This window comes from Sus scrofa, chromosome 1, assembly GCF_000003025.6.
Source record: "Sus scrofa isolate TJ Tabasco breed Duroc chromosome 1, Sscrofa11.1, whole genome shotgun sequence".
NCBI lineage: Eukaryota > Metazoa > Chordata > Mammalia > Artiodactyla > Suidae > Sus > Sus scrofa.
In genome coordinates, this window is record NC_010443.5 from 67,899,592 (window position 1) to 67,971,680 (window position 72,089).

Genomic DNA, 72,089 nt, shown 5'->3' on the forward strand with positions numbered 1-72,089 from the left:
AGCAGCCATCCAGTCAGGAATTGGCTGTTAATTAGCTCTTCTTGGAGCTTGCCTAAAGTTTAATGGAATAAAATAGTAACTGATTTAAAAAAAAAAAGAAATGCAAAGAAATGTCCATTTCATCTTACAGAGGTAGAGAATATCTTAACTATACTGAAATTCAAGACGCCACAAAACTTAGTATGAAAAAAATCTGTAATATGTAGAACGTAACGTATGGTAAAGAGTTAAAATCTTTAGCAGTTAAAATTGTACTCTCACATAAGTAAAGGTAAATAACAAGAAAATAAACGAGTTCAAGAAAATCAGATTGGAAGATACAGAATAGAAGAAATGCAATAGTCCTAAAAATCTAAAATTCAGGTATTTGTAGATACATGAAAAAAATGATGTCTTTAAACACCACAAAATCAAATTAGAGGAGAGATTAAAATCTGCATAGAAATATGAGAACAATAAATGTTCATTTATAATGCTAATTCGATCAGCAAATAATCATCATAAGAAAAATGCACATGTATGACTGGGTCACTTTGCTGTATGGTAGAAACTGACACAACACTGTAAATCAACTAAACGGAAAAAATTAAAAATCATAAAAATAAATAAATAAAATAAAAACGCACCTAGACATGACCCAGCAACCTTACTTCGAGCAAGCTGGCAAGTAATTTAGTGGTATACTTGTATTTTCGTGTAAGGATATATTTTGCTTTCCTATGTGTTATTTTTAAAAAAAACCCAAATAATAACAATATTAACAAGAAGAATGTCTGTTAAAAAGGAAAAGGCAATCAAGAAGAGAGTAGAAACTATGATTGCTGTTGTTCCACCCAGAATGTCTTCATTCAGAGCTTCTCAGTGAATTATCACACATTTCCTGAATTACATCTGTTTTTTTTATCTATGAATATATAACACTTTGCATATAAGGGTGTTTCATAATTATTGACTATGAATGAATAAATGAATGAGAGGAAATACTACTAGTAATTTTCTGTGACGATTAGTCTGTCACCAGCTACTGAACTTGATTTTTCAACTTATCCTTCCCATTTTGATTACAGAGAAATAGACTGGGAAATATCAGAGATCAAGGCCCTGCTAAACTTTCTGTCACTTCATTCTGATAGCTTACCAGTGGGAGGAAAGTGGGTTAAAGGGAAGTAGAGGGAGGGGAAAAAAAAAAAAAGCAAATTTGGGGCAGATGATTGGAATTGCTATAAAAAACAACAAAAAAACTATTATATACAAAGGATTATGTTAAAAATAGGAAAAGATTTTTCTCCAAGTCCATGATTTTCTTTTCATTTGTGCCATATATTAGATTTCAGATATAAGTGCTATCATTAGAGAATAGACTTGTGGTTGCCAAAGGGGAGGAGGAAGGAGTGGGATGGATTGGGAGCCTGGGGTTAATAGATGCAGACTATTGCCTTTGGAATAGATTAGCAATGAGATTCTGCTGTGTAGCACTGGGAACTATGTCGAGTCACTTATGATGGAGTCTGATAATGTGAGAAAAAAGATTATATACATGTATGTATAACTGGGTCAACATGCTGTACAGTAGAAAAAATATAACGTATTGGGGAAATAAAAATAAACAAACAAACAAAAACCCCTTAGGCAAGGGGATACTGCTCCAGGAAAAAAAAAAAGTTTTATATATTTCTTTGCCTAAGAAGACTATAGTAAAGGAAATAATAAAGCAACTATATGATTTGAGAAAAATATATAAAAATATGGTGTTGATTATATTGAAGACATGAAGTACAATAGTAGTAATTATATTAATGTTTCCCAAGATGTGATTGTAAGATTGAAGATAGGATAAAACCTTAATTCAGATTCTATTTAATTTGGAATTTTTGATAATTTGCCGGGGTTGACATTTCCCTTTGTATTATCTTCATGAAAGTTTTAACTGAATAGCTGAATAGCTTAAAGGAGATAGTGGAGGGGGTTTTAACCTTTATGAAAGAGACAACATAATTTTTAGAAGACTTTAGAACATTGTTTGTATGCAAATGTATGCTATTATTTATGAATTGATTTTTGTCTATTTATTAAAGCAAGCCTAGAATAATTCATTTTTATAAATACAGTTTTAGTTACTCTAGCATACATATAATAATTCCAACTAATTATGAAGGACAATAAATTGTAGATGCTTATTATTTATTTACCTATTCAACAAGTATTTATTGAGGATAGTCACATGCAAGGGCATTTGAGGGGTGGAGAGACAGATATAATCCTTCTTCTTACGGAGTTTATGGTCTAGTGCAATATTTTTAAAACTTGTTTGATTGAATAGCTCTATTGGAAAAATTTTTGAGAATGAACAATTAACATATTTATAAACGTCATTCATGTACCATTTTACTAATAAACCAAGTGCATAAAGTAAACTAATTCAACAGTAAATATTGGTGAGTTGAGATAAAAAGGAAACGCAAATGAAAGTTTGAATAATGTATCTTCAGGTGCATCCCCGTGTCACTGATACCCATATGGGAAATTCTGCCTAGTAGGTGAGTTAGACATTGAATCACTGGAAAGAAGAATATGTATCTACTTATAAAAACTTCTGTGAAGAAAATTACAATGTCCCAGGAATTAAAAAGGGAGAGGAAAGTTATACAGCAAGATTGGAAAGACCATTCTGAGAAGGTGGCATTTGAGCTAAGATCTGAATTAAGCAGATCAAGTAAGGTGGGAAAAACCTTCCAGGATGAGAGTAACACAATGCCCAGATTTCTCATGATAGGAAAGAGATTAGTACATTCGAGGAGCTGAAAGAAGCCAGTACACTGGAGTGCCAGGACCGAGAGGGTCTGTGGAAAATAAATGAGGTTAAAGATATCGAAGGGCCTGTAATAAAAATTTTGGATTTTTGTCTCAGTTCATTGACAAAAATGTGAAGGATTTTAGGCCCAGGATTATCATAATCTGATTTACATTTCAGAAAAAGATGTTGGGGTGATGATGCCAGGTTTGGGCCTTGAGAACCTGAATGGTTGGTGCCACACTTAACTGAGATGGCAAAAAGTGGGGGGGGAATGTCCCGGGTGAAAAAAGTTCTATTTTGGATATGTTACACTTGAGATGTTATATTTGTTAGACTGATGCTAGCTGTCATTACAACTAAACCCTAAATTTTACTGGCTTAGTAACATAGAAGGTTGGTTTCCTGGTGGGTTTTGTTTGTCTACTGATTTAAGGATTTAAGGCTGCTTCCACCTTGAATCCTCCCAAAATAGAAGGCCTCAAATTCCTGTGGATCCAGCTGGTGGAAAAGGAGAGAGAGTAGGGAGAATGAACACTTGCATTCCTTTCAGCACATTACTTGTATCATGCCATTCCCTTCTGGCCTGGAAAATTTCTGAAGAAAAATCAGCTGATAGCCTTATGGAGGGTTCCCTTGTATGTGACTCTTAGTTTTTCTTTTGCTGCCTTTAGAATTGTCTATAGACAATTGTTTAGAATTGTCTATATAATTATCTATCTTTAACTTCTTTTTTGTTTGTTTTGTTTTGTTTTGTTTTGTTTGTTGTTGTTGTTGTTGTTGTTGTTGCTATTTCTTGGGCCGCTCCCGCGGCATATGGAGATTCCCAGGCTAGGGGTTGAATCGGAGCTGTAGCCACCGGCCTACACCAGAGCCACAGCAATGCGGGATACGAGCCGCGTCTGCAACCTACACCACAGCTCATGGCAACGCCGGATCGTTAACCCACTGAGCAAGGGCAGGGACCGAACCCGCAACCTCATGGTTCCTAGTCAGATTCATTAACCACTGCGCCACGACGGGAACTCCTAACTTCTAATTATTACATATATTGGTATGGATCTGTTTGGCTTCTTGTTTGGGACCTTCTGTGTTTCTCGTACGTAGATGTCTGCTTCATATTCAGAAAGATTTCAGACATACTTTCATCAAATACATTTTTTACCCCTTTCTCTCTGCCTTCTTCTTCTGGGACCTCTATAATGCAATTATTGGTATGCTTGATGTTTCCCAGAGGTTCTTTAAATTGTTACTGTTTTTAAAATTTGTTTTTCTATTTGTTGTTCTGGTTGGGTGATTTCTAAATTCTATCTTCTAGATCACTTACACAGTCTCTGTATCACCTACTGCTGTTAATTCCTTCTAGTGTGTTTTTCATTTTAGTCATTTTATTCTTCAGCTCAGTTCTTTTGTACATTTTAGTTCCTTGTTATAATTCTCCCTGTGTTCATTTCTTCTTTTCTATAATTCAGTTAGCATTCTTATTACTAATGCTTTGAACTCTATCTGGTAAATAATTTTTTTCTGTTTCATTAGTTTTTTCAGGAGTTTTCTCTTGTTTTTTGAATTGAAACAAATCCCTCTGTCTTCACTTCACTTTTTCTGTCTTTATGAAATCAGTTACCTATTTCAGTCCTGAAGGGGTGCCCTTATGTAGGAGTGTCCCTATTGTCTGTATGTGTCCAGTGACTTTGGTGGGAAAGTTGGATCTGATCTGAACATGAGTCACATCTTTCCTCAGGGTTTACTGGCAGTTCTCACCTTGGTAGGAGGTGGGGCTGGAGATGGAGAGGCTTTAACCAGAACCAGGAGTGAGCTAGGGCTTATCACTTGCTCAGGGACCAACAGTACCCTATTGGGGGTGGAGTAGGGTACCCAGTAGCTGGAATGGAATTCTTGAAGTTCAGATGCAACCTGTCTCTATTCCCTCTAAGTGTGTGTTCTTTCCCTTCCCAGCTCCAGAACCCTCACCCCAGAAGCGAGCAGTAATGGAGCAGGAAGGCCTGGAGTGGGGCTCAGCATGAATCTAGGAATGAACTATGGTGGTCCTGGCTACAGTCAGAGTCCAGGTATGATTCTGATGCACTGCCTCTATCATTGCCAGTAATGAATATCACACCCCAACCCCATTCAGATACTATTCCTGGTCCAGGTTGGCTCCTGTCCCTTCAGCTGAACATTCCCCTCACACCTGGCATCTGTACTATGGAGCTGTATTGCAAAGTGAATGGGGCCAAAGTAAGTGCTTTACTCAGGCTGGGGTGTGCTCCAGAGTAGTCATGGAAAACTGGCCAAAGTACCATGCAGTTTCAATTTGCTCTCTAAATCTTGTTTCAGGAGTAGGTAAATGTCTGCATGCTCTTCAGGAGTGGAGCCTAGGCTTATTACAGCCCTTCTGCTGGTTTCACTTATTTTCTAACCAGCTAAGTGGGGGGATTTGCCTTCCCTGTGTCAGTCCCCAGGGTTGGGGTGCCCAATATGTGGCTTGAACCACTTATTCCCCAGGGGCACAGGTCCTGACCTGATTATCCCTCGTCCTGATCATACTTTGGACATTAAAATTATGTGAAACTCCAATTTCAGACTTAAAAATAAAGTTTTATTGGAACACAGGTACTTCATTCACTTATGTAAGTACATGGCTGCTTTTATGCTATGTTGACAGTTAATAGTTGTGACAGAGACAGGCAAAGCCTAAAATGTTTACTAGCTCTTTATAGAAAAAATTTGCTAACCCTTGATTCAGAGTACAGAAGGGAAGACAACTGCTATTTAAGGTGATATATATAATACACCGAAAACAGAGGAAAACAAAGAGAAAAGCATTCAATAAATATTAGAGCCTTTCCCATCCTTTTCTTTATTCTTTTTCATGTTTTTTATATGATCATTGGAGAAGAATTCAGAGTATTCAGAGCACATTCATACTGTTGAACTCAAATACGTTTACTTATTAGGTTTACTTATTAGGATAGCTTTATATATTTCAATTTGGATTAGAATCACATTTTTTGTTAAATATCTGAAGTATATATTAATTGAAATGTTCTAAGACAGATTGTTATAAATTTATAAAATGATTGTAGTAGGCGTTTAATAGCAGTATTACATAAAGATGGCACCTTTAGTTCACAGAATTTCCTTAGCATTAAAATTTGCTGTCTTTGAAAGTCCAAGTGTTTGAAGCAAATAGAGAAAATGAATTTTGTCTTCATCTATTTATATTTAATATTTAGAATTTGTGGTATGGTGATCATATTAGTTGAATATCTTGTCAGTAATGTAAATTAAGTGAAATTGTTAAGTAAGAAAGAATAGAATAAATACATAAAATAATAGCTCCCCAAATATCATAAATGCAGAAACTCTGCCATTAATCCTTTTATGTTCTCCTGTGGATAGAACAGAAGTGTTTCACTTTAAAATTTCAATTGAGGAGTTCCCATCATGGCACAGCAGAGGCGAATCTGACTGGGAACCATGGAGTTGCGGGTTCGATTCTTGGCCTCACTCAGTGGGTTAGGGATCCGGCGTTGCCGTGAGCTGTGGTGTAGGTCGTAGACGCAGCTCAGGTCTGGCATTGCTGTGGCTCTGGTATAGGCCAGCAGCTACAGCTCCAGTTTGACCCCTAGCCTGGGAACCTCCATATGCCGCAGTTAAGGCCCTAAAAAGAGATAAGACAAAAAAAAAATTCAGTTTAAAAATTTCAAATTAAATTGAACATCCATTTTTGACATTTTTTTTTTTTTCTTTTTAGGGCCGCACCTATGGCATACGGAAGTTCCCAGGCTAGGGGTTGAGTCAGAGCTCCAATTGCCAGCCACAGCAGTGCCAGATTCAAGCCATGTCTGTGACCTATACTGCACCTCACAGCAAAGCCAGATCCTTAAACCCACTGAGCAAGACCAGGGATTAAACCAGCTTCTTCGTGGATACTGGTTGGGTTCATTACCACTGAGCCACAATGGGAACTCCCACTTTGACAAAATAATTTTTTATTACAGTATAGTTGATTTACAGTATTGTGCCAATTTCTGCTGTTCAGCAAAGTGACCCAATCTCACACACACACACACACACACACACACACACACACACACATACACGCTTTCCCTTTCTTACATTATCTTCTTTTATGGTCTATCCCAAGAGACTGGATGTTATACCCTGTGCTATACATTAGGACTTAATTGCTTATCCATTCTAAATGTGATAGTTTGCATCTACTAACTCCATTCCCTCCCCATTTTTAACAAAATATTTGACTTAGTTTTCCATTTTCGTAGAATTTAATCCAATTTCTATGTATTTAAATTTCCCAGAAAATTATGTTACTATAAACTAGAAGACCAGACAGGGGCTTAGAATTCTGATTCTAATCATTACTTTGTAATTAAAAATAATTCTTGGAGTTCCCGTCATGGTGCAGTGGAAATGAATCCGACTAGGAACCGTGAGGTTGCAGGTTTGATCCCTGTCCTCACTCAGTGGGTTAAGGATCCAGTGTTTCCATGAGCTGTGGTGTAGGTCGCAGATGCGGCTCAGATCTGGCATTGCTGTGGCTGTGGCATATACCAGTGGCTAAAGCTCTGATTAGACTCCTAGCCTGGGAACCTCCATATGCTGCAGGTGCTGCCCTAAAAAGACAAAAAGACAAAAAAAAAAAAAATTAAAAATAAAAATAATTCTCGTCCTGGCAATCAAGTAACTTTTTTCTCTTCTTAAACAGTTCATTTTTTTCCTTTTTGCATATATCCTTGTTGGGAGGGGGATTGCACTCATCATTAAATACTTTGAGATGCATATTTCTTTTAAGGTAGTATGAAAAATAATATCTCAACTATCGTCCAGGTGTAAAGGTGTAAAGAAAACAAACTTTTCTGCATTTGTGCATTATAGTGGAAAAAAATACTCTCCCCAGTATTGCCAAAAAATTATTTCCTCTAGAACACCAATTTTAAATACTTTATGGAAATATTTCTGTGCTGGTAGAAGAAAATAAAGCATAACTCATCAAGAAGTTAAGAATAAAACTTAATGCATATATAAACTGTATATGTTATAATTATATACGTGTATGAATATATATACATATATATTTTTAAACTGGCTTTTATGTTACAGGTGGTAAAATTCATAAAGTCAATCTGCTTTACAGTATTGCATAAATTTTTCCTGAGTGTGGGGATGGATGAGGTTATGGGATATTTATCTACCAAGTTGATGGGAAGGAAAGCCCTTTGTTTGTAGACAGAGTACAAGAGGAGATGTGGTCAAGAGACAGAACTTTAATCATGCCCCAGGTTCTCCATGTGAACAAAGGAGAACATTAATCTTGAATGTTGGTATAGATATAAGACCTGGTTTGTCCAGGCAGAAGCTTTGAGACAGGCATTTGTTTTCTTGAATGAATTTTTTCTTTTCATGTTTGACCTTTGTGAGAGGATGTGAGGGATCTCACCACATCTTTTTCACCAAGTATGACTTGGCCCATTATTTTTCTTACTACTTTGAGGTTTGAGACAGATCTTACTAGATATCTCAGATGCAGCTAAGGTGTTGTGCTTTCTCATATGTTACTGGCCCTAGGTGAGAAGAGATACCAGATATTCCTTAATTATGAGTGAATAACTAAATAGCATCAGGAATGTGCAAACAGGTTTTACAGTGGTCTCATAAAAGTTATTGTTTATTTATTTATAACTATATATCTATTTTTAGTTAAAGCAATTACAATTAACCATAACAAATGAAAAAGGAAAGTCGGAGAAAATTTCTGCAAGTGGAAATGGTCTCTCTTTGAAAATAACAGTATTTTCAAAGATTTAATTGATTACTAGATCTGACAGTTGATACTGTCATTCTTCTGAGAGAAATCTTTCTGTCTCCCCAAGATTATCTCACTCATGAACATTACTGTTTGGACCAACTAGGTCAGATCTGTTCCTTTCTCTTATAAAAATAACTTCTTGGTACAAAAATGCTCTCTCTGTGCCATTAAACTTCCTTACTTTATAGTCTCAGCCTAGTGCCTTTTCTTTCCTACTAAACCTTTTCTTTCTACTAGACTGGTTCTTGCATTTCACAATGTGGCCTCAGATTCCTAAGGCTATGCCGTCCCTATAAAGTCCACAAAAATTAATCCACCTTAACAGAAACAAGATTTTCACAAAAGTGAGTATGTACTTACTATGTATAAAATAGTTTTAGTTGATCCTCATAGAAAGAAACTAGCAAGATATTTAAAGCAATTCAAAAAGTTTTGAAATAATATTTTAAATATACTTCAGTTTACTTTTATTAATTTTTGAAATTAAGTGTCTCATTCAGTGATTATATTTCCTAAGATAAATGAATTCTTTGATTTAATATATTAGATTAAAATGTCAATCAGCAATGAGATCCTGCTGTGTAGCACTGGGAATTATGTCTTGTCACTTATGATTGAGCATGATAATGTGAGAAAAAAGAACGTATACATGTATGTGTAACTGGGCCACCATGTTGTACAGTAGAAAATTGACAGAACACTGTAAACCAGCTATTATGAAAAAAATCATTATATATATAATGATATATATATATATAAATGTCAATCAGGAGTTCCCATCATAGCTCAGTGGAAACAAATCTGACTGGGATCCTAGAGGATGCATGTTTGATCCCTGGCCTCGCTCAGTGGGTTAAGAATCAGGCGTTGCTGTGAGCTGTGGTGTAGGTCGCAGATGCAGCTAGGCTCTGGCGTTGCTGAGGCTGTGGTGTAGGCTGGCTGCTACAGCTCCAATTCAAACCCTAGGCTGGGAACCTCTGTATGCTGCAGATGTGGCCCTAAAAACAAAAACAAAAAAGACCCCCCTCCAAAAAAGTGTCAATCAAATGCAAACAAATAAGTGACCGTCTCCTCCATCAACTGTCCAAATATTTATTTACAGCTTTTATGTAAAAATTAATTATTCTCAGTTTCTTTTGTATATGTTGCTAATAGCAACAATCCTTTTGGAAATGGAAATTTTTTTTCTGTTTCTCATTTATAATGTATGTTTTATTTTCAGTTGCCTAATTTTTATCTCTTAGATTTAAAGTCACATATTAACCACAGGTCGCTAAATATGGAATATAATGTAAAAGAAAACTCAAGATAGGTTCTCATTTTATGGAGGTTGGAGTGATGATATTTATTTCTTTTGTAGCTTCTATCAAAAAACTGAATATTTATAGCTTATATTTCTATAATACTTCAAAAGCAGGTTCCCATAGAAATCCTTTGAGCTATATTATTATTTGTCCAATTTATAGAGGAGACAGACTCAGGGAGTTTGCAGATAAAATGTCAGTGCCCCACCCATGTCCCTTTGGCATTTGTCATTTCTGTTTTTGCCAGCTTGCTTTCAAATTGACAGTAAATGTGATCTTTTGCCTTCCCAGCAACCGCAATCAGAGGGCACACAAAATACCTGATTTATTGTAATGGAATTCCACATGACATTGTTTGGATGAAAGGAACTTCTTACAGGGTTAGAGGTTCAGCAATGAACATATGACCTGGGGACCCATTAGTTCTACCATTATATGCATCACCTGAAAGTTGCTGGCCTGACAAAATGCTGTGTAATTTAATTCTTAAAGGCATGGTTATGAAGCCAATTGGGGATGAAGCTCTGAGGAGGTGGGCTGCTCCTTTCAAGAGGTGTTTTATATGCTTTGAATTGCTTGCCATTATATGGCTCTGTGTCCCTAGTAGATAGAAAAGGAATCAAGGTATGGAAGTAAGAGTGGCCCATCTTAACATCAGTTTGACTAAGAAATTTGTGATTCCTATTTCTACAACATTAAACTCTGCTGAATTAGAGGTCTTGGTTATCAGAAGGGGAAATAATGTCTTCTGCCAATGGACAAGTTTAAATGTTCCACTAAATCTTAGCTGAGTCTATCATCTGGTCATTGTGTGCTTCTCGTAGTGGTAGAGAAGCAGGCAAAGAAAGAAATTACCATACTGGCAGGATAATGGACCCTGATTATTAAGAGGAAAGAAGAGTTGCTGCTACCTAATGGAGAAATGAAAGAGCATGTTTGGAGCCCAGGGTGTTCAGTGAAGTGCCTCTTGGCACTATGCCTCTTAATTTTGAATGGGCACTATACCAGCCATATTCTAGAAGGGTACAAGAACTAGGATGCACACTCCTCAGGGATGAAAGTCTCTACCAGGCAAAGAGCCTAGAGAAGCTGGAGCACTGGTTGAACATGAAGAAAAAGCCAGCATGAGTGATAAAGAGAGGAGGTAGTGAGTATCAGTTATGGACCCAGAATCAGGTAAGGCAGTGGGGACTATAGCTTATTCCAATAACATTCCTAAGGTAATTTTACAAAAAAGATTATGAATCTGTGGTAGTATGGGTGACCTTCTTGAGGTAAGAGTGAATCGGAATGGTGCAAGGGGAGGAATAGAAAGACACTACAGAGATCTTACTATAACCCCTTGATATTTTTCATTGTCATGTCTTCTGCAACATCTTCCAGCTGACAGGATATGTGACTCTTCTGCGTGCTTACTCTGATCAACAGATCCTTCTCTGTCTGTTCTAAGTACAAACTAGAATTAACAGTTCCTCCCCCAACAAAAAGCCCTCAACCAATGATTGATAGAAATAGCTGTTTAGGAGTTCCCGTCGTGGCGCAGTGGTTAATGAATCTGATTAGGAACCATGAGGTTGCGGGGGTCAGTCCCTGGCCTTGCTCAGTGGGTTGACGATCTGGCGTTGCTGTGAGCTGTGGTGTAGGTTGCAGATGCGGCTTGGATCTGGCATTGCTGTGGCTCTGGTGTAGGCCGGTGGCTACAGCTCCGATTAGACCCCTAGCTTGGGAACCTCCATATGCTGCAGGAGCGGCCCAAGAAATAGCAAAAAGACAAAAAAAAAAAAAAAAAAAAAAAAAAAGCTATTTAAATACCCTATCTCCCTCATCCTGGAGTGGGATAACTTAAAGCAGTGTCCTTATGCAGTGTCTCAGAGCTCCCACCAGGATTAAGCCTCAGTTGCCTACAATGGTAATTTGATTCATAATACATGTTACTGATGTCTTTCCTTTTTCTTTCTCTTTGCCATTCAGCTACTTGTGTTTCTTGGAATCATCTTCCAAGTCAACTAATTATCTTTTTTTTTTTTTGTCTTTTTGTCTTTTTGTCTTTTTTTAGGGCCATACCTGCAGCATATGGAGGTTCCCAGGCTAGGGGTCTAATTGGAGCTGATGCCGCTGGCCTACACAAGAGCCACAGCAATGCCAGATCCAAGCCACATCTGCAATCTACACCACAGCTCAGGGCAATGCCAGATCCTCAACCCACTGAAAGGGATTGCAGGGGTCGAACCTGCAATCTCATGGTTCCTAGTCAGATTCATTTCTGCTGCACCATGATGGGAACTCCTAAAATTATCTTGATGTCTGCTTTTGGAGAACCCAAAATAAGACAGCACATGATGTGGTAAGTGTCATTCAGGCAGTGATAGTGCAGAGTTTAATTCTAGGTCTTCAAACTCAGATTAGTGTTCTTTTCACTGCCACATCCCAGAGTACTCTGTATATATGATTTTTTTTCTGTACCCCCCTTTTTAATTAAAGTATATTTGCTTTAAAGTGTTGTGTCAATTTATGCTATACAGGAGAGTGACCCAGTCATATATATATACACATTCTCTTTCTCATATTATCTTCCATCATGGTCTATCCCAAGAGACGGGACATAGTTCCCTGTGCTGTACAGCAGGACTTCATTGTCCATTCATTCTAAATGTACTAGTTTGTATGTGCCAAAGCCAAACTTCCAGTCCATCCCACACCCTCCCCACTCCCCTTGGCAAGTCTAAGTCTGTACTCTATGTCCATGAGTCTGTTTCTGTTTTTATCTTAATTTTTATTATACTTGATTTACCATGTTCTGTCAATTTCTGCTGTATAGCAAAGTGAACCAGCTACTTTTTCTTATATTATCTTCTATCATGTTCTGTCACAGGTAATTGGATATACAACAGGACCTCATTTCTTATCCATTCTAAATGTAATAGTTGGCATATACTAACCCCAAACTCGCAGTCCATCCTGCTCCCTCCCATTCCCATTGGCAACCACATGTCTATTCTCTATGTCCATGAGTCTGTTTTTGTTTTGTAGATAGGTTCATTTGTGCCATATTTTAGATTCCACATATAACTGGTATCCTATAGTATTTGTCTTTCTCTTTCTGACTTATTTCACTTAGTATGATTATCTCTATTTGCATCCATGTTGCTGCAAATGATATTATTTCTTTCATTTTTATGGCAGAGTAGTATTCCATTGTGTATATATACCACATCTTCTTAATCCACTCCTCTGTCAGTGGGCATTTAGGTTGCTTCCATGTCTTGGCTATTGTGAATAGTGCTGCTGTGAGCATAGGGCTACATGTATCTTTTTGAATTGAAGTTTTGCCTGGATAAATGCCCAGGAGTAGGATTGTTGGGTTATGTGGTAGTTCTATATTTAGTTTTCTGAGGAACCTCCATACCATTCTTCTCGTGGTTATAAATATGTACATTCCCCTTTTTCCACAACCTCTCCAGCATTTGCTATTTGTGTATATACTAGATCTTTATGTTGATTAACTCTGGACCTTACTTAGAAAGGTTACATCATAGAGATAGTATGGTCAGAACATAGTTCTCCAAGCTTTTTTGTGCAGGATATAGTCAAGTAATATGGATTTTAACTTTGTGAAAATATAATAAGATAGTCACCATATTCATATTTTTTTCTCACTCCTATGTCTCCTTTAAAGGAAGGGGGGAATCTCTTTTTCAGTGATGAGTCAGTTCACGAGCTCTAACTGTACAGAGTTTGGGTGATGTGCTGAATCTTGTGAGAGAAGCAGATTCACTACACCTCTTTCCTCTGCACTTTGGAATGTTCCATAAATGAGAAGTTGGGCTTCCAGGGAAGGCATGGTGGGTGAAAGAAGTCATGGCATGAACATAAAGGAAGGGAAATTGGAAAGTAATGTGTAGACAAAGCGAGCTGCATTGATGAACTAAAGAAGGGATGATTTTTAGCCATTGACATGAAAGAGAAAATAATGGAAAGGGAGAAGAGCCACATGAGTTGAGTTTTTTCTGTGAGGATCTCTGCCTGTGTGGAGAATATTAAGAGTGGCAGTAATGGCTGGAAAGATATTTTACTATGCCTTTTGGGCTTTCTTAAGGGGTGAATATATATTCGAAGTAATTTTTATCTACTTTTATTTAGCTGTATTTCTTTGATTGTGATATCCTGCTAGACTAGATCACAGCAGACCCTTGTAATTTCCAGGTTAGAGGTAAGTACACGTACTGGAGCAAATGTAGTTCAGATAGAGTTCCTAGTACATTTACTTTGTAGATCCTGTTACCTGTGTGAGAGGCTTGTATTTCTGATGAGGCAGCATGACTGCCCCTGAGATGAGGGGTAAAGGAAGAACCAAGAGTGAGGAAAACAGCACATTTAATTTATGGAAAATATCAGGAAAAGGGCCCAGGACTCCTAGAACAATTTTCAGTGCTTCCAATTTTTCAGCCTACAAAACATCAGGTAGCTCAAGTGTTGGAGGAGTCAGAGGAAGCAACAGTTCAGCATTTGCTCAGACTACTGTGGTCCTTGAAGGGAAGGAAAGACACAGCAGGTGCCCTCCACACAGAGTTTGCTCTCTGTATTGTCCTCAGCTTAAGCCAAATCTGGGTCAGTGTCTCAGCTACCTGCGAATGTGGACTTTAAGAGAGAGAGGTTGATAGTGAGAAGCTGAGTTAGTATGGAAAAGAGAAACAAAAGAAGAGAAAGGGAAAGAAAGCAAACTCACCTCATTGGCTTAAATATTTTTAAAAACAAGGACTAGTTTAGGGAGGGGCTTGAGAGAAAGCTTGAAAGAAGTTGTTTAGACTTTAAGAGGATGCTGCTGGCGATGCCTTTGAGGGAAGAATCAGAGTGGAGATTTGCCACAGGGGGCTGAGAAGAGTTGTTCAACCAGGGAGCACTGATTAGAAACTCAGTTGGATTGAACACAAGAGGCATGTTTGAGATAATTAAAATCCTTGTTAATAATGAATTTTCTGTAAGCTTCAGATTGGTGGAGGGGGGGAAATGGATCAGACTTTGTAGAATACATGAGGGAAAAAGAGGCCAAGACTTTGGAATGATTTTAATGATTCCTCTGAAGAAGCCAGAAAGAAAGAATCTCATGACAAAAAAGTAAAGTTCAGAAAAGGTGTGGCTGAGAGATACTGCGACTTTGATAAATGTAAAAATATAGAAGCTATAACGGAAGTGGACATCAGAATAGAAAAGAAATATAATTGAAAAATACAGTCAGACAGAATGATGGTAGGGCAAGAAGGAATTCAAAAAATGTCTTGAGGAGTTCCCGTCGTGGCGCAGTGGTTAACGAATCCGACTAGGAACCATGAGGTTGCGGGTTCGGTCCCTGCCCTTGCTCAGTGGGTTAACGATCCGGCGTTGCCGTGAGCTGTGGTGTAGGTTGCAGACGCGGCTCGGATCCCGCGTTGCTGTGGCTCTGGCGTAGGCCGGTGGCTACAGCTCCGAATCAACCCCTAGCCTGGGAACCTCCATATGCCGAGGGAGCGGCCCAAGACATAGCAGCAACAACAACAACAACAACAACAACAACAACAACAACAACAACAACAACAAATGTCTTGAGAGAGTAAACTACCACATGAATTTAATAAAATTACAGTGAGAACTTACCATAGAGTAGGGCAGCATTAGAATTCTGATTGGCAGAGAGAGTTAAGGAATATCTGAGGAAAATAAAGTCATCGTGGGAGGTGGAGGACAAGAGAAAAAGGATTGACTGTTGAAGCTAGAAAAATAAAACGGCTATAGGAAAAACCAAAGCAAGATTTTAGTTCTCTTAAATATTCAAAAAACCACAGCAGAGACTTTGCTGGCATTCTGGTTTACATTCCACTTTTTCATATTGTTGGGTTTTGTATGCTAAAATTTGTTAATAATTTTGCATTATATTCAAGAGTGTTATTGGTCTCTAGTACTTTCTTCCAATGTTTTGTTTTGCTTTTAGGTCAATGTTGGCTTTATAGAATGAATTGGAAAGTGTTCCCTTTGGTTTTCTGAAAAAAAAAAAATCATTAATAATGTCACTTAGAATTGAGATTTTCTTTGTAAAAATGTTTTTAATGACATTTAATTTCTGTAGTAGATTTAAGGCTATTCAGTTCCCATTATAGAGCGTTAGCAGTTTGTGTCTTTCAAGGAATTGGTCTGTTTTATTAAAAAATAGTCAAAATTTTTGACATAAAATTATTCATAGTATCTCCTTATTATCCTCTTAATAGCCATAGAATTGGAGTTCCATGAGTTTAGAATCTGACTACAGTGGCTTGCCTCTCTGTGGAGGTGCAGACTTGATCCTGGCTGGCTGGTCCAGTGGGTTTAAGGATATGGTGTTGGCAGAACTGCTGCATAGGTCAGAGCTGTGGCTTGGTTTCAATTCCTGACCCCAGAACTTCCATATGCCACAGGTGTGGCCATAAATATGTATTTTATATTTATATATAAATGTATATATGTCCATAGAATGTGTAGTGATGCACATTTGTCATTGCTAATATTGGTGATTTGTTTTCTTTTTTATTGATCATTATAGCTATGGACTTGATTAAATGTATTGATCTTCTTAAAGAAATAGCTCTTGGATTTATTGGTTTTTATCTATTGTTTTTCTACTTTCCATTTTATTATTTCTTTTTGCTTTAATTTTTATTCTATATTTTCTTCTGCTTACTTTAGGTTGAGCTTACTTTTCTTTCTTAGTTTTATAAGACAGAACTGAGATTTATTTGCAACTTTTCACCTATTCACAAAAAGGGACCTTGTTCTATAAATTTCTTACCTAGTATTGCTTTAACTTCATCTCACAAATTTTATATATTTTCATTTTCATTCACTTAAAATGTTTATAGATTTAGTTTTTATTTTTTCTTGACCCATCATTACTTGATGTATTGTTTACATTTACAAATTGGTAGTATTTTACAGAGGTATTTTTTATTGATTTATAATTTCTTTTTATAGTGATGCTCATTTTCAGAAGTTTAATTATGAGGTGACTGTGGTTTTCTTTGTCTCTTATGTAATTGGACTTGATATTCTGGATGAGCATGTGTTTATGTATTTAATCAATTTGGAGAATTTTTTGTATAATATTTTCTCAAATAATTTTCTATCCTTTGTCCTCTCTTTTTACCTTTGGACACTTGAATTACACAGATATTAAGTCAGTGAATTTGTACCACAGGTATTTATTTATCTATTTACTTACTTATGTATTGTCTTTTTAGGCCTGCAGTTGCAGCATATGGAAGTTCCCAGGCTAAGGGTGGAATCCAATCTATAGCTGCCAGCCTATACCACAGCCACAGCAATGCAGGAGATCCAAGCTGTATCTGTGACCTACACTGCAGCTTGGGGCGATGCTGGATCCTTAACCCACTGAGCGAGGCCAGGGATCAAACCCACGTCCTCATGGATGTTAGTTGGGAACATTTCCACTGAGCCACAACGGGAACTCCCTCTCTTCATTTATTTTTGATTCTTTTTTATCATCTTTTTCCATTTTGAATAGTTTGAATTGCCATTTATTCAAATTTTTCTTTGCAAAGTTTAATCTGCTGTTAATTTCATCCAGTGCATTTTTCATGTTATATGTTGCAGTTTTTATCTCTAGAATTTAATTTGTATATTTTATATCTTCTATGTCTCTATTTGAAAAGCTAATTCTTTCTGTGAAGATTTTTAACAACTGTGTTAATGTTCTTATCTGTTAATTCTAACATCCATGTCAGTTCTGTGTTAATTTTTTTTTTCTTTTTATGGCCATACCTGTGGCATATGGAAGTTACCAGGTTAGGTGTTGAATGGGAGCTGCAGCTGCTGGCCCATGCCACAACCACAGCAACACCAGAGCCGAGCTGCATCTGTGACCCATCCGCTAAATCCTTAACTCACTGAGGAAGGCCAGGGATTGAATTCTAATGGTCATGGACACTATGTCAGGATCTTAATCCACTGAGCCACACTGAAAACTCCTGGATTAATTTTGATTGATTTTTTTTTCTCATTTTTCCCCATGCTTTTGCATATCTGGTAACTTTTTATTGCATGCCAGACCTTATAATATTATCTATTGTTGGTATTTTTTGTATTACTGTAAATACTTTTGAGCTTTGTTCAAGCATGTTATTAAGTTACTTGGGAACAGTTGGATTATTTTTTTTGGGGGGGGGGTTGCTTTCAGATTTATTATGTGAGGTCAAACACTCTTTCATCCAGAGCTAATTATTTGGTCTAATGAGGCAATACAGTTTTAGTAACTCTACCAAATACCCCATGCTTTACAAAGTATTCCAGCTTGACTTATGGGAACAGTCATTATTTCTAACCCAGTCTGAGGTATTTTATTGTTTTTCAGATGATTTGTTCTGCAGACTCAGGTAGTTTTTTAGCAGGCATGAACTGATCAGTGTTTTGAACAGTTGAGAGACACCCTCTTTAGAACTCTGGAGTTTTTTTTCTTTGTAGCTCTTCCATCTCTAGTTCTCTGTCCTAAGAACTCTAGCTACTCTGGTCTCTATGAATGCTCAGCTCCATCTCCTCAATTTCAGATTCATCCAGCCTCTGCGTGGGTTCCCCTTCCTGGGTCACAGCTTGGAAATGTTTTCAAGGCAGGGGTTTGGAGCAAGAGTAAGGCTTACTTGCTTTCTTTACTGTCTCTTATGCTTCACTGTCTTTTATTGCCTAATATCTGTATTTAATAGTTTCAGCTGTTTCAATCTCAGTTTGTTTGCAGTCTCTGAATCCATAATCTTTAAGTGGAATATTACAAAAACACACCTATTAATGTTTTAACAGCTGGTCATTTTTTTTTTTTTTTCTTTTTAGGGCCATACCTGGGGTATATGGAGGTTCCCAGGCTAGGGGTTGAATCTGAGCTACAGCTGCCAGCCTAGGCCACAGTCACAGCAACACAGGATCCATGCCGTGTCTGCAACCTACACCACAGCTCACGGCAATGCCAGATTCTTAACCCACTGAGCGAGGCCAGGGGTTGAACCTGCAACCTCATGGTTCCTAGTCGGATTCATTTCTGCTGCACAACAATGGGAATTCCAACAGCTGGTCATTTTAAAACATACTAGGCAATGAGTTTGTGTCACCAATCAATATACTCTTTTCAAGGTTATGTGGTAGTTTCTGAGTAGGAGCTACTCAGCTAAGTTGACACTGGTGAGGTAAATAAGGAAAATTTTAAAAAAAAATCTTTAAAAATAAAATCATGTTATGTAGCCATCTAAAGGAAACCAGAAAAAAAATGCTAATCGTTTCACCAACTATCATTCTAAGTCATTATTTTCAGAAAGATTCCTAAAGTTAAGAACTCTTTTATAACTTTTAAGAGTTTGGGGTAGTTTTAAAATTCTAGTAGAAGCAAGTCAACACCATCCAATTAAATGAGGAGTAAATAATAAAGTCATATAGATTGTATTGATGCAGGATGAAAAGGATTATTCAATTTAACTTGATGAGCTACTATATCATTTTCTTCTAAGAACTAGCATTTTAGGAAAATAATAGGGGACAAATGCAAAGCTTAAGCATATCTGAAATGATGCACTGATGCATGCAAAAACAAGTTATTGAAATTTTATATAATTATGCCTGTCTGCAGTTTGGGGTGGAGAAGTAGGCCAGGTATAAATTAAGTGCACTCAATAAGGTGACTCCAGCTAGCACTTCCTAGTAGGTATTGCATTGTTCTGAAGGCTAGGCAAATATTATTTTATTTATGTCACAAAATTTTGACTTAAAGAACTCTTAGTAACCACCAGTTCATTTCCTATATCACTATACTTCAATTAAAAATTAAAATAAAAAATATAGTCTTCTCTACCAAAAAAAAAAAAAGAAGAAGAAGAAGAACTCTTAGTCCACTTCATTTGAAAGTTTCAAATGAATTCCATGCCACTTTAAACAGCTGAAGTTGGAAGATGGAAAGGAGTCTGATATAAACTGCTTGAATCCTTGTTACTCATCCATTGTTAAAAAAAACGTGAAAAATGTTGAATAACATTTCTAAATTATGTTTTGGTGGTGATCCTACTTTTAAAGAAACTCTAGAAAATGTGGAAAAGATCAATGAAAAATAAGTAATATATACTTTGAGGACAAACTTGTTATCTTCCCTAGGATATATTTACCTACTCATAAGTCATTTAGAAATACAAATAAAAAGGGAGGAAATATGTACTTTTACCTCCTTTGCTCTACTCACAAGAGGCAGTGTGAAATCCATTGGTCAACAAGGAATATGTCACCTTATTTAAATTAATTTAAGACAAGATAAATTTTCAAAATCTTTACCAGCAATGGGTATATGTTGGCATATTCCTATTCTTTAAGATAAAATAAATCTTGAAAGTCTTTGCCTTACAGAATTACAAAAAGATATCTTGAAAAGTTAAGTAATTGAAAAAGGGATATAAACATTTAATATAGACCAGAGATAAAGGCAAGTCTTCTTATTATTTTCAGTATTATTTTTCTCTGCACTGAGAGTATTTGTTAATTAAAGGGTATTTCATTTACGATCTTATATAGAGAGAGCATTTATAATACTGAATACTGAGAGAGCATTTATAAATACTGAGCATTTATAATACAATGAGAGAATTCATTGTAGCTCAGTTTAATTATTATGAAACTGTTAACAAAATGACTCAAAAGCAAAACAAACCAAAAAACAAAAGACTGCAACTTTTTTCACTGAATGACTAAAGTAAGTTTCCTCTACTTACTTTCTCATAATTCTCATAATAAGCATCTAATAGATATCATTTTGGTTTGGTTTTGTTCTGTTTTTCTCCACTTACCCATCCATCTGCTCCTGATTGTCTTCTGGGGAGGCATTTCTACCTGTCTCTCAGCCCAGGTGGTATGATGCTGTTCAGTACACCCTGATCCTAGGATTGACAGGGATACACACACGCTGTAGCAAACACAACTCAGCTTCTCCCAAACTACAAGAATTGCTTCAGGATAGTTACCTAATACTAAGCCACTCAAGTTCATTCAGGACCAAAGTGGGGAGTTTTATGTCAGTCACTAGAAAAGAAGTTGGTATCTTTTCTTCTGGATCTGGAGCTATGAAGATGTAAGTCTAAAACTGCTGAAAATTCTCGTAACATCAAAGAAAGAAGCTTTCTGACAATGTAACTCTCCCAGAAGAAAACAGAACAGAGAGGACTTCTACTTGCTGACAAGGTATAGAGACCAGCTTTACCTTCTTATAAGAAACAATAGTAACAACAAAAAACTGGACACATGTCTGAAAGAGTGATTGCAAGATATTGGACATTTGGCAATGAAGTACAATGATCCCCGAGGCATGGGAAACAAGCCAAGTGTGTCCTACAATTGTCCCAGGCCATTGTCTCAAAATTTCCAGGCTGGAGGTCAGGAAAAGGGAAACAAAAGACAGACTCCTGACTGAGAGAGACGGATAAGCTTTTAGTTTGCAGAAGAGAGTGTTAGATATGAAGGACCTGTACAGATAACTCCAGAGATTGTTAGAGTCCCCCTTGAGTGTTCATCAGTATACTGATTAGCATATGCATGCAAGGAAAGTAGCTGGGCGTGGAAATAACCATTCAAAAGTATTAGAGAAGGGAGTTCCTGTTGTGGCTCACAGAGTTACAAACCCAACTAGTATCCATGAATGAGAATGTGGGTTCAATCCCTGGCCTGGCTCAGTGGGTTAAGGATAAGGCATTGTTGTGAGCTGTGTGTGGTGTAGGTCACAGATGAGGCTTGGATCCTGTGTTGCTGTGGCTGTGGTATTGGTTGACAGCTGCACTCTTGACCCCTAGCCTGGGAATTTCCATGTGCTGCAGCTGCATCCCTGAAAAAAAAAAATCATTACAGGAAATAGTACCTACCTAAAACTGACCACAGAACTAGAAATAGACATCTTAACCAGGCTAGAAAAATCTTAAAGAGTTCCCTTCATGGCTCAGTGGTTGACAAACCTGGCTAGGATCCATGAGGATACAGGTTGGATCCCTGGCCTTGCCCAGCAGGTTAAGGATCCAGCATTGCCGTGAGCTGTGGTGTAGGTCACAGCCATGACTCAGATCACGAATTGCTGTGGCTGTGGCATAGGCCAGCAGCTGTAGCTCCAATTCAACCCCTAGCCTGGAAACTTCCATATGCTACAGGTGCAGGCCTAAAAAGCAAGAAAAGAGAAAAAAAGAAAACTCTCAGAATTCACAGAGAAGTGAATAGAGTGTCCTGAAGAGTCTTGACTCAGTAGAGGGAGATAATTAGCTTTAAAGTAAATATGACTGTAGCACTGCCTTATAAATCTTAAAAAGCAAGAGCTGAAAGAATCAAACTGTTGCCCAGCAAATTAACTGCATCCCAGAAAAAAATCTCAAAAATATTATATAAATTTAAAAATATCCTGCACCCAACAAAATAAAATTAACAATGTATGATATCCAGTTAAAAATACCAGGCATGCAAGAAAGCAGTAGAATAAAACCCATAATGAGAAAATTTTAATAATTGAAGCTGATTCAGAAATGACCAGGTGTTAGAATTAGCAGACAAGGACATTGACAATTATAACTATAATCTTCCAAAACTTAAGTAGAAACATGAAGATATAATAAAAAGCCCAAATTGAACTTCTAGAGATGAAAATTATAGTGTCTGAATGAAAAATACACTGTATGTGATTAAAACACTGAGATAAAATACATAGATACTGAAGAAGATGAGATGAATGAATTTGAAGAGCTCACAGTAGAAGCTATTGAAAAATGAAACAGAGAAAAAGATGGGGGACAACAAAAAGGGCATCAGTGAGCTATGGAGTCTACAAAACAGTAACTAAAATATTACACAAATTTAACTAGTCACAGAAGACCATGTTTATCAAAGCTAAGGAACCTGTGATTGAAATACAATTTAAATCATCAATTATATTTCTATGTACTAGCATCAAAATTGGAAAACAATATAATAGCATCAAAATATAGAACACTTAGAGACAAATCTGATAGAAGCTGTGCAGATCTATACTGAAAACTGAAAGCACTGCTGAGAGAAAGTAAAGATCTAAAAACTGTAGAGATATAGTATGCTGATTGGTCAGAAGACTCAATATTGTTGATGCTCCACAAATTGGTGTGTAGATACAATGCAGTCCCAGGCAAAATACCAGTAGCTTTTTTTTTTTTTTTTTTTTTTTTTTTTTTTTTTTTTTTTAATGACAAGGTAGTTCTAAAATTCATATGGAATTGCAAAGGACTGGAATAAGTAAAACAATTTTGACAGAGAAAATGAAAGTTAAAGGACTAACACTACCTAATTTCAAGCCTTGTTGAAAAGCTACAGTTATCAAGATAGTGTGGTATTGGAATAAAGATAGGCAACTGGATCAATGGAAGACAAGAGAGAGTTGAGAAATAGACCCACACATGTATGGACAACTTATGTTTGATCAAGATGCTATGGAGAAATCAGTCTTTTTGATAAATGGTGTTTGGATAATTGAATATCCATTTACAAAAACAAACAAACAAACAAACCTTGTGTCCATATGTTATACCATAGGTAAAAATAAATTCACAATTGATCATATACTTAAATTTAAAACAAAACAGATAAAACTTCTAGATTAAAATATAGTAGAAAATGGTGATCTTGGGTTTGGCAAAGATTTTTTAAGGCACAAAATCATGAACTAAAAGAAAATGTCAATAAACTGGACTATAAATTAAACTATTTTACTCTTCAAAAGGCGCTTTTATGAACATGAGGAGTCAAGCCCTTTCATGAGAAAATATTTTCCAAACATGTATCTGACAAAGGACTTGTATCTTAGAATGTGTACTGAAATCTTTCAACTCAATAAGAAGACAAACCACCCAGTTAAAAGTTTTTGAACAAGGCCAAAATTTTGAACAGACATATCACCAAAGAAGGTTTACAGATAGTAAATAAGCACATGAAAAGATAATTCTGTATCATTAATCGTGAGGGAATACATGTGTTAGAATGGTTCAGGTAAAAAGAGATTTCATAGAATCAAGTGTTAGAATGAGGAGAAACAGGAACCTTCACATATTTCTTGGGAGAATGCAAAGTGGTACATCCAACTTATAAAACAGTTGGGAAGTTTTTTTTTTTTTTAATTTTAATACACACCTACCATATGATCTAGTTATTCTATTCCTAGGTATTTATCTAAGAGAAATGAAAGCATATGTCAGAAGATTTTATATCTTCATTTATCCTGACTGGAAACACAAAATCGCTGGATCAGACAACAAATCAATTATTTACTCACAGAATATCTTAGTGCCAGTTCTTCATGCCTCAATAATCCACGGGCTGACACAATGAGGGCCTAATGTTCCTGTGCATGAGGAGGGATTTGCACCATAGGAGAGGAACTTAAAAGTTATGAATCTCAAATTTTATATGAGCAGCTGGCAAATGTACCCCTTTTTCCCTTCAGGGGCTGGAGGGAAGCCCACGTGCAGGCTTTGCTCTGGAGTGTGTAGAATGTAAGCAGATCCTCTATCTGGGGAAGGGAGAGAAGGTCTCTAGGTTCATTATCCTTTGAAATGGTAACAAATGATGACTTCTGGGAGAGATAGGATGTCATATCTCTCTGGTTGTCTCCATCCTTGAGATTGCTACACAATTATCTCAATGCAAATACCTGAGTTCTTTGCTCAGAAAGTCCTGACGAATGCAGAAAAGTAAAAATATTCATTGAACATTGTTCCCCAACAATACTCATAGCCCCAAACTGGGAACACAGTACAAATGTCCATCATCGGATCAATGAACAAACAACTGTGATATACCCACACAATTGTACCACTCAATAATAAAAAGAAATACACTATTGAAATATACAACCTCATGGATGATTCTCAAAAAATTGTGCCAAACGAAAAATGCTAGATCAAAAAATCATGCTAGGTGATTTCCTTTATATAAAATTCTAGAAAATGCAAATTAATTTATAGTGACAAAAGATCAGTGGCGGCATGAAAGCAGTGGGTGGGGGGAGGGGCTGAGATGAGGCGGGAAGGATTAGAAAAGGTACAAGGAAACAGTGTATATATACTCATTATTTTCATGGGTTTATACATGTGTCAAAACCTATCAAATCATAAACTTTAAATATCTACAGTTTATTTTACATTAGTTTTTACCATGGTGCAGCTGTTTAAAAAATCAAGAAAAATCAGCCCCTCTGGAATTTAAAAATTATTTCTTTGAATTTCTGGCTTATACTTACACAGGGAGAGAAGAGAACAAACATAGCTTCCCGTACTGTCAGGGAGATTATAAAGGCCACAGTGGTCAAGAGCCTCAAGATCACACTTAACCTTGGGGCTGTAGTTAGCTAAGGTGATCTCAGCCTGGGAACTGGTAGAACCAGAGGAAATTCTCCAATCTTATGTGAGGCTGCTCCAGAAAGCGCTCGAGTAAAATCTTTGGTGTGTGCTAAAGCTGTGGAAAAGTGGCTATGTTGGTGGATTGATAAAATGACGACTGATTTTTGAAGTGCATTGGATAGTGGTGTTGTGAGGCTGAAAGACAAAGAAATTTATGGTCATGTTACTCAGGGTCAGGAAAATGGTAAACCCCTTCTTGGCTGTTGCTGGCTGGCTCACACTTTTCAGAAGGTGATATGGTGTGAAAAATGTTAAACCTGAAGGTGAGTCAGGTTCTGCAGATCAGGATGCTGTAGAAGAATTTAAAAATACCTGCTAAATGTTACACAGGAAAAGGATTATGTGGAAGAACAGGTTTTCAACACTGATGATGCTGGTTTTAACAAGGACATTGGCAAATGTACCTTTATAATGCAAATGGCATTTTGGTTGAAGAAAATTTTGTAGCCATGGGCTCACAGCAGCCTAACCTTGTATATCTCCCTAAAACAGTAGTTCAGTGTTGGTAGCAACTTTTTAGAACATAACTACTAGGACTAGCAAGAACCAACTCTACTTATTTAAATATTTAATCACCTTCATGTTTCTTTTCTCTCTACCACATTGAATATCTTTGCTACTTTATTTCAGTGAGTGGTCCTTTTTGTAACTATTAGATACACACATTGATATTTTGTTATTTGTAGAGGCATAAAACTCTATCATATATTTGAGATTCGAAGAACCAGAACAATTAACATTAGTGTCAGGCTTCTTGCATTAGAGTAAGAGTTATACATATAGGACATGAGTAATGTGATTTAATAGAACTTATAATAAGGTATTCAGATTTACTATACTTTTATTTAAAGACTTTATGAGTATGTCAGAGTTATTTTTCATGAGATAAATTGTTATGGTTGTTTCACTTCCTTTTCTTATACTTAAGTATTTTCTATAATCATGTCTTGTACAGCCATGATATAAACAATCTACATCATGGAAAGATACAGTAGTCATTGATCAGGTAAATAAGATCACATGGCATATTAAGGTGCTACAAAATTGCACTTCAGTTTTTCAAACTTAGTATTAACCATCTGCTAAGTAATAGCTATAGAACAAGCCATATGTTGAAATCATTTCTCTTATTTAGTGTGTACAGTTAAAAAAAAAAGTCTGCAGCTGCTATTGTCCAAAAATCCTGTGGGATGAATTTCAAGGTAGTGTCTTATTAATACAGGACAATTATTTTGAAAGAGTTTAGTTATAGTGATCAATAAGGAAATATTTCCTTGTCTTACATTGAATACTTTTAAAGTGAGGGCTTTATGTCTGCTTTTTGCTCTTAATTATTCAATAAATTTAGTTGAATTTTGAGACTTTACATATATAATATATGTAAAACTGAAGCATATTATTTTCATTTTCTAAAAGCTCCTTCTAATTATGTATTTGGCAAGTACAGGCTTTTTCATATTGAACTTGGGAAAGACTGTTAAATCGACTGTTTTTACTTTATATGGAAACTTTTCTTAGTCCATTGCCAAGAGCATAATGTTTGATTTATTGGTTTCCAGTTTTACTAACTTCTAACATAATTATCATTTATAACTACTAAGAAAAATAATTAATTTTTTTATTTGTACACACCCATGTTCATAGCAGCAGCATTCACAGAAACCAAAAGGTGGAAGCAACCCAAACTTCCATCATCAGATGAATGGATGAACAAAATGTGGCATGTACATAAAATGAAATATTATTCAGTCTTTAAAATGAAGGCCGTTTCGATACATGTTACAACCTGGCTAAACATTGAGGACATTATGCTAAGTGAAACAGTTACAAAAAGACCAATAGTGTATGGTTCCACTTACATGAAGTGTTAAGAATATTCAAACAAATAGAAACAAGATAGAATGGTGGTGACAAGTATGTAGAGATTGTGTGGCATGTTTAATTCTAATGCTGACACTAATAAGAATGCTAATAAGAATACATTAGCATCTGGTGATCTGCTGCCCCAATGTTGTGTGGAAAACTGGTAACCCTTGTTTCTTCTCAGACAACGTAACAAGGATACAGGATTCTTGTGGTTAAGAAGAGTATATGTGTGGTTTATACTTTGTAATTAAGTGAATGTGGTTGGAAGGGTACAGTCCTGATTCTGTCACTTTATACGTGATCTTAAAATTCTTTTTCTTCTTTTATGCCCCCCCCATTGATTAATTGACACATCCTTTATCTCATATATTTACCAACCTTCCTTTTTTTGGTGAGAACAGTACAATTTTAAAAACTAACTTTCTCTAGGCCTCAGTTTTCTCTCATTTTTCTGATCAATAACAATAAAATGGTATCTATCCATTTAAGCAGTCTGAGAATTAAACCATGAATAAACTCTTTGGCTCTAATGACTCTCCAGGCCACACAGCTACTAGATCTCAGTACATTGTGATGATGGTAGTAGTGATGATGAACAGATGATATTTAAGTAATTTGGTTGCTATCCATCTGGCTTCTATTAATATTATTAATATCATGTTCCAGTTTGTGTTTTTAACTTAAACCTTACATTTCTGAGGTCCTTCTTGTCCTTAAGTAACTAAAAACTGCATGTGATAACAATAGGTGTTGATATAAGGGAACCAGAAGAGAGCATTGATCTGATTCTCTCATAAACTTGCTGAAAGCTTTGAGCTGGTCAATCTCTGAACCTCCATTTCTTCAGATGTTGAAGGAGTAGTTTGGACTGGTCAATCCTCGAGGAAGCTTCTGCCCTTAACATTGTTATTTCGATCCATTGCATGCATTGCATAGGAGGAACCTGGCTTAATAGCTGTTCATTTCAAAAAGTGACATGACTTCCAAAAATGCTAGTATGAGCTTAGATTGATTAATGAAAGTGTAGCATATTGGCAAATGGAGATCTGTTAAGATGAGAGGGATATGAGTGGGGAAGAGCCTTTGATTCCATGCTGGATATAGATGAACTGAAGCAAGGACCTGGCATTGTTTAGTTAGGATGAGAGAAGACTAAAGTGAAGAGGCATGATGATTCTCAGTAAATATTTTAAATGCTGTCCCATGGAGAAAGTACTTGTTATCATCTGCGAATACTATAGGGCGGAGCTAAGAGCTAGGGATTAAGTTCCAGAGAGGCAAATGCTTGAAAGTATTGACTAAAAAGGCAAAAGGATAGGGAATTTAACCAATAATATTGCAACAACTTTGTATGGTGACAGATAGCGCCTAGACTTATTGTGATAATCATTTTGTAGTGTATAAAAATATTGAATCACTATGTTGTATACCTGAAACTAATATAAGTCCATTATACTTCAATTAAAAAAAAAAAAAACCTAAAAAGTAAAGGCTGGGTAATATGTTCAGTAGAGTTCTACATGCAAATTCTAGGACTTGTGTTTCTCTGGAAAATGTCCCTGAAGTAAGGTCCCTAGCAACCTCCTAATAGAGTTTTCCTGCTGGTTTCACTAAGCCCTTCCTCTTCCTTGTTTCAGAGTAAACTTGATATCTATCCTTAGATTTTTTTTTCAATTTTTTTTCAATTTTTTTTTTTTTTTTTTTTTTTTACTGTACAGCATGGGGACCAAGTTACACATACATGTATACATAATTTTTCCTCCCATTGTTGTGCTCTGTTGTAAGTATCTAGACATAGTTCTCAGTGCTACACAGCAGGATCTCATTGTAAATCCATTCCAAGAGCAATAGTTTGCATCCGTTGACCCCAAGCTCCTGATCCCTCCCACTCCCTCCCTCTCCCCCGGGGTAGCCACAAGTCTATTCTCCAAGTCTATGATTTTCTTTTCTGTGGAAACGTTCATTTGTGCTGTATATTAGATTCCAGTTATAAGTGATATCATATGGTATTTATCTTTCTCTTCCTGACTTATTTCACTCAGTATGAATCTCTAGTTTCATCCATGTTGCTGCAAATGGCATTATGTCGTTCTTTTTTATGGCCAAGTAGTATTCCATCATGTGTATATACCACATTTTCCTAATCCAATCATCTTTCGATGGACATTTAGGTTGTTTCCAGCTCTTGGCTATTGTGAACAAAGCTGCAATGAACATGTGGGTGCATGTGTCTTTTTTAAGGAAAGTTTTGTCCGGATATATGCCCAAGAGTGGGATTGCTGGGTCATGTGGTGGATATACAAGCAACTTATGCACCTCAACAGCAAAAAAGCCAACCACCCAATGGAAAAATGGGCAAAAGACCTGAATAGACCATTCTCCAAGGAAGTTTTTTTTGTTTCGTTTTGTTTGTTTTTGTTTTGTTTTGTTTTGTTTTGTTTTTGTTTTTGTCTTTTTGCCTTTTCTAGGGCTGCTTCCGTGGCATATGGAGATTCCCAGGCTAGGGGTCTAATCGGAGCTGTAGCCACCGGCCTTCGCCAGAGCCACAGCAACGCGGGATCTGAGCCACATCTGCAACCTACACCACAGCTCACGGCAATGCCGGATCCTTAACCCACTGAGCAAGGGCAGGGGTCAAACTCGCGACCTCATGGTTCCTAGTCAGATTCGTTAACCACTGCGCCACGATAGGAACTCCAGAAGTTTTTTTTTTAAGTTTTAAAATTGAAGTATAATTTATAGACAATAAAATGCACATATAGTTTGAAAATTTTGAAAGACATATGCTACCATTTAACCCATACCCTACTCAAGATATAAAACATTCCCAATAGCCTAGAAAGTTCCCTCTTGCTTTCCATTCAGCTCTTTCCCAAGAGATAAACACTGTACTGATATTTATCTATGGATTATTCTGTTTTCCATATGATGGGAATTACATAATATGGACTTTTTTTCTGTCTTACTTCTTTCACCCAATGTAGTTCTTTAGAGATCCATGTTGTACTAAGAGTTTGTTCTTATTATTTCTGGGTAATATTTCATTATATGGCTATGGTATATTTAGTTTATTCCTTCTCCTGATAATGAATATTTGGGTTGTTTCCACTTTTTGGCCATTTAAAATGAAACATTTTATACATTTTTTTTTTAAATGGCTGCACATGCTGCATATGGAAGTTCCCAGGCCATGGGTCAAATTGGAGCTGCAGCTGTGGCCTATACCACAGCCACAGAAACACCAGATATGAGCCATATCTGCGACCTAAGCAACAGCTTGTGGCAATGCTGGATCCTAACCCACTGAGCAAGGCCAGGGATCAAACCCACATCCTCACAGAAACAATATCAGGTCCTTCACCTACTGAGCCACAATGGAAACTCCTGCTTTGCACATTTTTTAAACACTACTTTGTATGGATGTATGTTTTCATTTCTCTTTAGTAAATATAAAGGTATGAAATTACTAGGTCATAGAGTAGGTGCATGTTTAACTTTATAAGAAACTGCCTAAGAGCTTTTCAAAGTTGTAATATTTTATAATTCCAACAGTAATGTAGAAGAGTCCCAGTTGCTCTAAATCTTTGCTAAAATTTTGTACTGTTAGTGTTTTCAATTTTATCTATTTTAGTAGATATGAATTGGTATCTCATTTTGAAATAATATTAGTTTTCACCAAATAAAACTATTTTTTCATAAATTTTCAAAATTCTCAGGCAGAGTTTTGACCTCTGTAAACTACAGTTGCATTATGTTTTGAATGCTCTTGATGGGCTGCTATTACCAGTAAGTCTGACACATAGTGAGATTAGTGAGCAAACTTTAATTATAGAAAGGGGTTTGGAGAGAGCCAGAATGGACTCTCTCTCTGTTTTTTTATTTCAAAGGATCAATAAAGCCTGTGAAATTCATTGCAGCTTTGTGACATGTCAATTTCTATATTTGTGTGTCTGTGTATGAGTGTGTGTGTTTGTGATTTTTATTAGAGAGTAAGCCATGAAAGTCTAAAAGGAATCCATAAGCTGCAGGAAAAAAATAGCTAAGTAGATAAATAATGCCTAGGAATATTGTTTCCTTTTTTCCTATATATATTTTTAGCACTAGGCAAGTAATTTATTAATATTTTTGAGAATTTAAATAATTATATTTGTTGTATATTTCATCCTCTTCTCTTCTCATTACTCTAGCTCCCTGCAGACCTAAATAAAAACACTGACCCTTTTCAACATCACATTATTTGCTCCAAAGCTTGACCTTTGCTTTGCTGCTGTAGTGTGTTAGAACATAGAGCCTTGCTTTATGGGAAGGTTTCATTAACTTTGAGAAAGCTTACAGATCATGTTTGTCGAATCCTGTAAGAGCTGAAAAGACTCAGAATTTTTACTCTTCATGTACAGATAAAATATGGAAAAGCCCCTTTTGGCAGCCTGGTCCTGTGCCAATGAAGGATTACCTTCTGAATAGCCCCGTATATAATTTTCACTTTAACTTTAGAAATTTTGAATTACTGAACTTGAACTACTTGCTTTAGGAGACCATTTCAGAGAACAAATAACTGCTTGGGCTGATCCCAGTTCTATATTTAAATTATAATGTAAAGCATTCTAAGCACTAACAGCTAGATAAATCCTGATAAACGTCAGTGGCTTAGATTATCTTTGCCAAGTATGTGTTACTGATCCTCTTACTCTTCAAATTTTCATTTCAAAAACAGTGTCCCTTATCCCTCTATGTAAGAGGAATCCACAAGTATGTACAGTAAAATAAAAGCTTCTTAACTTTTTAAGATTGGGTTTGAGAGTCTGCCTTGAGTTGCCTGTAAATTGGTGGCAAAATCTGTACTGTGCAAAACAGGCCGCAACTGTCTTGATTGTGTTGTAGTAAAGTAGCAGGAACCTTATGTTATCTACAGTGTCCTCTGTATTGACACTTAGACTCGGGTCTTTTCCTCTTGGGGCTGGTTTGGTATGAGAAGCAAGGATTGAAGAGCCACTTTCATTCTTTTTATAGAATTAGCATTGACCACCATCTTCTTCTTATTATTTATTTATTTATTTATTTATTTATTTTGGCTATTACCTTTCTGAAATCTCCTGCTTCCAGTCATGTCTTTAGTCATATGACCAAAATGGTCTGAGTAGATCTGAGAGCAAAACTCTCAGATTTATGTAGGCTGTCAGATTTACATGGCTGTGAATCTTACTGTGTCACTTTTCCTTGTGCAATTACAAGATTTATATTATTGCCTTTTCTTTCTTTTGCTTTCTCTTAGATTCTCAGCAGTCTAGTTTCTGGTCCATTAAAATCATGTCCTTATTAACAACTCTAAGGGTGTAATCTCATTACTTATCCTTCTGGTATTCATCATTGCCTTTGTTTGTTTTTCCTCCTTGAAATCACACTTCAGGATCCAGAGGTATCGTTTTTTTCTCCCATTCTTGTTCTTTATTTTAGATGGATCTTTTGACATTTGTCTAAACTTTTTTTGCTTTTACTTACTCCACTTACCATCATGTTCTAGGATACTGTTTTCTTAAGACTACTACAAATTGCTCTATATGTCCCTCTTTTACTGGGGTAATTTGTGTTGGGAGAAAGCCTGTAATTATAAAGGGTATGTCTTAGGTATGACTGGTGAATCTGGCCCTCAGCCTTGTAAAGTTAGAAATCCAATCTCATCTGTCTTCCGAAGTGATAAAATGCTGGCATGTTGAATCATGCCAACAGACCTCACAAAGGACCAGTATCTAAAATAAGAATGCGGTTTATTAATTTAAAATGAGAAATATAACTATTAGAAAAATCAAGTATTTCTCTTGGCCTGACTTGCCTCTTTTTCTACTACTTGGGATTAGTGATGATATAATTAGAGCAAGGGGTATTAGTTAAATGAGCTTGGTGTGTAAAAGTAACTATCTTTGGGTGCTTATGGTGTTTAGTTACATAACAGAAATATTCTAGCCATATCAGGACCAGGCTCATGCCTACCTAGAAAGGTATCTTCTCTCCTGGTAAGTGTTTGTATTACCATTGTGGATGTTTGCCTCTGTGATAGTCTTTTTTTTTGTACTCTTATAGCTGCACAAAATTTTTCTGAATGGCATTTTCTTAGCTCAGTTATATCAATAATGTTGATTAGGTTATGGCCAGTTCTTCCTGGCCAAAGACTATGTCTTTATATCTACTGTATTTGCTTTCTTAGTGGAATTATTGGAGGAAAATCCCAACTGTCATTATTTTCCCTCTGTTCTTTCATGACTTGAAAAATCATCCATTTGATTACATACAGATTTGTATTTTAAAATGCATGTCATACTATATCCAAACTATTATTATGATATTTGCTCTGAAAATAATATGGCAAAACAATATGCATGCTTCCAGTTCCTCTTCTCTCTACTTCCAAGCACCTGGCAAAATATCCTTTCCTATTATATTATGATGTATATTTTTTCTGGAGGCATAGGTATGCTCTGTACACTGGATAAAATACTCATTGTACTTAAGGACAACTGTAAGTCGAAATAGAAATATGAAGCTACAGCATCTGTAATAATTTATGAAATTTATATTTTTAGAAAGAAAACATAGCAGACACTGTACTAGAAGCAGATATGAGCATGTCATCATATTTGTCTCAGCATTCAAAGTCTCATGGGAGAGGCAGATACATAGCAGGGGCTTCTGAGAAGCAAAATGTGAGGTTTGTAAACAGTGAGTAGACTTTTCCTGGCCAGACTGAAAGAGCACACTGCTTGTGTAGTTTGGGAGTTTGGCTGTAGGAGGAATACAGAGCAGGAGGTGAAGGTCCTGAGGGCAGTCTAAAGGATCTTCTCTACGCTGATAAAGTACATCGACTTCTTCCTATAGGCAAATGGAAGAAATTGCAAATATAGGGATAGATCTTAGGAGAGAGAAGAGAAGAAAGAGAGAAATAGGTGGATTTGAGAGAAATTATAGACCAGGGAAGCTAACCCCAACCAGAGACAGCTCTTAGATTAAGGAAAGTCGAGGTTCAGGGAGGACAAGAATCTTTGACCTTGTATGGATTCTTGTTCAGGAATGAATTGAGAGACCTAATGATATTTCATGGCTGTTAGGGAATATCTATGTAAAACATTTCCTGAAAATCCCTAGAAGTGTCCTGCTAAAAGGTAAGCCTTCAGGGCAAATGAGAACTATCAGTAAAGGGTCTCTCTACCTTCTCTGCTCCCCTGCCCCACTAGCCCCTGGGTCATATCTACACCACAGCCTTGCAAACATTAATCAAGCAGTATAATGACCAGCAGTATAAAAACTGTCACAATGGTTATTAACTTATCCTACTCTTAGGCTTTGACACTCATTCCTTTGTACTATTTCTAAACTTTGTCATTTATTTTTCAATTCCATGCCTTGTATTTTTTAATTTCTTCAGTCAAATAATAAACTTTCTTTTCTATCAACTTTATTTCTTCTAACTCCTCTGCTTTTTTCTTTTGACACCACTTTGAAAATGATCTTCACCCTTTATAATTTTCACATGTCCATCTGTTGCTTTTTGCAACAGATTCCTTTCCTGGTTTCAGAGCACTCTTTTGATGTCCTTCTGTATATCTTTATATATGCTTTGTCCTTTCCATTGCCTCCATCCAAATAACCATCCCTTCTATTTTCTTGCTTCATCTAGTAAAGCCTTGTCTAACACTTTTTCCCAGTATTCCTTTTCTTAAATAATTTACTGTGCTGTCAATCACTTTTCAAGTGTAAACCTTGCTTTGAAAGAAGTCTTTCCTTAATTTACCTCATAGCACACCTTCATCAACCTTGGATACTACTTCTGAGGAAGGAACTGTCAGATTTAGACATTTGTCTGGCTTGGGACATACACTTCTTAAAGAAAAGGACTGTCCTCTAACATTCATATATTTTTCTCATATTTTTGGATTTTTAAAAATCTGTGAATCTGGAGTTCCCATCATGGCTTAGCAAGTTAATGAACCCAACTAGTATCCAGGAGGATGCTGGTTCAGTCCCTAGCCTTGCTCAGTGGGTTAAGGATCTGGTGTTGCTGTGAGCTGTGGTGTAGGTCGCAGACATGGCTTGGATCTGCCATGGCTGTGGCTGTGATGTAGGCCGGCAGCTACAGCTCCCATTCAACTCCTAGCCAGGGAACCTCCATAAGCCATGGGTACAGCCCTAAAAAAAGATTAAAAAAAAAAATCTACTAATCTGTTATGAATAGAATTCTAATTGAAAAAGGCTTGAAACCAGCGTTTCTAGAAACTATGGCTCTTGGTAGTACATGATGTGTGCACATACATTTATTATATGGAGAAGATTAATAATTTTAGCTAATTCTTAAAGGTCTCTAGAAAGAAAATAAACATGCTTATTATCTGTATAAGGATCAAGATCTTACATTCAACTTCTGCAAGGAATAAGTTCAATTAGATTTTTATATGAACTTTAAATAATTGTATATAATTTATATCACTGCTTTTCTTCCTTACCCTGTCTGTTTGGTATTTTATTAACTTACCTATCATTTTTGACAAGAATTTGTATTTGTGGACTGTCTTCCCACAATATTAGCTATTTTGTAATGATTTTGAATGTAGCTCTACTTAAATTTGTTCTTTGAAAATAGTTTTTTTTTTTTTTTTTTAAAGAACAAAATCAGAAACAGGAAAACGGGAGCTTCTGGCAGCATAGAAGCAAAGTGTGTAATTTTCTAGCCATTCAGCTGCCACCTGCCCTGCCACCAGAGATTCAGTCTAATTATACTCACTGATTTGAGCCAGCCACCGAAAGAGACATGATGTATGTGAAAGGGGAGGTTCTTTGAGGAGTTAAAGCAATCTTTCTCTAAAAGCTGGTTCTGTTTTTGCCTTGATGCGTGCTTTAATTGCTTCTTCCTGCCCATGATGTAAACTCAGATTCCATACAAGAAGGTGACAGAGTGGAAGCTGAAGGTACTAACATTAATCATGAGGAAGTTTAATTTTTCTAGCCTTCAGTTCCACCAAGTGACAAGGTGATTTTTACTTTTCTCTTCCAGAATCCTAATGCATTGAATGATATTTAGGGTTCACACTCTCCTCCAAGTATCCTGGCGTCAATCTGACAAATGGCCATGTCTTCTGTAAGATGCCAGAGTTTGGTTCACAGCTGGCATATTTTCTGTTTTTCTAGCAAAGGGGAGGGTTTGGTAAGCTCTCACCTGTCGCAGGTGGTATGGGGTCAGGGTTCTGGTTGACCCTTTGGAATCATGTAGTGCTTCTCCATTTCTGAGTAAGGGTCTGAAGCTCCCATGATGATCAACTTCTTTGATATTGATATGGGTACTGCATGTTTATCTTGGTGACTTTTCACTCAATATTTTAGTTTGTATAAGTATAAAATTGGGGAAGTAATGTTATGTGTATTTAGGTTAAGTGCATATTTGTTGGGTAATCAGTTATGACTTTTGAAGCTTTTTTATTCAGAATCTAAGCAAATTTAATTCATAAAAGTGACTTTTAACATGCAGAGGTTAGCCTTTTTTAGTGAAGTGATTGTATAAACAAGTTCCTATCTTAGTTTATTGCCCAAGTTTCTTTTGGGACAAGGGATAGTGTCATTACTTTATTACACAGTGCAAATGTTGTCATCCTTTGGATTAAGTCTTAAAACTACCTTGTTTTAGGAAAATTTGATTTACTTGCTAAATATCTAATTTTCCTATAACTTTTAAGGCTCAAATTGTTTCCAATCTAGTCAAAACTCACTTCTGCCCCTTGTTCCTGCCCCTTTTCTTTATGCTGACTTCAACATATCATCTTTTTCCTCAGAATGTATCTCACCTTCTCACTATACAAAATTTTCCTAAATTATTCTGATTATGTAAATATGACTTCTTATACTTTTTATAAAAATATTTTAATAGTAATGTCAGGGGATGTGGTAGGCAGTGATGGATGGTATATTAATCCTCTAGTTCTATGTAACATATTACTGAAAACGTAGTGGCTTTGGAACAATACTAATTTGTTAGCTCAGAGTTATGTAGGTTGGATGTCCAACACAGCATGGCTGGGCTCAGGGTATCAGGCTGGACTCAAGACATCAGCTGATGTCTGCAGTTCTTACCTGGAGGCTCTGGGGGAAAAGAATCTTCATTCTTGTTGGCAGAATTCAGTTCCTTGAGGTTAAAGATTAAGCTCCCCATCTCCCTGGCTGCTCTTAGCTGCAGACACTGCAGACTCCTGAGGTTGCCACATACTTTGCCACGTGACCTCCATCATCATCCAGCCAGGGAAGGGGCTTTGAACTCTCGTTGGCTTCTCTGTCTCTGACATCTAGACCCATATTTAAAGGTTTATGTGATTAGGTTAAAACCACCCAGATAATCTCCCTTTTTGAAAGTCAACTTATTTGAGTCCTTAATTACATCTGAAAAAATCCCTTCACAGCAGTACTTATATTAAAGTTTGGTTCTGTAACTGAGAGAAAGTGATTGTACATCAGAAGTTGAGAATTTTGGAGGCCATCTTAGAATTCTGCCTGCCACAGACAGCTAACCTATCAGTCACTCCTAATCCCCTTCTCTCAAACTAGCCTAGTGTAGAAGTTAGAAAGCCACATACTGTTTTCCAGCCTCCCTTCCAGGTAGGGAAACTAGTTGACCTGGCCAATGAATCATTAAGAGGAAATTCACTGGAAAGCTGCTGAGAAACCTTTTCTTTCTTGATTAAAAAACAGATATCCTGGAGCTTTTCTTTCCTACATGAATGTAGGTATGATGCTTGGAGCTGCATTTGGCTACCTGGTGACCATGAGGTGACACACATATACCAAGCCATCTGTATACAAGCATGTACACATTTCTCTTGACAATCAATTGATGATGTTCTTGTTTGATAACACAATGCTAAGGTGAGGGAAAAAATATAAGCAGTCCTTGAGGGCATTGTTGAGCTGCTATTTCAAGCTTATATTTTTATACTTCCAGACTTGTTAATTTTGAGAGACAGTTAAATGTGCTTTCTGACAAAACAACTGTTATTGGTGCTCAAAACACTCCTAATGATAAAAGGCAAAAGGGTAAATTCGTATTTATGAATAGTTACTAAGTACCAGCCGTAGTGCTAGATGTTTTATACATTAGTTCACTAATCTTCACAGCAATTCTGTTAAGAAGGAAATAGTATTACTCTTGTCCAGAGTTCTCCTGTGACAGAGATAGCAAGTGCTGGAATACAATTTCAAGACAAATCTATCTTGCTCCAAGTACCCATATTTATTTCACTAAATCATGCTGCATCTCTTAAAGGTTTAATCCTGTTCCTGAGGGCTTCTTAATCCTGTTCCTTCTTAATGCTCCATCAGAATAAATTTGGTATTTTGTATCCTTATAGATACATAGTAATAATGTAAGTATTTAAAGTATAAAACTAAAGTTTAGTATTAAACTCTGTGCTATGGACTGAATTGTGTCTCCCTCAAATTCATGTATTAAAACCCTAGTCCACAGTATTATGGTATTTGGAGATGGGGCCTTTGGGAGAGAATTAGAATTAGATGAGGTCATGAGGGTAGGTTCCTTATGAAGGGATTGGTGTCCTTATAAGAAGAGACCTCAGAAGGTACTCTCCCCAGCCCCCTGCAGGGAAGACACCTTGAAAAGGTAGCTGTCTGCAAGCCAGGATTCAAATTCTCATCCAAACCTCACCATGCTGGCATACTGATCTTGGACTTCTAGCCTCCATTACTGTAAGAAATATATTCCTGTTGTTTAAATCACTGAGTCTATGGTTATTTTGTTACAGCAGCCTAAGCAGACTAAGATAAGTGATATCTACCAGGTCCCACTTCTCCTGAACCAACATCCCTAAAGCTCAATCTCAAATCTGGATGTGGTAGATTTTGACTATACTCTTCAATCCTTGCAAATTTCTAGCCCTTTTTAATCTTTTCTCCATAGCCAGATGCATTTAAATCTTTCACTAGGTGTAGAAGAAATTGCTGAAGGCAAGAAAAATTATCTAGATATCTATCTTTCCTGAAAACTTATGTCTGCCTGGGCACTGTTCTCTCAAGGTCATCCCTTGAATAGAAAAGGGATGTAACTTCTGTAGATGCTGATCTTTGCCCCACAGACCACCCTATTATTCATATTTCTTCTAAAGGAAGATCTCTGGGGTCATGAAACTTCAAATTTTGAACTTAGTGTAGCTCTGCCTTCCTTGCCATATACCCCCAGAAGACACCAAGAACTGTGTATACACATTATCACTAACTAGAGCATTGAACTCCAATCCCTCTTATCTTTTATGCAAGTGAAGCTGGACTAAACCACAAGTGAATCCCAAGAACATTTTTACCTTCATTCTATAATGGACCAGACTAAATGCAGAAAAAGGCTTTCTCTTTCCACTAGATATGAAGATGGTTTTGCCCTTAGAAAACAGGAAGAAAAATCTGGGAAAGAAGAAAAGGAGAACTTCATCTTACATTGGTGGAAGTGCCCCATTTATGCTTCCAGCCTTTAACCCCACTCTGGTCCCATAAGTCTTCCTCATTAGAAGCTACTCTTATCCCACCTTCCTCCTTAACCTCTTCAACCACATCTTAAATGAGAGAGAATGCCAAGAGCTCTGCAGAGAAAAGTGGAAGTAAGTTCCCCCCCAAAAAGTGCTTCTGTTCAAGTTCCATTTATTATTCCACTTACTAAAAGCTGCACTTCCGTACAATCTGTCCTCATAGTCTCCTTAGAGCTACATTTTGTTCATCTCTTCAGGAGGAGTTCAGATGTAGAAGTGAGGAGCAAAGAAAATTTGAGCTCCCACTTCTGCAATGATTTTCAAATTCTTTAGCCACATACCCTTTATTCTAATAAAACCTTAGCTGGAATCCCATTGATATAATTGTAACAAGTTCAGAGATTCTCCAGTTGGCTAAAGAGCGGGAGATATCCTAGACATTGGAGTACTGTTGGAAATAATTGGCTTAGAGGTTAAAATGTGTGGTCAGTATTCCTGGTCCAGGTTCATACACCTAACCTGCAGGTAGAAAATGAGACCTGAGATGGAGTGAAGACTGGTCCTGAGTTTTGGCAGGTCCACAGCTATCCTTTTGTCTTTTTCATTTTGGTAGAGTTGATGTGTACTCAGCTAAGAATAGGCAGAGGCTAAGTCCTATTGAGCTGGTGAATGAAACCTTTTTTCTCTACGTAAGGGTTCTTCATTCAAGAGCTTCTCTGGTATCTAGACAGCACACCAGGCCTGCTTCTGTCAACAGTGGAGAAAAAAGAGAGGTGTGAGATGCTCCAGTTAGGCTTCGGCTTCTCCTTAGTCTGTACCCTTCTACATACTATAAGGAGAACCACACTCAAGGCATTCTTCAACAATCGGAATTTCAGAAAATCTGACCATGAGTTTCTTAAGGTCACAGAGCTTTCCTGGTGCCCAGGGCAGAAGATGGAGAGACCAGTGATACCTGCTCAGTCCACTTCCAGGTTTCTTTTACAACCTCTGAGGATCTGTTGATTTTCTCACTACCAGTTCTGTTTCTGTACATGAGTAATTGGGGCCAGAGGCTGACCCTGCTGTTGTATAAAAGTAATTGACAACAGTAAATTTAGCCCTTTGTGTTACTTGGGTATAGAGAGTTCTTTATTTCACACTACATCGTAAATTATCCACCTACAGCCAGGTTCTGAAATTGTCTTTCCAAAATTCAGTTAAAGTTCATGGAGTTTGATGTGTGGATTTACTATAGGATTAATTCCAGAGTCATGACCTTAGACCTTCTTACACATGGGTATTTCGTGTATGGCGTTTCCTATTAAGATAGAATCTGATCAGAACATAGATATTTCTCCAGAGGTATTGGTTGCAGAAGCAGTTCTCAAATACATGTCTCAATTACCACTAAGCTTCCTCCTTACAAAGCTCTGTTGATGTGGACTGTTTTTGCTTGTTTACTTTGATGATTATTTAACTTTGATTTTCAGGCTACTTTGTGTTTAATTAATCATATATAAAAATATAACTGGAAAGAACCATGTGAAAATGTACCAAAAATAAATGGACAAGCCCACATTTAGAGTTGTGAATTAGAAAGGATAAGTAGACTGGAGCTAGTATTTATTTGAACTTCTGTCAAATTGATTGTCAGATTGCTAAACCAGTCCACTAACATTGAGCTAAATCGCAATTGTATTTCCTGGCAAAGGATATATTTTTATTACATAAGATCTACTAACAATATAAAGAACACTGCATTGGAAAGTTAACTCTTGAAACAAAACTCTATTCCGTGGTACCCTCTTCCAAGGCCAGGAATCATAATTCTTAGGAACTTAGCTTGGTTTTGATCATCCTCAGCTCAGTTTCCCAGTGTTACCCTTACCACCGCAGCTGCTGACTCTATGTATAATCCTTACCTCTGCTCAGATCATCTGGTGTGCTGTTTGTGTCTTTGCTCATTATTCCGTTTTTGTGAACTCGCTGAAAGAAAGAAACTGTTCGGACCCAAAATCTATAATCACAAACATGCTTGTCTCATGTACAATTTATGTATTTAAATGTTTATATGGAAGTACAGGAACCAAAAGAGAAAATTAGAGTCTTGGAGGCTCTAGGAAATGTTTCTATTTGAACTGCTTTGACCCTGATGAGAATATTAAAGTCCTCAGCACAGAAAATAATCTACTAATAGATTGGAATTGCTGATTCATGGTTGGACAATCTAATTTTATGTACTAAAAATGTTATAAATTTACTTAGACTCTCCTATGAAGTGCAGTAGTCAGTGACAGAGAGCAGAAGATGAGTAATGGGCAAGGAAAGCATGATTGCCCAGAAGTAACCATAACAGACAGTAAAGGAGATATCCAGGTTGTGAGGACTTGGGGACCTGCAAGGAGAGATCTGTAGACCCCTCCTGGGTCAGCAACATCATGATGATTTAGGAGATGGAAATGGAGATGCAAAGGGAGAGTTGAAATCATTTACTCTAGATTTCAAGTCCTCTGTGGCATGAGGGAAAGGAAAAGTGAGAAGGAAGCATAAAGACAAACTATGAGATAATTACATACATACCTTAGTGAAATAGTTGCTAGAAAATCAAAGGGGTTGCATGTGTGCAGCAAGGTGACAGAGCCTTGTCCTCACACTTTAAGTAAAACATCCTGGTTCCTACCTCTGTTCTCTTTACTTTCCAAAGTCCTCCAACATGTAGCTTAGCCATTGGAACCATCAGTTCCTTTACCTGTATGATAGAGGAAAATATGGTACCTTATCACATAGATTAAGCATTAATGCCTATAAAGTGCTTGACACAGTATCTGGCCCATGTAAATGTTCTATATATGTGAATTGATATTTACTAATAATTTTTATTCTAAGTCTGACTATTCTAATTCAGTTCCACATCAAACTTTGGGATCAATCCTATACCAGGGTCTGGTGGTTGTGTGATAGGGGACCCAGTATCAATATTCTCAAGTTCAGCATCATTATTATTGCAGGTTCTGCTTGAATTATTTTGCTCATTCATGCATTTATTCATTCAACAGATGTTTATTGACTCTCTTCCCTTGAGGGGATTCTATTCTAGTAGAGAATATTATGATAAACAAGAAGTATATCAACAGATAAGATAATTTTGGAGAATGATAAGTACTACGAAGAAAAATCAAGTGAAGGAACCAAAGGTGGATGGGATGGGGACCCTATGCTATATAGTGTGGTGAGGGAAGGCCCTTCTCAACAGAGATCCGAATGGGGAGATAGAGACAGGATAGGAAGATATTTTAGGGGAAAATTCCAAGTAGAGGAAATGGTAAGAAGAAAGATAAGAAAGATTAGTATATTTGAGTTTAAGAGGTTCAGAATTAATAGTGGAGTATCTGGACAACAGTGAAGAAGGATGCTTCTGGGATGAGAAAGGCTTGATGAATCTGGAGGTACAGACTGCCAAGGCCCTAAGTGTACGGGGTTTAGATGGTTTATATCCAACTACCTAATAAACACTGCTGCTCGATCACCTTCAAAGCAAATAAAACTGGGTATTATCTTTAACCAAGCCTCCAACAATATTTTTTGAGGGTGAAAACTGGAATACCATTGCTATTTTAATATACGGCCTTCATTATTTTAGTGCTTTCAGTAACCTACTTTATAAAAAGGTAGCAGTTTTTCAGAATCTCCTGTAGGGCCTAATGCCTCAGCCTCCTTCCTTTGAACCATTGAAACATGGCCCAACCATGACCTCTGAGCCATCATCACCTATCTCCTGGGTCATAGGAGCTATCTGCTGCTGCCTCTGTTGGTTCATCAGGCACACAGAAGATCATCTGGGGTTTTCAGTGAAGATGCAGCCATAGATGGGGTAACTCCTAATGCCAGAAGATTTTTTGTTACTAACAAGATACTTCATTTGGTTTCAGACATTCCACTGACCTCCCCAAAATGAGTTTAACCTGATCCCAAGGATCCAAATTAAAAAAAAAAATTATTCTTTGGAGGAGCCTATATTTAAACCTAAAAAGGAGTCAGTCATTGCATTCCCTTTGTATCTGCAGGTCTTGTGACCCATCTTTTAGGAGTCCTATTGACTGAGATGCAAGATCCAGTCTTGGGCCATCCCAAGGTCCAATAATATTTTCTCATAAAAAATTATGAATCCAGCTCAAGTTCATTGTCTTGTATAAAGTTACCTCAAGATCTCAAAAGGCTTATGGTAGATTGTATTCCTGGCCCCAAATGTTCATCGCTCCCTGTATTCATGGCTTTTGTCATGTGACATTGCTCTCCTTCCCACCAATGGTAGTGTGAACTCCCATCTTGTCTTTGTGCTGAGCCTGTGACTTGCTTGGGCCAATGAGCTATTAGAAGATATGCAAACAAAAGCTTGAAATGGACTTACATGATTGAGCTTCCCTTCTTGCACTTTTGCTGTTACCGTGAGAACAGCTTCCCCTGAGTAGATGCTGCCTATTCAGCCTGGTCCCAGAATGAATGACACAGAGCTGACCTGACCCAATCCATAGTAAAGAAATAAGCCTAGACCCAATGAAAACTTGAAGTGGAGCTGACCAGTTAAGCCAATGCAGATAGGCAAACCCCTAGCTGAACCACAGATACTTGAGTAAGAATAAATGATTGCTGTTTTGAACCAATGGATTTTGAGTAGTTTTTACATAGCATCATATGGTAATAGCTGACTCCTGCGGAACACAGCTACTAACAAGCTGGCACCAACAATGGTCCTATATTTAAGTGTTAGGATTTCCTCACTTTTTTTCTTTTTTGGTCAGGAGCTGTATTTGTTGGTTTGTATCCTGGTTTCCCAATACTTGTGGCTAAACCTACCCTATCCCCAGTAACAATAACTTCTTTACCTTTTCCTTTTATGGTTACCCTTTGCCTGGACAACAGCCTGACTGAATATGCCTCCTAGGTCATTGATTAAGTCCTGTGCACTAATGCTATTCACGTGTCCTATCTATGACCTCTCCTACGTACAGATTTGGACCTACCTTCAATTTCCATCTCCCTTTAAATATTCCTAGAAGAAATGATATGAGATCTTGCTCTCAAGTTATGCACTGGAGGTTGTGCTAGAACTTAGAAATATGTATATGACTAAGACAGTCTTGCCGCTCAAAGTATTCATAACCTAGTTGTTATGGGCTGGACTGTGTTCCTCCCTAAATTCATATGGCCATGTCCTAATCTTCATTACCGTAGAATGTGATTGTATCTGGGAATAGGGTCTTTAAAGGTTACTTAGGTTAAAATGAGGTCATTAGGGTAGACCTTAATCCAATATGACTGGTATACTTACAGAGGGGAAGCAGTGTGAAAATAGGGAGAAGACATTCATCTAAAACGTCCAAAAGAGAGTTACTTCATTTAGTATGAGAATCTCTAGTTACATCCACATTGCTGCAGTGGCACAGTTTTGTTCTTTTTACAGCTGAGTGGTATTCTATTATATGTATACCACATCTTCTTAATCCATTCATCTGTCAATGGACATTTAAGTTATTTCCAAGTTTTGGCTATTATGAATAGTGCTGAAAAACAAAACAGACCCACAGACATAGAGAATAGACTTGTGGTTACTTGGGGGAGTGGGGGGAGGAGGTAGGATGGACTGGGAGTTTGGGGTTGGTAGATGCAAGCTGTTACATTTAGAATGGATAAGCAGTGAGGGACTACTGTACAGCACAGGGAACTGTATCCAGTCTCTTGGGATAGACCATGATGGAAGATAATATGAGAAAAAGAATTTATATATATATATATTTATAAATACATTTGTATATATACAAATGACTTGGTCACTTTGCTTTACAACAGAAATTGGCACAACACTGTAAATCAACTATACTTTACCAAAAAAAAAAAAAAAAGAAAGAAAGAAAAAAGAAAAAGCCCAAGAGAGAGATTTTGGAATAAATCAACCCTGCTAACATCTTGATGTCTTACTTCCAGCCTCTAGAATTGTGAGAGATAGATTTTGTTGTTTATCCAGTCTGTGATACTTTGTTAGGCAGCTCTAGCAAACCAATACACTGATCAAGGAGATAAACTGGGATGGGTTACTTTATAAAAAAAAAAGTGCTACAAGGAGATCCTGCTGAATAGCATTGAGAACTATGTCTAGATACTCATGTTGCAACAGAAGAAAGGGTGGGGGGAAAATGTAATTGTAATGTATACATGTAAGGATAACCTGACCCCCTTGCTGTACAGTGGGAAAATAAAAAAATATATATTAAAAAAAAAACCAAACAAACAAACAAAAAAAAGTGCTCGAAGCACTATGAAAACACAGAGGAGGTATTTTTAGGAGTTGGGGGAAAGAATTAAAAGAGAAACCTTTATAAAAATGGTAAGATTTTTAATTTTAAATGATAAAAACATAGTATTAAGTAGAAAATAATATTACAGGTAGAGTGAAAACATATGCAAATATAGGAAGACATAATAAATCATGGTATATTTAAGTAAATACAAATTATTTGGTAAAGTTGGAAATGTAAGGAGATTAGCAACACCACCTACCAAGACATCTTATACAGCTAGTTCATACTTAAAGTAAGCACTATTTCCCTAGAACATACAAATTATCTACCATATAAAATAATTTTTGTAACATAGAGTGATTTCTTCACATTCTATTTCAGTTGGACCCCTGGTGTCAGACTGGGTGAACTTTAAAATATCCTGGCAGCTTGATTCCAATATCCAAATGCAAAGCTTTTTGAAGGAGATTGATATTCCTGAATGTCTATCAATGTATTCTTACCACTGCATAATCATTGTACCAAATGTTCTTTTGTTTTATAGGCTATCTAACTAGCTCCCAAAGATAAAGCTCAGAATTAGAGAGGTTATAAAATCAGAAAACTTGGGTTCTATTTACAACCAAACTAGCCAGCATACTTTTTTTTTTTTTTTTTTTTTTTTTAGAAGAGCTGAGAATCCATGATTGCTTGGGGTTGTACTGATAGGGTGAGAAGAGTGGCTGAAGCATTGAGCCTGTAGGAGGAAGAAGATGAGTGACTTTGTCTTATTGGGCTTCTCTCCAGAAAGAGTCATCTGGCAAATTGCAAATACAAAATCAAACAGCCATGTGCCAGATGTGCACGGCTGCTGTTGGGCCATCTGCAGCTTGCTTTTATGCCATATGCCACTTTTACATTTGGTTGACTGGGGTATCAGAGGCAAAATTCACAATGTAATTGTTTTTGCATTATTCTTGTAAGTTTAATCAGAAAAAGAAAAAAAGAACTGATATCCAGCGAAGCTAAGGAGTCAGGATAACATAGTGGGTATAGACATATATACTGTCAGGATTGCTTCAGGATCTTAATTCAAATACCAGAAACAACTTCACTTTGAGAAAACAAATTTTAAAAGGTGCTGTGATCCTGACTCTTTCATGGTCTTGTTAACTTGAGTCATCTTTGGGGTCATTTTTTTACTTTTTCTCTCCTCTTAGTTTGTTCCATTTTACTTTTCCCCTTGTCTATGGATAGCAATGCTCTTACTCTAAATGAAAAAATCCTAGCCAGTTATTTCCTCTTTATTGAAAATGGGCTATAGTCGTGGTTTTAGATTTCTGATTTGTTAGCCCAGTTGACACGGTAGTACAACATTAGCAAAAAAAGATTACTTTGCAATTTGAATTCCATAGGTAATATAATAATACCACTGACAGGGTATAAGCAAGGAAAATGGATCATAGTATGCTTACATTTCATAACCAGAAAATAATTTGTCTTTTTCCCAGATTTCTCCAAGACTGTCAGCCATTCGTGACCATATATTAATGTATTTGCTTTTTTGCCTGTTTGGAATCTAGCTGAGACTAAACTTTAGTCAACCCATCTGAGTCAAAGCCTAAAGTCTTCATTAAGCTACCAAATAACTACATTTCTCTTTTTTTGGCCATTCCTGCTGCATACAGATGTTCCTGGGCCAGGGATTGAAACTGAGCCACAGCAGTGACAATGCTGCATCCTTAACCCACTGAGCCACCAGGGAACCCAATTATACTTCTTAATTGAAGTGGTGATAACATGCTGCTATATCCGGCAGCTAGTATTCTTATTTTGGATATAGCATGTATATATACTGACAGTATATAAACCAACAATATGTCTAAATTCAAGGTAGCTTGCTGTTTTAAGGATTTTGTAAATATTTTATTCTTATGTTAAAATATGACTGGAATAAGTAAATCTAGGAGGCTCAAAAGGTATATGAATAGTTGTCATAAGGGAAAGAAATTTAGAGGAAGTAGCATGGAAAATATATTAAATCTATGTTGTTTAGTTAGAGCTAATTTAACATGTTGGCACTATTTTAGGGACTTTTTCTTCTCCAAGTGTTTTAACAAGTGTTCTTGGTGATCTTATGAAACGATTTGTCTGTAATGTTTAGCATATTCGTTTATCAGTCTAAATAGCCACTGGAATTAAATTATAAACTTTAAAATCACCACAAAAAAGGCCCTTTTAGATGTGCTGGCATTTAGAGTTTGGGTTGAGAACTACCCTGTGATATCCCAATGGACTGGTTCTATTAGAAAAATTGCAGGCTTTTAGAGACCATGATCCCAACTGAGGCTGGTGATGGGGTTCTCTTTGAATTACTAAGTTCAGATTCTTCCTCTGAAAAATAAGCAGCCCAGAGCCGTTCATACGTAAGGTCCAATTCAGCTCTTAGAGTGTATGATTATCACTTGCAGTATTTGGTTTTCCATCCCATGGCTATCTTCACTAACACAGAAAATTGAGAACAGATTATACGTAAAGGTCAGCAGCATCCATGGAGAATTGAGGGGAATATGAGAGAACATTACTGAGGCTTGACTACTTTCCAGGAATTGGGCTAGGTGCTCTTCACATATTATCTCTATAATCCCCTCAGCATACATATTAGAGTTAGTTATTAGATTAAACCACATGAAATTGCCCTCTTTATAGATCAAAAACTGTTGAATATCAGCTAGTCCATATGGGCCATCCTAAATGTTATTCTCTCTATTTTACAGATCAAAACACTGAGGCCTGGAGAGGGTGAGTAGCTTGGCTGGGTTCACAGCTATTAAGTGGCCCACCTGGAATTTAATCCCAGTCCACACACTTAAATACTTTATATGCACATTGCTTCTGTAAACTAAATAAGCATATTTTGTTATTACCTATTTCTACCTGCATGCAAATAATATCCTAAAACCTTTTCAAATTGTATTTTAGCAGGTCGGATGTGCCCCACCACACAATTTTTCTTGCTAGAAAACCCCTTACTTTTTCTTTTCTAATATGCTATATATTAACTTCTGACAAAGAACTGTAAAAAAATAGCTGCTGTATCCCATATGCACACAGAATATTAATAATATAGAGTTAACTTTGCATATAAGGTGGCAAAATAAGTACCAGTTCTTCTAATTTGTTTGTTTTAGTCTGAAGGTTAAGTTTTGCCTGTGGTCCTTTATTAGAGCTTTTGTGTTTGTGTGTATGGGACGGTATCATTCTGCTTTTGGAAACATGCATTTTTTTTTTTCCTTATAACTAGTTTCTTGCTTGTTTGTTTTTTTTTTTTTTAATTTTGGTAAGAGCATTTAAGATCTCCCCTTTTAACAGGTCTTTAAGTGCACAATGCAGTGTTGTTAACTGTAGGCACAGTGCCCTGTAACAGATCTCTAGAGCTTATTCATCTCATATAATCGAAACTTTATAGCCATTGAACAGCAATTCTCTAGTTTATTACACATGTTTTTTGTTGTTGTTTGTGCATATTTAGTTTGACTTATCTATGATTAGCAGATGTTGGGTGCAGTTTCACAGAGTGGGCAAAGCAGGCAGACTCTGTACGGCTAAAAATATGCTTATTGGGGCTATATTTAAAACCATTGCATGCGTCAGAATTTGAGCTTGGCAGGCTTTGGCATAAGAGTCCTAGCCTGCTGGGAAGAAGTAAACAACATAGAAGCCGATGTACATGGGCCTTCTTTGGCCCATTTATATAACAGTGTGTTACCCAGGTATGAATCTGTAGGGAAAGGAAGCAAAGCCCAGCATCTACAGATGTAACAGCAATTGCTCTTTAGTGATCACTGTGCTGCCAGTGGACAGACGAAAAAGGATACCTCTCAGAAGACATGAGCAATCCCTTTAGTTGGAGTTGCTTTTCTGTTCTCTTATGATCCTATGAGATGAGGCCTGTGTCCTTATTTAATTAGCACCAGCTATGTGCCAGGTGCTGAGTGATTTGCATATCCAGACTGTTCTTGGTACATAACAGAGGCTCAATAAATATTTTTGAATAAATAAATTACCCCTAACATTCACAACAATATTAGAAGGTAGGTGTTGTTATACCTGTTTCACACATGAGGGGCCCACTTTCCTAAGGCAATTGTTTTGAGTGGGCATTTGAGATACTGTAACTGTATTTCTACAGTTCTTTGTCAAAAGTTAGTATATAGCATATTGTAATAGAAAAAGTAGAGATATTCTAGTAAAAAAAAATTGTGTGCAGGGCACATTTATCCTATTAAAAAGATAATTTGAGGAGTTCCTGTCATGGCTCAGTGGAAACGAATCTGACTGGCATCCATGAGGATGCAGGTTTGATCCCTGGCCTCAATTGGTGGGTTAAGGATCAGGCATTGCTGTGAGCTGTGGTGTAGGTCACAGATGCAGCTTGGATCTGGGGTTGCTGTGGCTGTGGAGTAGGCCAGCGGCTGTAGTTTCAATTCGACCCCTAGCCTGGGAACTTCCATGTGCTGCAGGTGTAGCCCTAAAAAGACAAAAAAAAAAAAAAAGAGAGAGAGATAAAAAGGCTTTATAGTATTATTTACATGCAGATAGAAATTGGCAATAGCAAACTCCATTTATCTAGTTTCAGAAGCAATGTTTTATATAGCATTTAGAAGTGTGGATTGGGTTCTACACTTCTAGGTCAGATGATTTTGATGTCTCTCTGTTGGGGACAGGTGGGCACTGACACAGGCAACATGAGGTAGGAAGATGCTGTCTCTTTAAGCTGATGGCAGAACAGAGGACTGTGCCCTCACCTATACAGTCAGCTATGCTTCAAACACAGCTTTGAGTCTCTGCCCTTACTTCCACTCACATTCAAGCAGGTAACAGTGTACTTAGGAAAAGTCATAAATTTTGGGCTCAAATCCGAATTTGAATCCTGATTTGTCAGATAGTACAAATAACCTCTTGTGTCTTAAGTATCTGAACCTGTAAAATGGGGCCAGTAATACACATCTCATAGTGTGTTTTGAGAATAAAAAATTAAAATGTTACTAGAGCGTCTAGCAGATGATTTGGCTCATAGTTAAATGCTCAACAAATGTTCATTTCTGTCCCTACTTCTTGAGCCTACATTTTCTACATCAGTGCTTCCCCTGATGCTCACTTTACTATGATTTGCCAGCATAGAAATGTTTGGGGTGAAGGTAATTGAATAAGGTGGTTTTGTTACCGCAAGTAAAGACTAGGTATGAGCAGAGAAGGGGGGCACAGGCCAGATGGCAGGAAACCACACATCTTGTAAACAGCAGGGTTCTATGGGCAGACCAAATAAAGCAGGAACCTCCAGACAAAGATCACTAACAAAAAATCATATATTTTGGGGCGATAAGTGTCCTGGAGGCAGACAAAGGAAGTTAAGAGGCAGGAATCTCCAGCATCTGAGTGTAACCTGTTGCTCATTATGCCCTCATTACAATAAAATTAGCCTTGCAGATAAGAAAATCCCATCATGGAGTTTGGGGTTGGTAGATGCAAACTGTTACATTAGAATTGATAAGCAATGAGGTCCTACTGTACAGCACAGGGAACCATATCCAGACTCTTGTGATAGAAGATGATAGAGGATAATATGAAAAAAAAATGTATGTATCTGTATGACTGGGTCACTTTGCTGTACAGCAGAAATTGGCACGACATCATAAATCAACTATACTTATTAAAAAAAAAAGTTGCCATCATGCACTGATGCCATGACACTCCTGATCAAGGCTAAATAAGGACAAAAATCCCTCCTCCCTTTGGGAAGGTGAAACTGGGATGAAAATCAGGGAGTCTGACCCCCAAACTCCTCCTTTCTCAGTGAATATTCCACCCGTTCGTTTGTACGACCCTCATAACCAGCTCGCCAAAGAATCTCAGGGCAGCTTCTTACCTGTCTGCCCACTCCTCTCTGGGAGCTTAATTCTCACTTAAATAAATCCTCACTTTACCTTCTCAATGTTCCTGAGTCCCTTCTGAATTCCTTCTGAGAGGAGACAAGAACCTTTCACCAGGAACAGTTTGCTTCCCCCTAACCTCCTTTTCTTTTCTCAGGCATAGTCCTAGAAATGGGTTTACACTTTAAACTTTCTTCTGAAGCCATAATGTCCAGCAATGGATGAATTGGGATGCTGAGTTAGTCTCACTGAAAAGCACAATAGGAGCTGGAAAAGAAAACTGGCATGGAAGTAGAGAGGTCCATGCACGTGTGGAGATCTAGAAAGTCCCACTCTTTCTTCATGTGACATAAGCAGATTGCTTTTGGGGCAAGTGAGAAGCTGGGCACAAGATGAGATCCTTTCTCCCCATGAAAACGTGCTTGCTCCCTTTGAGAAGGTATGATCAGGTAGAGCTCATGGCTCTAGAAGAATATACACCAAATACCTTTATCCTCTGCTAGAAAGTACTTGTGTTACAATTCATATTAATATTTATTTATTCATTTGGGGAAATGTTTTGCTCATTGTTTTTGTATTTCTGGATGCTGCATTTATTTTTTTTTCTCTTTGAAAATTCTAATGACCATCTGCAATACTGGGAACTGGAAAAGTTATTATGACAGCTTTATTTCAGATTCAGTTAAGACTCCTGGTGAAGTGCATGCATTAGCTTTTAAAAATTTGGGGCAGATTCTAAACACCTATATACTAGCTTTTAAAACAAAATGTGTCCCTCTTAAATGCTGGAAATTTCTCAAAAAAGACAGGAACATAAAATCTGTTTGGCAAGTTTCTTTGAGAATATTTTTCAGGATTTAAAATCTTAACTTCACTTAATTAACTTTGGTTGAAACAGAACTATGTTTTTCCTTCTCCATTAGTTGGCTTCCTTCACTGCTCTACAGCCACTAACACTAACAACCAATCTATTCTTCTGGAAACTTTCTGCTTCCCTGATCTGGGTTCTCTATCCTAGAATGACTTTTTCTTTTCTCTAATTCTTTTTCCCCCCTGTTTATTTTGTTCCTTTTTCCTCCTCCAAAATTTTAGCTTCCTGCCTTTAATCCTGTTCTCTTCTTTCCATGTCCTCTGTTCCTTAGTAAATTCATATATTCATATGACTTAAATGATTATCCCTAAATACTTGGTTTTCAAATTTCACTCTCAAATAACAATGATGCTTTCCATTTCGAGTCTACATTTCCAACTTTTTGATTGACAACACCCTGGAAGTTCCAGTGGCACCACAATGAAGTCATTCCCATTTTCTGATACTGGTACTAAGAAATAAAACTAAAAATCTCGGTTCCATGTTTGATTCCTCCTTTCCCCACTCTATTTTTGGTAATTCAGTTATCATGTTCTGTCAAAACTTTTAATCTCTTCTTCCTTTCATTACAATTATTATACTGCATTTCATCAATTCTAACATGCATAATTGTTCAAATGCTAACATCTCTGAAAACTGGAATATGTCCTACTATTGATGGTGTTTCAGAATTGTATCATAGTTTAATTAGCAGTGCTTTCTGTTCTCTCATAATAGTACATAAAATAATTATGCATCTTACAACTGATTTGATGTCCCATTTTATGTAAACTAATTATCACTCTCTTAGATTTTGGTAATTGTTTTCTCAAATTCCAATTATTCTTTTCATCGTCATCAGAATATTCTTCTTAAAGTAAAATTTCGATCAGTCACTCTCTTCATCAAGAACTTTTGTTTATGCCCATTAGCAATTTATATGATCCAAATTCTGTATCATTAAAGCCCTCCTAAAGTCTTATCCCCCACATCTCCCCTAGAGTTCTGCTTCAAATGGTGCATTCTTCCTCCCATCTTTTGAATAAAGGAAATTTAAGTGTCATTAACTCCATGAAGCCATACTGATGTGCCCAAATACTGTGGTTTCTCTCTTACTCATGAGAGGTTATACTATGATTGCTATCCAATAAGGGAGAAAGTTAAGAAACTAATCAGACAGTTGTAACACAAAGTTCAGGGTAAATGATAAAGACAGAATTTGAACCTAGATCTTTCTTGCCTGAAATAATACATGCTCTTTGGTTACACATGATGTATAAGAAATGAGCTGAGGAAAACAAGGAAAAGAAATCCTAGCCTCTGCTTTCTGTATTGAAGAATCAGAAGCCTAGGAATGACTTCAGTATCTACTTATAATGATATAACCTAAGATAGTCTATTTTCAATTAGATAATTTATCATTTATTATGGGGAGAATTAGAACTCTAAGATTCAGTGTCTTTTTGTAAATCTGGACACAGCACCATAGTAATCAGTATAGCAAATACATTCAGCAATGTTGCCAGCTATAGACTTTGCTAATCAAAAAGTAAACAAATAAAATTAAAGGATACATTTAAAAGATAAAATGAAAAAACAATAAAAAGATGAAATTAAACAGAGAGATATATATGCATACATATACAAAAATATAATTTTTCCATTGGAACTTATAGGATCTTTTAAATTGAAACAGATTCAAACAGTTGATTTCCTTTGTATATCTTTGTATTAATCAGGAATTCTTCAGAGAAAGGAACCAATAGGATATATATATATAGAGAGAGAGAGAGATAGAAGGAAATTGATTATGAAGGATTAGCTCAAAACATTATGGGGGCTGAGTTCCACTATCTGCTGTCTATAAAACAGAGGTCAAGGAAAGCCAGTGTTACAATTTCAGAGCAAACTCAAAGGCCAAGAACCAGAGGTACCAGTGTCTAAGAGTAGGAGAAGATGGGTGTCTTAGCTCAATCAAGACAGCAAATTCACCCTTCCTCTGTATCTGTTCTAGTCAGGCCCTGAGCAGATCAAATAATGCCGACCTGCATTGGTGAGGGTGATCTTTACTCAGTCTACGGATTCAAATGCTGATCTCTTCTGGAAACACACTCATAGACACACCGAGAAATAATGTTTTAACAGCTCTCTGGGCATCCCGAAGCTCAGTCAAGGTGACACACAAAATTAATCATCTCAATCTCCATGTGGAAATTAGGCACCACTTAGAGATTCCTGAGGGAAGGTGCCTCAGAACAACTTCCTCTGTCTTAGCTTAAAGCTTGGTCATCCTCTTCTGCCCAACTTCACAATGATGTGTGGGAAGAGGAGGTCAATGAGCCTCACTCGAGAGTACTCTGAGTACTCTAAATTCAGTCATCCAAATGCAAAGTCCAGAATCTATCTCCTCTAAAAAATCTCCCACTGCAAACCAACTACCTCGTATAAAACCCATCACTCACATACAGACTCACCACCATTTCTAGCTTTCACTTTTCAAAATAGCAGTTTCATTGAAGTATAATTTTTGTGAAAAACTCCATTATAAGTGTAGTATTCCATGAGTTTTGACAAATATATCCATCACCAAAACAAGATAGAGAAAATTTTCATCATTTCAAAAGATTTCCTTATACCCCTTTCCTATCCATTCCCACCTCCCACCTTGGCCCCATGAAGGCACTATAATTTTCTGTTACTATAGACTAACTGTCCTGTGTTACGATTTTTAAAGAAATAGTCTTCTTGTATATCTGGCTTTTTTTTTTTTTTTTCTTTTGGCTCAGCCTATTCCTTTTGGGGATTCAATTCTGTTGTTGCATGAATCAGTAGCTAGTTTCTTTCTTTTTCTTGCTGAGTTCATTGTAGGAATATACCACAGTATGCTTACCCATTTGCCTATTTATGGACATTTAGGTTATTCCCATTTTTTGGCTATTACAAATCAAGCTGTATGAATATTCTTAAATATGAACATATGTTTAATTTCTCTTAGGTACATATCTGGATAAGGGAATTTTGTGTTCTAAATCATGTTTAATTTTATGAGAAACTTCCCAAATATTTTCTAAAGTAGCTGTATCATTTCACATTCCCGTAACAATGTATGAGTTCCTCTCTAAAATTTGATAGCATCAATCTTTTAAATTTTGACCATCCTGTTGGGTATGTGTTGAATTTCATTATAGCTTTACTTTTCATTTCCCTGATGACTAATGATACTGAGTATCTTTGCTCTGCTTATTGGCTGTCTATTTACCTTCTATTTGGTTGTTTTCTTATGAAGTTGTATAAAAGAAAAAACACTTATTTCCTTTACTCACTACTGAGAACACTTCTGATACCAGATGTGTGGATTCTTCCCTTCACTGACCAATTCTCTGACACCAGCTGAGTATCCTATCAATTCAACTCAATCCTGACACTAATCTGAGTTAGTGAAGACCCCACAGACTAAGGGCTCAATCTCACAAGACTGCCCCCCACTTTGGATGCCAGTCATAAGTACTGGGTCCTAGGTTTCTTGCAACTTCTGTCTGACTTGGCTACAAATAGGAGGTGCCCTTTACCTCCGCCTTAGGTTTAATAATTTGCTGGACTAACTGACAAAGTCCAGGTAAACAGCTTACTATTGCTGATTTATTACAAATACAAATGAACAGCCAGAAGGAGAGATACATAGGACAAGGTCTGAATGGGTACTGAATGCAGGAGCTTCTATCTCTATGGAGTTGGGGTATGCCACCCTACTAGCATAGGGGTGTATTCACCAACTTTGAAGCTCTTCAAACTCTGTTCTGGAATTTTTAATGGAGACTTCATCACCTAGATGTGATCAATTATTAACTCAATTTCCAACCCCTTTCCTCTCTCTAGAGAGTGGGGTGTAGAGCTGAAAGGTCCAAGATTCTAATCATGGGTTGGTCTTTCAAATGACCAGCTTCCATGTAGGAGACCACCAAGAGTCACCTCATTAGAACAAAAACTGTTCCTATAACCTAGGAAATTCCAAAAGATTTAGAAGTTCAGTGTCAGAAAATGGGATTAAAGACCAAATATTAGCAGTAACTGGGGATATATATATATATAATTATTTCATAACATAACTTAATGATATATCAGTACAAATCTTTATGTAGACATGTAATTATATATATATATATAAAGTCTTTATCTATATTTATCATCTATCTGATATAAATCTTTTGAAAAGGAAATATTTTTAATTTCAATATGGCCTAATTATCAATTTTTCTTTTGTGACCTAAGAAATATTTGTCTATCCGAAGGTCACAAAATTTTTTTCTTCTAGAATTTTTAAAAGCATAGTTTTTAACATTTATAGCTCTTTTAGTTAATTTTCATGTATACTGTGAGGTTAAGATTGAGATTTATGTTTTTCTACATGGTTATCCAAGTTTCCATTACTATTTGTTAAAAGTATCAATTTTCCCTTAAATTACATCTTTATTCAGAATCATTTGGTGTTGTATTAATGATTCTATTTCTGTATTCTGTATTATTTCCCATTATTCTGTATTCTTATGCCTATATCACACTGTCTTACTCTAGTTTTACGGAGTAAATTTGAACTTATGCTATAGTCCTTTAACATATCTTCATGTAAAGACCTACCACTACTCTCCAGCCCATTCTTTTCTTGACGACCAAAGTTAACTTTGAATAGGATATTACCCTGTTTGGCTTTTATTAATTTTCAATAAACATTAGAATCAGCTTGTCAGGATGGTTTCTAAGGTTTTGATTGAGATTATGTTGAATATATAGACCACTTTGGGTAGAAATTACATCTTAATATTACGTCTTCTGATGCCTGAATATGGTGTGTTCCTTTAATTTAGATCATTAGTTTTTCTCAGTAATGTTTTGCATTTTATAGTGTAGAGATCTGGAATGTATTTTATTAAATTTATCTCTAATTATTTCATGTTTAAATACGATGGAAGTAGTAATAGTTGAAATTTCAAGTCCTGATGTTTCATTAGCATATACAAATTCAAGTGATTTTTTAGTCTCCTTGTATCTTGTGAACTTGCTAATTTGCTTATGAATTATAACAATTTTTGATAGATTCCTTAGGATTTTCAATGTACATGACCATAATTATGTTGTCTTAGAATAGGAATATTTTTAAAATCTTTTTATGTAAAAAAAAGTCATTTCTCCATGCCTTTTTTTCTTTTTCTTTTTTTCCTTTTTGCCTTATTGCACTGGCTATAATCTCATTTGCAATATGGAATAAAAGTGGTATGAGCAAACATTCCCTTCTCGTTTCAGATCTTAGGGAAAGAACATTTAATCTTTAATCATTAAAGATGTTATTGTCGACACTGTTTTTGAGATTAAAGATCATTTCTATTACTAATTCGAAAGTGAATGTCAAATTTTGTTAAATGTTTTGTTTTTTTCAAATCTATTGAGATAATCATGTGGTTTTCCTACTTTGTCTGTTAATATGTTGAATTACATTGACTGATTTTCCAGTCTTCAACTAACCTTGCATTCCTGGGGGGGGGGGGAATATTGTTGATCACGGTGGGTGTAGTAAACTTTTTAGAGATTGCTGGATTTGATTTGGTAATATTTTGTGGAGGATTTTTTGTGTCTACATTCATAAGAAATTCTTATAATATATGTGTCTTATTTTGGTATCATGACAGTGCTAACTTTCTAATATAAGTTGACAAGTGTTTCCATATTTTCTATTTCCTGAAAAAGTTTATGTAGTTTTTGAATTATTTCTTCCTTTAATAATTGATAGAATTCATACCAAAGCCATTTGAGCCTGGGATTTTCTTCATTGTAGCTATAAATTGAAATGCTTCAATAGTTATAGGGCTATTCAGAATTTCTTTTTTTTTTCTTGAATCACTTTAGAAAAGGCATTTCATATTCTTGACTGGGAAGACATAAAATTATAAAAGCATTATTTTCTCTAACTTAATCTGAAAATTTAATTCAATCTCAGTAAAATTACTAGCAAGTGTGGCATAATATACTGAATAGCGTGATTCTAAACCTCATGAGGAAAAATTAGTAATAATGAATTGGTTACACTACAGATACTGTAAAGGTATAAATACTATATACAATTTAAAACAGTTTGCTGTACGGTAGAAAACAAATACACACATAAAAAAGAGGAAAAAAATTAAAAAATAAAACATTTTGCAAAGCAAATAGATCAACATGACTAAATAGACTCCAAAAGATACAATTTATTAGTAAATGATTTTAGCATGTGATAAAAATCATATTGTGTTCTGACGGTGAACAGATGAATTATTCAGTAAATTAGGCTGGAGCAACTAAATGGGTAACTAAAACAAATTCAAAGATTTAAATATAAAAAGTGAAAACAGAAATATACTAGAAGGGGAATTCCTGTTGTGGGTCAGCAGAAACGAACCTGACTAGTATCCATGAGGATGCGGGTTTGATCCCTGGCCCCGCTCAGTGGGTTAAGGATCCAGCCTTACCCTGAGCTGCAATGTAGGTCACGGAGGGTGGTTCAGATCCTGCATTGCTATGACTGTGGCATAGGCTGGTAGCTGTAGGTTCAATTAGACCCCTAATTTTTAAAATTCTTAGAGTTTTTCTAGAGATAATATAAAACAGTTAAGATATAAAAGAAAGGATACATAGTTTACATTAAAATGAATATGAGAAAATAAAATGGAGAAAAAAATAAAAACAATTAATATAAGACGGATATTCTGAGTATATATAGTTTTCCTTAAAAAAAATTTCAGAAAAAGATCATTAACTCAGTAAATGAGATAAGACCATAAAGAAATAGTATATAAAAGAGGAAATATCAGTTACACTTTAACATATAAAAGGGCCTAAACTTCACATACAATAAAATAAAAGCAAACTGAAACTATAAGGTGAAAATGTTCATGTGGAAGATTGGCAGAGATTTTTTTTTTTTAATTGATGCACTATGGTTAGGATACAGGAGAACAAGCATTAGAGTTATTGGTAGAAATGTAAATTGGTACCATTCTGTGGAGGGCAGTTTGCAATATCTATCAAAATGAAAAAGTACATATAAGCTTTCACCACCAATGTTGCTTCTAGAAATTCATTCTCAAGTTGTACTCATACGGGTTAAAATAATCTGTGCCTAAGGATATTTACTTCAGCGATATTTACAACTGCAAAAGAATGAATATAAGCTAATCTTCCGAAAATAAGGGATTTGGTGTTCTGGTCGTGGCGCAGTGGTTAACGAATCCGACTAGGAACCATGAGGTTGCGGGTTTGGTCCCTGCCCTTGCTCAGTGGGTTAACGATCCGGCTTTGCCGTGAGCTGTGGTGTAGGTCGCAGATGCGGCTCGGATCCCGCGTTGCTGTGGCTCTGGCGTAGGCTGGCAGCTACAGTTCCGATTCGACCCCTAGCCTGGGAATCTCCATATGCCGCGGGAGTGGCCCAAGAAATGGCAAAAAGACAAAAAAATAAAATAAAATGAAAATAAGTGATTACTTATTTTAATTATGGTATATTCATGTAGCCATTAAAAAGGATGAGGAAGTTTTATCTGTATTGATATAGAATGAGTCCTAGGATAAATTACTATTTAATATGAATTATTAAATTACTAAAATTTACTATTACTAAAATCGTGTAATGTTATTATGACAAAAGAGCAACCTATTGAGTAAAGCACATAATGCCACATTATTCGTGGTGAATGGGAGATGACTTTCCTTTGTATGCCTTTTTATACATTTCGAAATTTGAATTTTGTAACATTTTGAATTTTGCAGCATATTACAAGTTTTATCTGTTCAAAGGTATTTAACTTAAATACATTAAAAATAAAAAATGCTGATAATGATGATGTTGAAAACTACTATATTGAGTGCCTCAGATAGGGCACTTATATATTATCTTCAATACTACAATGACTATTTAAGATCCATTATATAATACCCATTTTACAGATAATGCAACTGAGGCTCAGAGAGGCTAATTAATGTGCCCAATATCATAGGATTAGTAACCCATGTACCACTCGGAAACTGGGTCTATCCAACTTCAAAGGCAGTTATAACCAAGGTTTGGCCAAGTTCAACAGAGCATCACATTTAACTAAGTTTAAATAGATGTTAACCATTTCTCCACCTCATTGAGCCACAGAGCACAACTTCTTCTTTTTAAGTATCAACTTTGATATAAATTAGCTAACTTTATTACTATAGTTTGTGATTTTATGTACATGAAATCTTGTTCTCCTGAAAGATCCAATTAAGATTACATAAAGGTTTACAACAGTCCTGTTGTGTAAATGGTTGAACATTCCAACAACAAACTAGATAAACATTTTGCCAATCACTAATTAAAAAGCTGGCTCTAAGTACAATAACCTGGAGTCAGCTTGCATTCACATTTCTATTAAAGGCTAATGAATGCACAGCTAAACTAATTTAGTCAAATTGTTTCTTCATTGTGTTCAAAGTTAAAACTAACAATTCAGCTTTAGCCCTGAGTCTTTTAAATTATTTTTTCCTCCCCTATTGAGTAAAAGTCTAATTAAAAGCTTTTAGTCTTTCACATTGTGCAGGCTGCTAAGTGATATTGTTTAGTCTGCAGGGATTCAATTATTACTTGGCTTTAAAATATACATTTTACAACGCTTTTTTTTTAACCCACTTGGCTTGGATTTTTGTGCTCTAAAATTCAGTTTGATAACAAGATTATTAAATTGTGAAATGAAAGAAAAATTATCTTTGGTGTGACATTTTATCTGTATTTGGTGTGCAGTTTTAACTCAGCCCTAAGACTTGCTGACCACTTGCTATAAGCTTCAAGTCAGATGGAGTGAAGTTGTAAAAATTATCCAAAACACTATGTCCTAGGTGTAAGTTTAACTCTGCATATTCACAGACAGGACTGGCTATATCATTTGCAGGGCTTAGTACAAAATGAAAATGTGAGGTCCCTTGTTCAAAACCCAGGAATTTCAATACAGCAACAACAGAGCTAAACCAAATACAAGGCCTTTCTGACGATGGGTCCCTGTGCGTGCCCATGAGGCCAGACTTGCTCGCAAGCACAGAGTATAGACATCTCACATTATGTTATTACTGATTTTTTAAATGAAAATGATTCCCCAGATCCCATTCTACTGGATGACAGATAAGTCCACATTCCTCCAGTTCCACAGCTAAGAGATCAGACTTGATAAAAACAACTCAGGAGCGTTTGTGCCTCCAATGTATGATCCCATTTCGAGCTCCTAAGTCTGCTTTAAAATAAAAGAAAATGGGTCAGTGTTTCAAGTATCAGACACAACTTCTTACTATCCATAATGTGTACATCACAGCATCACGGTGCTCCTTTTCTGTGTATCTCTTTTGGTTGTTTTCTAATCTGGTGTGCCCAGTTTTCTTAGAGTTGTGCCTAAAGAGGTAGACTCAGAGTAAAACTGAGGGGCTATCCTAATAGTAAAACAGAGAAATTGTATTATGTGGCTTTCCAGATCTTGATTTGAGTTGATTAAAATGTTTTGTTTTGCTTCCTCCAGATGATTGATCATACTCTCAACAAGTGAAATGGCAAATTAATGGGCCACTAGTTAACTGAACATTATAATGTCTCACAAGTTTGTTGTGAAGATGAAATATATTTTATATGAAAATTTTTGTTGATACTTTAGTGTCTACAAAACACTCAGGGTTTAATTTTCATTGATTTGCATGCTAATATTATATGTAGAACTCTTAAGAAATATTAAACTTATACATAATATTCAGTGAAATTCTATCAAAATTCCAATGGCATTTCTCACATAAGTAGAAAAAGAATCCTCAATTTTACATGGAACCACATAAAAAGACCCTACATAGCCAAGGTAATCTTAAGAAAAAAGAACAAAGCTAAAGACATCACATTGCTGATTTCAAACTACATTCCAAAGATATAGTAATCAAAACAGTATGTTATTGGCATGAAAATAGAAGCATAGATCAACTAAATAGAATAGAGAGCCCAGAAATAAACCCATAGATATATGCTCAATTAATTTTTGACAAAGGAGCCAAGAACATACAATGCAGAAAGGGTAGTCTCTTTAATAAATAGTGTTGAGAAAAGTGAACAGTCACATGTAGAATGAAACTGGACCACTCTCTTACACCATGCACCATGCAAAACTTAAATCAAAATGAATTAAAGGGTCTAACATAAGACCTAACACTATAAAACTTCTGAAAGAAAACATAGGTTGATGTCAGAGAATGTTTTAGCTGTGTTCTCTCCTAGGAGTTTTATGGTATTTTAAGTCTTTAAGCCATTTCAAGTTTATTTTTGTGCATGTTGTGAGAGTGTGTTCTAGTTTCATTGATTTACATGCAACTGTCCAGCTTTCCAAGCACCACTTCTGAAGAGACTATCTTTTTCCCATTTTATGTTCTCACCTCCTTTGTTGAAGATTAATTGACCCTAGGTGTCTGGGTTTATTTCTGGACTCTCTATTCTGTTCCATTGGTCCATATGTCTGTTTTTGTAAGAGTACCACATTGTCTGATTACTGCAGTTTTGAAATATTGTCTGAAGTCTGGGAGAGTTATGTCTCCTGCTTGTTTTTTTTCTTTTTTCCTCAGGATTGCTTTGGAAATTCTGGGTCTTTTATGGTTCCACATAAATTTTTGGATTGTCTGTTCTAGTTCTGTGAAAAATGTCATAGGTAATTTGATAGGGATTGCATCAAATCTGTAGACTACTTTGGGTAGAATTAATGATATTAATTCTTCCAATCCAGGAGCATGGGATATCTTTCAAATGTTTTATTAGGTCAGTCTCCTAAGGCAGTAGAAATAAAAACAAAAATAAACAAATGGGACCTAATCAAACTTACAAGTTTTGCTCAGCAAAGGAAACCATTAAAAAAACAAAAAGAACTTGTGATGGAGCACGGTGGAAGAAAATGTGAGAGAAAGAATATGTGTGTGTGTGTGTGTGTGTGTGTGAGAGAGAGAGAGAGAGAGAGAGACTGGGTCACTTTGCTGTATAGTAGAAAATTAACAACACCTAAGCCAACTATAATGGAAAACAAAAATCATTAAAAAAAAGAAAAGACAACCTATGGAATGGGAGAAAATAGTTGCAAATGATGTAACTGACAAGAGCTTAATCTCTAAAATGTACAAACAACTCATACAACTCAACCACAAAAAAACAAACAACCCAATCAAAAAATGGGCAGAAGACCTAAATAGACATTTCTCCAAAGACATACAGATGGCCAACACACACATGAAAAAATGTCAACATCACTAATTATTAGAGAAATGCAAATCAAAACTAAAATGAGGTACCACCTCACACCAGTCAAAATGGCTATCTTTTTTTTTTTTTTTTTTTTTTTTTTTTTTTGTCTTTTGTTGTTGTTGTTGTTGCTATTTCTTGGGCCGCTCCCGCGGCATATGGAGGTTCCCAGGCTAGGGGTCGAATCGGAGCTGTAGCCACCGGCCTACGCCAGAGCCACAGCAACGCAGGATCCGAGCCGCGTCTGCAACCTACACCACAGCTCATGGCAATGCCGGATCGTTAACGCACTGAACAAGGGCAGAGACTGAACCCGCAACCTCATGGTTCCTAGTCGAATTCATTAACCACTGCGCCATGGCGGGAACTCCAGAATGGCTATCATTAATAAATCTACAAATACAAAATGCTGGAGAGGGTGGGCAGAAATGGAACTCTCCTATACTGTTGCTGGGAATGTAAACCAGTAAAACCACTATGGAAGACAGTATGGCACTTCCTCAGAAAACTAAATATAGAACTACCGTATGATCCAGCAATCCCACTCCTGGGCATATATCAGACAAAACTTTCACTCAAAAAAGATACATGCACCCCTATGTCTATTGCAGCACTATTCACAATAGCCAAGACATGGAAACAACCTTAATGTCCATTGACAGATGAATGGATTAAGATGATGTGGTCAATATATATAATAGAACACTACCTGACCCTAAAAAAGAATGAAATAATGCCTGCCAATTGCAGCCACATGGATGCAACTAGAAATTCTCATACTAAGTGAAGTACATCAGAAAGAGAAAGACAAATACCATATGATATCACTTATACCTGGAATCTAAAATATGGCACAGATGAACCTATCTACAGAACAAAAACAGACTCAAGAGACATGGAGGACAGACTTGTCATCACCAAGGGGGAAGGGGAGGGAGTGAGATGGACTGGGATTTTGGGGTTAGTACATGCAAACTATTATATTTAGAATGGGTAAACAATTAGATCCTGCTGTATAGCATAGGGATAGAACATGATAGAAAATAATATGAAAAAGAATATATATGTGTGTATGAGTGGATAACTTTGCTATACTGCAAAAATTGACAAAACATTGTAAATCAACGGTAATAATTTTTTTAAATAAAACATAGGAAGTAAGCAACTTAACACTGGCCTTGATAATGATTTTCTGTATTTGGCATAAAAAGTAAAGGCAATGAACAAAAATAAATATGTGTGACTAATCAAAGTAAAAAGCTTCTGCACAGTAAAGCAGTGGTTAAAGGAAACTATTAACAAAATTAAAAGTCAACTTTTGGAATGGAGGAAAATATTTGCAAACCAAATATTTTATAAGGAATTATTATTCAAAATATGCAAGGAAATCATACAATTCCATAGCAAAAAAAAAACCAAATGACCAAGTTAAAAAATGGGCAAAAGACTTGAATAGACATTTTTAAAAGAAGATGTACAGATGGCCAACAGGTACATGATTAGTGATGGGTCAACATCACTAATCCTCAGGGAAATGCAAATCAAAACCACAATGAAATATCACCTCACAACTGTTAGGACATATATTTTAAAAAGCAATATATGACAAATGCTGGTGAGGATGTGGATATAAAAGGAATCTATGTATACCATTCATGGGAATGTAAACTGGTACAGTCACTGTGGAAAATAGTATGATTGTTCCTCAAGAAATTAAAAATAGAACTACCAGTAATCCCTCTTCTTGGTCTATCTAAAGTAAATGAACCCAGGTTCTTGAAGAGATAGCTGTACTCCCATGGTCATAGCAGCATTATTCATAATAGCCAAGATATGAAAACAACCTAAGGTGTTTATTGATGAATTATGGATAAACAAATGTTGTGTGTGTGTGTGAGTGTGTGTGTGCATGTGTAATGGAATCTTATTAGCCTTTAAAATAAGGAAATCCTGCCATTTGGGGGACATTATGCTAAGTTAGAGAAATAAGTTAGAGAAAGACAAAAGACAGGTTATCACTCATACAATTGTTTCTCAAATCTGCAGGGGAATCATTCTAGGAACCCCCACCAACACTAAAATTTGTCAGTACTCAAGTTCCTTATTTAAAATGGCATAGTATAGTTGGAGTGTGTGGGTTTTGCATCTTTAGATTCAACCGACTGTGGATGGGAATCTCCATCCACAGGGGTTGAATCCTAAGATTTGAAAGCTGCAAATATGAAGTGCCAACTGTATATTTGTTGAAAAAAAATATGTGCATAAGTTGACCCAGGCAGTTCAAACCCTGTTGTTCAAGAATAGACTGTGCAATCTAAAAAACAACAACAACAACAAAGTCAAACTTACAGACACAGAGCGCAGAAATGTGGTTGGTTGCATATGGTTGCCAGAGGCTGGGAGACAAGAGAAATACGGTGGTACAAACTTTCTATTTTAAGATGAATAAAGTCTGAGGGTCTAATGTATAACCTGGTTACTGTGGTTGATAATATATTGTATAGCTGAAACTTACTAAGAGGACAGACCTTTAAAAAAAATAGAAAAGGTAAATATGTGAGGAAATGGATGTAAATAACTTGATGGAAGGAATTCTTTCACAATGTACACATACATTACATCATCACAGTTTACATTTTAAATATCTTATAATTTTATTTGGTAATTATGCCTTAATAAAACTGGGGAGAAGAGTTCCCATTGTGGCTCAGCAGAAACGAATCTAACTAGTATCCATGAGGACACAGTTTCAATTCTGGCCTTGTTCAGTGGATTAAGGATCCGGAGTTGCCATGAGATGTGATGTAAGATGTAGACGCAGCTCAGATCTGGCATTGCTGTGGCTGTGGCTGTGGTGTAGCCCAGCAGCTGTAGCTTTGATTGGATCCCTAGCCTGGGAACCTCCATATTCTGCAGGTGCAATCCTAAAAAGACAAATACACACACACAAACCGGGGAGAAAAAGTGGCTCAGTCCTCTAGTATGATTCATAAATCCAGTTTTCAGTATGTAAGTTTATCTGAGGAGAGGGTACAATCTTATCTGTAGAAAGGTTGTGCAGAGTGAGGAATGAGGCATTATGTAGCTTCAGGAAGCTGAGGAAGACAAGAAATACCGAGGGTTGAGGCAAATGCTCAAACTGGTTTCACTGTCTTCTTGATGGCAAAAAATAGCTCTTAGGGCTAAAATTAGAGTCTTTAACAATGTTTTTATGGTAGAGGCTTGACTCAAGTCATCTTAGAAATTATGTAATGAATCATAAGCTATGTGTTACTTATTTGATCATTTTGTTTTTCACGAAATTGAGCATCTGAAAGATTCTTCTTCCCACGTGAACTGACTCTTCTGACCCTAGTTGACATAATTCAAATATAAATCAAAACTCTATCTTGGAAATTACCAAGGCAGAGAAATCAGAATTATTGGAAATTCTGTAAAATAACATCAATGGCTTCCCCTCTACCCATTCTATTTCTCTACTTGGTGCTCTTGACCTAGGCTTCCTTTTTCTTACTAAATCTCTTCAATTTTTTTCAAAAATCCAAATCATATGAAGAAAGCCAGAATTTCTTAATTTATAATGCACAATGTACAATCTTATTTAACCATATTCCAATAGCATAATGGAACCCTGAAGACCTTGCCACACTTTTACAATCAGATGGTTGCAGAAAACTCACTTCCCAGCCTGGGAGAAACCCCCTCCCCTGGAGTTGGTAAGTCCTCTGACAACAACTTGTACAACCTTGATTTCCACATCAAGTCTTAATCACTCATGTTTCTCATTTAAAGCTTATAATGACAGTAATTAGGTAAAAATGACTTTATTGTGTTTCCTGTTCATTGACAATGTTACCTTAACCAAATTCTCAAATAAAAAGAGAAACATAGAGACTCTTGCAATTTAATCTTATGGGAATTTTTACACAACCTTAGTTTCAGTTTCAATGAGATGGAACATTCAGATGGAAACCTTCAGGGAGTAGTTAATGGCCAAAATGAATTCCCCTTATTATCCCCACTAAATTGTCAACTTGCTAGCATAAGACTTTCTCAATAACAGTTAAATTAAAAGTGTAATTGAATGAGATGTCAGTACAGAAGAACAAACTGGTGAAACTTTCTATTTAAACTCAATTTTCAATAGTCTGCCAAGTTTTTAAATCTTCAGAGAGCTATCATTTTGGTGAAAAAAAAGATCATATTCATGATTGTCTAGTTAGTTTTCATTTGTAACACTTCAGTCCCTTAAAAAAGAATTTTGTCTTAAAGAGTCACTTTCTATTTTCACATCAGCCTAGCTTTCTCTGGATTTTTCATAACTGCCTTTTCAAAATTCATCCCTCCCCCATAGGAAGGCATGACATCATTTGGGGTTCTGAGATACTTTAAGTCCATAGGAATCAGAGGGAAGGACTTCATGAATATAAGAATATTTTTCAGAGGCACTCCGCCACTCCCCCACTATCATGTCTTTCTCTCCCTTTTTCCCCTCTCCCTCCCTTTTTCTTTTCTTTTTATTTCTTTTTTTTTTTTTCTTGGTTTTTAGGGCCACACCTGAGGCATGTGGAAGTTCCCAGGCTAGGGTTCCAATCAGAGCTACAGCTGCTGGCCTGCAGCACAGCCACAGCAATGCTGGATCCTTAATCCACTGAACTAGGCCAAGGATCGTACCTGCATCCCCATGGATCCTAGTCAGGTTTGTTAACCACTGAGCCATGAAGGGAACTCCCTCTCTTCCTCTCTTATTAGTTTGAAACCTGGAAGGATCTAGAAAATATCGGTCAGCTCAACAAAGGACTGGTGAAACTAATAAAGTTGTTTAAAGTCCTAGTGTCAACTGGAGACAGAGCTGAAACTAGAACTTAAGCCTCTACCACTCTTTTTGTTACCAAGTCCAAGCTCATAATGCTTACCACATAACAGGCCAATAAATAGACAAGGTGTTGGGACAAGAAAATATGACTTTATTTGGAAAACCAGCAGACCAAAAGGATGGTAGACAAGTGTCCCAAAGACCCATCTTACCTAAGTTAGAATTCAAGCTTATCTTATACTATAAGTGAAGGGGCTGTGGTTGGCTATTAACTTGGTGGTATAGGAATCTTTTGTTTTTGCAGCTCTCCACATAGGTCTGGTCACAATGTTCCTGTATATATCCAACAAGATGTTTTTTAATCTCTGTTCTGTAACTTTGTATCTCTATATGAATGGAAAAGTGGTATATTTTTAAAGGTCAAGCCTAGGAGACAGAGCCTTGAGAATGCTATCATGCCTATTTTCAACTCTATGCAATGTTGTTATACAATGGTGCAGAACCAGCAGGACTAGGCACAGGCAACAGAGCACAAAGGTTAGAACTAAAGGGATAGATCTAGTATGGAGTCAGGTTTATTCCTCTCTGCTACATTTTCATGAAACCACCTGTCAGATTATCATAAATTTTTGTTTTTGTCATTGTTCCTCCTCTTTGCATTTCTTTTCCTCTTGAATCCATAAAACGTGATAATTTCTTATTTCACTTACATTTACTCTGCTGTTTTCCCTTCATTTTTTTCTTTCAAGACTTTTTGGCTCTTCCATTTCAAAATATCTGCTGAATGAATGAATGAATACATGAAAGCAGGATAGCAGGGGTAGTGTAGTGTCTAGGATTATGCATGTAATCCTCTTTTTGCTGGTATCTTCTTGGATGGTGTGGTGCTTAGTTTTACATTATGTGAGGGGTATAAGCTCTTAGTGGTTCTTAACATTTTTTTTAATTTTATTTATTTAGTTTTTGTCTTTTTAGGGTCACATCTACGGCATATGGGGGTTCCCTAGCTTGGAGCTATTGCCCCGGCATACACCACAGCCATAGCAACACAGAATCTGAGCTGTGTCAGCGACCTACACCACAGCTCATGGCAATGTGGGATCCTTGAGCAAGGCCGAGGATCAAACCCTCAACCTCATGGATGCTAGCCACATTCATTTCTGCTGAGCCACGACAGAAATGCCAACATTTCTGTAATTTAAAAAGCTACGGAGTTCCTGTCGTGGTGCAGTGGGCCTTGCTCAGTAGGTTAAGGATCCAACGTTGCCATGAGCTGTGGTGTAGGTCGCAGACACAGCTGGGATCCCACATTGCTGTTGCTGTGGCTGTGGCGTAGGCCGGTGGCTACAGCTCCAATTCGACCCCTAGCCTGGGAACCTCTATATGCCGCGAGAGTGGCCCAAGAAATGGCAAAAAAGACAAAAAAAATTAAAAAATAAAAGAAGTAAAAAGCTATTTATAAATTGGGCAAAATCACAATTTTCTCCTGTGATGAATTATCACAAAATTAGTGGCTTAAAACAACACACATTTATTATCTTACAGTTGTGTAAGCCAGACGTTTGAGTGGGTTCAGCTAAATCCTCTACTCTGGATCTCATGAAGCTGAAATTAAGATATCAGTGGCCTGAGCTCTTGTCCAGAGGCTCTGCGGGAGAAGCTGCTTTCAGACTTCTTCAGGATGTTGGCAGAATTCATGTCTGTGCAGCCGTAGGACTGAGGTCCCCATTTCCTTGCTAAGTGTCAGCTGGAGCCTCCCTTACCTCCTTAAGGCTGCCTGCATTCCTTGTCACTCCTCCACCTTCAAACCAGCAACTGTGTGTTGAGTTCTTCTTATACTTTGAATCTCTTTGACTTCTGCTGCTGCATCTCTTCTGCCTCAGCCAGAGAAAATTTTTTGGTTTTAAAAGCTTGTATGATTAGATTGAGGCCACCTAGATAATACAGGATAATCTACCTATTTTAAATTCTATAACCTTAATTATGTTTAAATCACTTTTGCCATACAGTGTAACATTCCCCCCGTTCCAGGATCAGGATGTGCCTACCACAGCCCCCAAATCTGAATCTTCATGAAGAATACTCATCAATCACTTTTAATTCCCATGTCATCGGGGATAATTTGCAAACCTCTGAAAGCATGGAATTTAAAAAATCTCTTCAATAATCTAGAATCTTTATTGAAAATAATATAAATGAGTTTTTAAAAATTTGCATACATTAAGCTCCACTCTGTGTTGTGAAGTCCTATTGGTTTTGATAAATGCATAATGTCAAATATCTGCCCTTACAGCATCATGCAGAAAGCCTCACCTTTGTGCTTCACCTACTTATCCCTGCCTCCATCTCCCTGAATCTCTAGTGACCACTGATCTTTTTACCATCTCTACAGTTTTGCCATTTCCAAAATGACATATAGTTGGCATCAAACAGTATGTTAGACTTTTCACTTGGCAAATTGCACTCAAGTTTTCTCCTTATCTTTTCATTGCTTAATAGTTCATTTCTTTTTATTGCTGAATAATATTCCGTTGTATAGCTATACCACAGTTTGTTTATCCAGTTACCTTATTTAAGGACACCTTGGTTGCTCCTACATTTTGGTGATTATGGATACAGCTGCTGTAAACATTTGTGTACAGGTTTTTTGTACATTTAAGTTCTCAACTCAGTAGCGTAAATACCTAGGAGCATGATTATTGGATTGTATGATAAGACTATGTTTAACTTTGTAAGAAACTGCCAAGCTGTCCTCTAAGGTAGTCATACCAGTTTGTATTCCTACCAGCAATAAATGAGCGTTTCTGTTGCTCCGTGTCCTTACTAGGATTTGATATTGTCAGTTTTAGGAATTTGTCCATTCTAATAGACGTGTGATATCTCATTGTTGTTTTAATTTGTATTTCCCCAATGACAAATGATATTGGTCATCTTTTCATATGTTTATTTTCTATCTGCATATCTTCTTTGTTGAGGTGTCTATTCCAAGCATTTTTAATTGGGTTATTTCTTTTCTTATTGTTGAATTTTAAGAGTTCTTCATATATTTTGAAAGCATTTTTAATTGGGTTGTTTCTTTTCTTATTGTTGAATTTTAAGAGTTCTTTGTATATTTTGAATAGATATACTGTATCAAATAATGTGTTTTTTCAAATAGTTCCCCCTAGTCTGTAGCTTGTCTTTTCATTTTCTCCACAATGTCT